Source organism: Mchenga conophoros, linkage group LG8 (assembly GCF_057382185.1).
Source record: "Mchenga conophoros isolate Kocher_MC1m ecotype Shallow Benthic linkage group LG8, M_conophoros_male_GT1.1, whole genome shotgun sequence".
Classification (NCBI taxonomy): domain Eukaryota; kingdom Metazoa; phylum Chordata; class Actinopteri; order Cichliformes; family Cichlidae; genus Mchenga; species Mchenga conophoros.
In genome coordinates, this window is record NC_140533.1 from 24,085,907 (window position 1) to 24,157,995 (window position 72,089).

The window sequence follows — 72,089 nt, forward strand, 5'->3', positions numbered from 1 at the left end:
GTTTACAATTAAGCATCTAACACGAATGAAGAATAATAAAGTAATGCCACTGGAGTTTAACACTATTTGTGTTACGTTTAGTTTATATCTACCATGCACGGGACAAGATAAAGTGAGTTTCTCATCAAACGTTTACATTTCGGTAAAATGCCAAAGAGCTGAGTGCAATTGTAGACGTCTATTCTGTTTAGTCTATTTAAAACGACATTGCCGTAAGCTAAAAAGAATCCACAAACAACATCCACGCATTGCATCCATGCGGTAGCGAAACTCGTTCAACTAGAAACATGCATGAATGACCTACCTAAGAGACGTGAAGCATCGGTCTTTGACTTTTCAGCAAATTACGCATTTTTGCATCCTGATCCAAAGCTGCAATATTATGACCGGACAACAGCTACTTCCGGTCCAAAGCCGATCTATATGGAAGCCCAAGAAAGCCAGTAACTAACAAATGCGCTCATTCCTTCCACAAACTCTCCATGAAGCGGCATAATTGAACTGTTAGGGGAATAGCTTGATAAGAAAGTCCTGCATTATTAAAAGTGTGTTTCATATACTTTTTAGCAAATGGCCACCTGATGCCTGCTGGCAGTTGTTGTGGGGTACCAAAACTCAAAGTGGCGCCATTAAATTAAAGGGTCAGTTCACAGAAACTGCAAATATGAAATATCTCCTTTCACCACATAAAGTAAAGCTGAACAGATGTGAATATTCTTTTAAAAATCTGGTATGTGTGGTTACTCTAAATATGCACTACAGACTTTATTTTGAAGAATTTGAAGAATATAAAGTAGGAGTCACACCAGGAGGCTTGTCCTCACTACATCTTAAAATGCCTGGATTTATCCCCGCGCAGTTTGTTTAAAATATTCTCAAGAACATCTTACACAAAGAACTGAAGAGCATCTGCAGGTTGTTTACATTGCTGTATAGTAATAGCAGGCAGTGTGTTGTGTTTGCGGCTGTACAGGAAATAACTTCTTATGAATGCCATCACATAGTCAGGCCATTCTAAACAAAGAAACCATTTCATTTATACTCTGTATTTCTATACAAAGAATTGCAGTAATGAATGTAACTTTGAGCATGCCTGTACACCTCCAATTTTTATACATAGACAGCAATAATTTAATAAAGAGGCTTTAATATATTTTGTGTAATTCATATTCATGTGTTGATCTCTTATAGCTATACCTCATATTCTTGCAGTGCTCTGTTTTCTTATTTTTTTATTCGTTCTAGTTGCACATGGAAACGACATTACAATCCTGTGTAAGTTACATATTACAGAACTGACAACAAAGTTGACTTTGAGTTTTCACAAGTGTAGCTAGCTAAGCCATATACTTAGAACATATCATGACTGGCTGAAGCTGACTCGTGAAAAAGAAACTGTAAAAATAAAGCAGTTAAACTTTAAAAGGACATTTAACCATAAAATCTGTTTTAGTGTACCTACTATGCCTTTTTTGATGCTGTTTTCCTCATTTCTTTTCCACTTTGCTTGTCTTGTCTGACCTCATGCCACTGAAAATACTAAACAAATAACATAGCTTGGTGAATTACTCTATTTAAAACTATATACACAGATAAAACCACTTGATGGAAAAGATGTAGTATGTAATAGAATATGCAGTATTCATGAGAGTACTGTATGCAGATGGTGTAGTCCTCGAATAGAATCAAGGATACAAGTCAAGCACCAGAAGATTTGGTAAAATATATATTTTTTTATTTATTTCTTCATACAAAGAAATATTATGAATGTTCAGTATTTAATCATCTAGAAACATCTGCTCCATGTTGCTCTTGCATTGTGTAAAATTAATTCCTTTGATGTACATACCACAAAATACTTGATTTACATGTCTTTTTCATTTTTGTACATACAGATCTGCTAGACTAAATACATATAATATGTGGATAAGACAAACATTTCTAACATTTTTAGATCTGAAAACAGGCTGAATAAAACTCAACCATAACAGATGCAGCAACATGGGAGTAAACCCATGGGTGCAAGGGTTTTATTTTATTTTTTTCTTGTTTCTTTTTTTTTTCAGATATCCCCTCAGTAAAAATGAACAGAAGTCAAATGCAGTACTCCCATCAGCTTACAGGAAAATGTCCGACTTTTCTTCAACAACGTGACAGCTTGCTGAAAGAGGTCACCATAAATGCTTTTAATAATCAAACATTGCACTAAGGAGAGAAGAGGCAATGAAGGCTTTCTTCAAACACGTTCTCACTAGGAGTACCATCGCTCAGGCAGAATAAAAGCAAGCCTCAATCACCCCTGCTAGCAACCATTGGTTTGAGGTGAAACCAGGTAGCTGGTTTCAAATGGAAAATAAGAGAAATAGCAGAATAAGTGGTTGCCTGTTTTAACGCAAGCAGGCTAACTGTGTTGGATCCAACAGTTGAAGAGGCACAACATTTTCTTATTTTAATAAGGACAATCAGATTTGACTTTTCACTAAATGGCAGTCTGACTTGAATGAGTTTTCTTGTGTGGATAGGTTGTCTACATTCAGTCTGAGCTCTGCATAAACGCATTAAAACCCTTCTCTGGGCGCTAATAATTAATTTCCATCATGCCTGCATTTTCATAACTGATGCCACACCGAGCATGCATAGCTTAGTATAGCACAGCGTAGCGTAGCATAGCGTGAAAGCAGCCCCGTGCCCTTATGATGGTGCACCATCCGCTGCAAAGACATCACTTCAAAGATGATCACCACACATTTTCTCACTCTTGCATATCAAGAATTCAAGTAGAAAGACAAAAACTAAGAAGCAATGCCGGGGACAAAAGCAGATCGCGACTAAGCCGTGTGAAACATGATATCGACATGAAGTTTTTTTTGGCAACGAGTGTTAAGATTGAAGAGATGAGACTTGAGAAGAGTGAATAAGGCATAAAGTATAACGGCCATGGATGATGGCACATGAGGTTTTCTGATGACACAAGAGGTTAGACACCGAAACCCTGCCTGAGGCAATTCTTGCTGTGCTATGAGTGCTTCACAAAAACCTTTCCTGTTCCTTTGATCTGTTTAGTCTGGGATCTAAGATGGGGCCTGGTGGACTTCTGTTTGAAGAAGTGCCATTTCAGTGAGGCGAAACCTTGCCGTCGTCTCTCTGTCATCTTTTCTATCTTTATGCTCGATTTCAGGCAGATATGCCTCTGCTACCTCACGCAAAGAAGAAGAAAAGAAAATAGGACGCGCTGTCCCTGTGACCCGCTGTGCACCAACTCCTCTTTTCCTCAACAAATCAAATGCCTCTCAAGGAAATTTGATTGAGACTTTGTGTGACCTTTGAACTGAGTAGATAGGGCAAAAGCCTGGCTACCAGCCAACACTACTTCAAATGTGGAGCTAGAGAGCAGAGGCTCGATCGATCTGCCAGTTACCTTTACTTGATTAGCATAACGTTAACATGGGCCCTTATGTGGTCCGGGATAGGATTTAACATTTGATGGATGGGCCATTCATTAGAGCAGGCAGCAGGAGCACTGAGAATGAAAGGGCAGCTGTATACTTTAAGCATGAGTGACACGATGAGTATCAATTAGGTCTATTGATCTACCTGTTATTGAGTGGAATGGGACAAGAGATGTGCTGCTTAGGGTCAATGACAGAGCAGGAAAATTGCACCATGAAAAACCTAGAAGGATGTGAAACACCTTAAAAAAGAATGGCTTTGAGAAAGGGTATGAAGAGGATGAAGGTAAAGTGTGTGATGTAAGTATACATGAAGATTCTCCACTTCTCTGTGAGCACTCTGTACCCGTAATATGGTGCCTCTACACTTTCCGCCCTAGTTTCTGCTTCAATCTTCGCTGATTATCTGCATTATGAAGCACCAGTAAATCCACTGAGTTTACAGGACCACAAGGGAGGAGCATGAGAATTCAAAATAAAAACGAGGAATGTTAAAAACAACACGTGGGTCAGATGTTATGTACAAATATGGTTAGGCAGCTTAGTGAATTAATTGCTTAGAAATAAAAATAAATTATTATAAAATAGATTTTCTGTACATTTTACATATACATAACAATATCTCCACATCTTGCCTTTGAATTACAGAGGAAAAAAGACAACTTCTCAAAAAATTAAAAAAAAAAGTCATTTTCACATCAATCCCAGCCAAAGTTATGTCCTGTCATCTGGTAGAACTTCATGTTGAAGGGCCTGTAGAAGTCTCGTAGTCTCTGCACCACCTCAGGGTCAATGTTTGGATGGGTTCGCCCTTTGGTTTTTCCAAGGCAGTGGGGCTTGCTGCTGCCTTCTGCTTTCTTCAGGCACGGGAATCCCTTGGTCTGGTTGAAATAAAAATGTTTGTCTGTGATGATCCTCTTGAGCCCGAGAAAGTCTTGCACACGGCCCAGCTCTCCAGCTGGGTCGCTGATCAAACGCTCGCCGCTCACAAACAGGATCTGCTCCATGGGGAAGTACTGCAGCCAGTTGTCCAGGTGCTTGGCGTAGATGCCAATCTGGATGGCGCTCCATGACGTGTCAATGAGCCCTGTAGTCCTGTTTTTAAAGGTGAGGCTCTCAAACGAGGGAATGTCAGGCTTCTTAGACAGTGTCTGTGTGTAGTCGGAGATAGCTCTAGTGACAGGATCCCTCACTACGACGATCAGCTTGGTGTTCCGGGACATGGCGGAGATTCGGGCAGGAGCTTCCCTGGTCACAAAGTAGCTGGGAGTTTTCTCCATTGTGATTTGGCCCTCCAGGGTCTTGGGCATCAGCTCCCTGCAGAGAAAAAAGAAAGCAGGCCCAAAAAGAAGGTTAGGAGAAGGGTAAGATGCAGTAAGTTCTTGCATAATGTAATCAAGTTGATGGAGTGTACTGTGCTCTGCAATCAATGACTCACTAAGCCTGTAAAGCCTTATTATAGGGCTTGAAAACCTATTAGTGCAGGCAGCTCTCCAACATCAACAAGCTCACTCACTCATGAGATATCTCACTTCTGAGAAAAAACAGAAAACCTTTATTTACTCCAGAATCAAACAACTAGAGGAATTTCTAAATGTGACCAATCCTCTCGTTAACCATATTAGGTTTTCTAAGCCTTGCACAGACTTGCATGGTTGAGAAGACAAATGCAACACCCAGATCACCTAGAAGGGGCAAGATTTCATTTCATTTCATTGTGAATAATTCTGATGAGCCTTACAGTGTATTTTCTTTCCAAATTAACTCACAGCATGTGCAGATTCCATTATCTGATGTGTCTTCCCTGAGTTGCTTTTCCCCAAACCTCACTGCTGGATATGTTTCAAAGTGGTCACATTTAATCAAAATCTCTTGATATGCCCAATGGAGCAAACAGGCACAAAAAATTTGCCTTGCTGATTCAGGTATAGATGGCCACGGTTCTCTACCACCCTACTGGACCCCCAGTAAATGCAGCACCACAGAAAGATGATGATGTTTGTTTCAGAAAGGTTTTTTTTGACAAGAATGGCTTTGCTTTTGTGCGAAAACTGGCAAATGGGCTTTAAACATATATGTTACATGCAGACATATAATCAAGAGATACATGGGAACAACTGGTTTTGAAGGAAAAGTGAACGCACTCTGCTCTCTCCGCATCGGATTTCAGAACTAGTGGCCAAACTCAGAGTCTAGATTATGGTGGAGGCGATAAGAGCGGTTTGACTGACATTGGGATGTGGATCGCTTTTCGCTGTTTGGCCCCCAGACCGGGAGAAAAAGTAGCCTGTGTAATGTACGTGAGATCAAATATGTTTCTGTTTTTTGCTGGATGGAAAGGATTCAAAGGACTGTTACACACACACAAAATGGGCTGAAATTCAAGACATAAAACATCCCAACAAAGAATGAAGAAAAAGCAGTTGAAATCATTCAAAGGAAGGGAGAGATAACTGAGGGCATTGATCTATCAGGGAAAACACTCTCACAGATAAGGTTCCTGTTAGGCTGTTGTAGCCTGAAGCTCGCCTTTGTTGTTAAGGCCAGAACACTAATAGCCCATTGTGTAGACAGTACTATGGTAGCAGATCCCATTCAAACACTTTGTAATCCTACACAATATGTTTACAGGTGACAAAGGCTGAAGACATTCTGTACATTTAGATATTTGTAATGCTTGATTCGTTCCCAGACCTCCATCTGCTCCTCAGGAATATACTCTAAAGGCTGGAATCTAGTTCATGTCCATTTAGCTCGTGGTTAATTCATGTAACATCAGCTCTCTGTCGTCAATGCACATATCAGTGCGCACGAGGTTGAAAAGTGGGGAGGGGAAAAAAAATACCCAGGGTAATGTTGGGTAATCACTAAAATGTCTCATGGAAATGTTGTTGGCATTTGTGTAATCTTAATGCAGTGCTTGTGATCTAATTATGATGATATCATCTTGATTACTGACACATCAGTCGAGTGAACGGAGCAAACGAGAGGGAAAAGCGAGCTTATTTCCAAACATTAATAGCCTGTTGAAATCAGAACGTGCACGCCAGCAAGCCATTTCTGGATGTATAAATGCAAACAGCACATGAACACACGCTACGTTTTTGAAAAGCACCTCTTGAATCTCCTCAAGGAGTATAAACCAAACATGCTTGAGTCAAACTGCATGCCATTCTTCATTCTCTCGATGCACAATGGTGATACTGCCTGCAAGCTTTTTGTCATTCCTTGTGCTAACATACAAAAAGAGTTCAGAGCCAAACAGAAGAGGCAAATGGCTCCCGAGCTAATCCGATTTCAACACGACAATGTGGCATGGAGATAGGGAGGAGGCCTGAGTTACAATGTGCATAGTGATAGATTATGCTGATCCAAGCTCAGGGAATCCTAAAAAAAAATCAAGTGTTGGGGGTTGAAGGAGCATAAAACTAGGGGATGGTCAGAAAGTGGCGAGGAAACCCCTAAAAGGCGCCAAATCCACAAGAAGAGGGCCCCCCTAATAAAAAATCTCCACCTCAGACTTTGCCCACTCTCTCTGCCAAAGAAGCCGGAGGGGAAAAGGCAGGAAAGGAGAAAAGAGAGAAAAGGAGGGGAATTTAAGTGGGACAAGTAGCTCTTGGAAAAACAATGCCTATTATGCTCTCTTTTGATTTATGAGGTGCTGCTTTTAAAGATTCCGTCAGCAAACAGGCAATTCTGTGACACCGGGCTCCTCTTTTTTCCTCCTTTTCTTTGAAAGTGAGCCTTTGTCCCTGAGCGGAGGGGTGAGCAGGGCAGTGGTCAGGGCACAGGGGCGGGGATGGGGGCAGGGTAGAGAGGGGGCAGAAAGTGGAGGGTGGGTGCTTACTGGGGCCTGAGTGGAGCACTTCGCCATCCTTCTCAACCTCAAGAGAAGCTGTTTGGAGAGCTCTTAAGTGAAACGTGTGCCAAAATTGCCCTGCAAACATCACCCTGTCCCCTTTAGATAAAAGCAACTCTTGTCTTTTATAGGAAACAATAACACTCCAAATAACTTATTGGACCTCATATAGTATATCACAAAGAATTCTTTGCTTGGTGGCACTTTTGAAATTGTTATATACATATATATACTTATGTGTGTGTGTGTGTGTGGACATCGTTTTCCATTAAGAATAATTCCAAGTTGACAGGTAAGCTAAAAACAGTGATAAGACAGAAAGCAGAAGCCGCTGTCACATGACAGCATCAAAGAAGGGCCAGCGGAGCGGCCCTTTGGCCTGCGCTTTAAATAGCCCTCATCCCATCAGAGCTCAGAATGAGGGTTATTTCGATCTGATGTTTCTGCCTCCCTCCTGTCACATTTGATTCAATGATAACGGGCTGCCACTGAGCTGTCTGTTTCACAGCATCCCTGACAAAATGACTGGTTTGCTCAAAGACAAAAGGAAAAAAGCTATTTGGCGTGCGTCTGTCGATTTTATATTTGATACAAAAGGTTTTCAATTATCTCACATGTCTGGATGTTGAAAGCATTTGAATCTCAAATTAGGGTTTGTTTATTTGAATACAGACAAATCGGAGGGCATTCTGTATCGACCATAAAAAGGGAGGGTGTGGCTTTACTCGCGTGGGCATTTAAAGCTAATGCACTCTGATTTCTATGGCTTGAATACCCTGGAGTGAGTATTACCGTCCCATGGGAGGTAACAACACCCACAACAACAGTATACAACAGTATACACTGTACAGTGCTCTAAGCATGTTTATGTACAGGCTCAATTAACCTGTCAGCATACACTAGTGTAAGAAAATCAAACAAATCGGGCACTTCAGAGGAATCAAGCACTTAACTTTGTGCTGAGTTTTCTTTACATTCACTCCGGTCTCTTTTCCAGTGATCTAAGATGGTTCACTCGACCCTTGGCAATCAGGCCTTGAAGTCCGATAGCAAAGTGACACTTCACGAGTATAAAGCAGGAGAGGGAGGAAATGAGGGAAGAGGTACTGAAAGGCTCCCTTTCTTTTCCAAGGGCCTCCTTCCGAGACCCTCTCATGAACCAATGCGCTGAACGTACAAGCATTTTCAGGAAATACAAAGACACATCTTTATTCCTTACTTGATGATAAGGATCTCGAAAGCCATTTGTTCATTCACAGTCCAAAGTGTTCCTATTTCCATCTTTTCAACCCAGGAGACAACAAGCATTTGAGCCTGATTTGGAAATGCAGGACATTTCATGTGCATCACAAACGCATATGAAAGAATTCATGGATGAGGGTTTTGTTCATAGTAGCCTGCATGCTATGAAACAGCAGTAAGCAACATGTTTACACGACATGCGCACTACAGATGCTACTGAGGGAGGCAAGCATGCACGGCTCTGCTGGTTCACGGAATATTTTCAAAGTAGCATTTAAGTACATACAGAAGCCAGACATTTTGAAATACGCTCCACAGTGCCTGGAGTCTGACATTATATTTACCACAGAGCATGGCTTTGGCTGTAAATTAAAAGAATAAAGAAGATGGTTTATGGCCACTCCAATGCAGAGAGGGAGGAGTGCTCTGAATGGAGTCGCAGAAGCTTCATCTGGTCTCTCTTTCAAGCACTCGAAGAGGAGTCCAGGTGTTAGTATGTGGTCACTTATAGCTTTTTGACAGCTCATTTCCTGGCTGAGAAGAGCCAGACACCCCTGCTTAAAGATGAGATCTTGCAGGAGTATAAGCTGAAAGGTGTCTGTGTGCATCTTTATCTTACAGTTTGATGGTGATATATCTTTGGGAACCCCAAAAACTATACATTCCTTTGGCCATACTATTGAGTAAGTCTCCATATGTGCATGTACATTTCACACACACCAAAGTCATGCTACAGCCTCAAATTAACAGCCTGGCTTCAGTGCATAATGGTTTCACTGTAAAGAGAAGGTGGCTGAGTGGAAGCCCCTCCAAATCTTCTGTCTGCTAAAGGGATTAATAATGCAGGCTAGCCTAGTATCACACACTCAGACCTTGAGAGCAGGACCCTGCATGGGATGGGGCATATCTTGCAGCTAAAAGGAGGAGTGCTGCTTGAAAGCAAAATTCCTCCTCCGAATTGCTGGGAATGCTGTTGTCAAGAGTGCCTGTCAGTATTAATGGAGTTACTGCAGACCACTTCCCACCCCTATCTCTGTTCCTCTACTAAAAAGCGATTCTGTTTAGAAAGTCCCACCGTCTCACCAACAATAGTACCCATGGTCTTGACTCAAGGTCATACCTAGAACATTTATCACAGCATTTCTGCTAACAAGGTCTTATCAAGAACGGAAGGAAGGACAAAAAGGAAATAGCCAAAGGTTCCACAGCCGGGTCTAAAAGGTCAGGGTGTAATTATTCGCTAGCATTTTAATCTTTCTCAGAGCAGCACAGATTGCAGAGGACAAACTGGTCAGAGCTCTGTGACACTTTGACACAGAAATTCTGGGCTTGAAGTCCTGATTTGGTTGATAAATGTAACTCCTAGGCCCTGAACTCCATCAAGACATTGCGCTATGTCAAAGCAGCCTGGGAATATCCTGACCCTCCAAGTAAACAAAACAGTTAACCCAACCGTCGCAACCCGTCCATCCATCATTTTAAGCTGAAGTCAGGGAGTTGCACTTCACTGATGTGGAGCTTTTTTTTTTCCTCTTCATTTTAGCGCCTCTTACAGAAGGAATGTGTGTGTAAAACAGTGTGTAGGAGTGGGAGCGTGAATGACAGAGACAATGTGAATCGACAAGAGAGGGAAAGACAGAAAGTGGGAAAGAAGGGAAGTCAGGCCTTGCGGTTTGCAGACCATGCACACTCGTTTGGGCTCATACCCAGCCTGGTTTTGGAGGCAACATCAGACACAAGTAAAGCAGAATAAATAAATAGAGAACAAACCACCACATATAATGCCATGGGCTTCATGTTTACCCCCCTCTGTAATGTCCTGAAAATACTTAAGTGAGGTTGAGACATTCTTCTCTGATGCTGTCGTGGTTACCTTATGATGGGTAGCGCTGCAGAGGCGTGACAAGCACAAATTATTCAATTTTAAAACTAACTATAAGTTTTCCTATTCGGAAAATCTGTTTTCAAGTGCATTTGTTGCTATCTGGCACCTTCGGAAAACAACACTGGAATGTGTGGAGCCGCAGAGATTATTCAGGCCTGGAACCACACCGGCCTGTGGCCATAGGCGGCTGCCTAGAATTACTGAGTGTTAATAACCCTGCAGCGAAGCGAGGGAGCCCACCATGTGGCATAAATAAAACAGAGGAGTTGGTGAAAGGCATGGCGGGGAGAAGAAAGTAGCAGTAACTCCTCCCGTTTTGAATGTGCAACTCTTCGCAAGTGCTGTCCTATTTTTCCTCCTTCGGGCTTTTAAAAGCATCGGCCAAGAAGAAAAAAAGTAAAAAGCTTTAATTGGCCAACCTTAAAGAAGTGAAAGATCCCATCATCTAAGCATAACTTAAGACTACATCTCATCACTTTGTTTGACATGTGATACAAGATGATTCACCTGACACCACCACAGCGATCAAGCTACTCGCTGCGTGTGCGTCAGCCATCAGATGGACACGCTGTGAAAGCCTCCACTTTGTGATACTAGCCAAAATTTGTTTAGCACTAGTAATCCTCTTTAATTAATGTGTTTGCTTGGGGTGTTTGCTGAAGGTGTTACCCCGGAGCTAGCCACGCATTCCACCACTCCATCAGTATCAGGGTGCGACTGGATGACAGCTGGGATGAAATAAACCAGTGAACCGTAAAAGAAAAAACAACGGGGCAAACAACAACGGGGAGCTGCAGGTGAAGACTCGGTTTGTGTATAGGAGCAAGTGTTTGCCTACTCTGTGTGTGTCTAAGCATATCTGGGTGTTGATGTGTGGGTGTGCAGTCAGAATCAGCCATTCTGACTGCTTTCCTGACGCTTGACATGCACCAAGAGGCACATGACTCCTTGATCTAGCTACAGCAGAGATGAATAAAAGATGAAACAGACTCAAGAAGAACTTACATGCCACCACCCCCACTCCCTAGGCGCACACTCAGTCACACACAGAGAGACAGAGGGAGCGAGCAAGCTACTTTGCATCCTGTTTGAATTGGCTGTCATCCGTAACTGCCTGCACACCTTTTTGAAGACAGGTGAACTACAAAGTGTGTGTGCAAGAAAGAGGGGATTTCCTCTCTACTGTATGTCACTCACCAAGCCCAAAACCATCTCTGCGTGTGTTTGGGCTCTATCATTTTGCTTCTATTACTCACGCTGCAGCTGTTGCTGCAGGTTAATGGTTTACAAATTCCTAAAGACAGCCTGCCTCCCAAGCAAACATATAATTAGCTATACTGAGTAGGGATAGCATGACAATTAACCTACTCCTTTCCGAGATGGAAACAGTGGCAGAAGCAGTTTTTATCCTTTAATCTCTCTCTTTTCCTTGGTCTGAAAGGATAGATTTTTTTATATAAATATACAATAACATCTCCAAGCAATAACTCTGTCTTCAGCTTTATAGAACTAAGTTATGTTTTGCTGCATTGTTTGCTATAAATTCCATTCAGAGGCATTTTTCGCTAAGGAGGTGGGCAAACAGAGCTCTCAGTACACAGAAGAGCAGGGTTTCCATCCAGATTCCAACTGGTGGTTATGTGTTATGCTTTGCTAGGGTTAGAGAAATACCGTGGTTTTAGTAAATAAACATGTTACATGTCAAGTCACCTTCCTGAATTCTGCAAGTGCTTCCAGTGCTGCCAGGGTCTAAAAATAGCAACGCAATTAATAATTTTGCAGTATTTAGGAGGAAAAAAAAGAATGTTGCGATTAAACACATTCGTGATAAGCTCACTTTGATGTATTTCTGGCTTCCAAATGCCAGCGCACATCCATAATTTAACAGACATGCCAAAACACAGAATGCTCTAAATTTTCCGATTTGGAAACTATCTTTAGTCTTATTTCGATGGCACTCTTCACACAAAGATAGAAATCATCAGGCTTTTCATCTTTTTTTCAGCAAATAAAATTTAGTCCACCTTTCATAAATAATCTTCACTAAGATCTTAATATCTGACTTCCTGTTGGGGTGTTTTGGTGTTAAATTAGCACATAACCGCTACAGTAATATTAATATAACTTACAGATAATGGAGGAGTAGTTTTTGCTTCTAAAGTAACTGAGTGCAGTTTTCAGCTTTAGATCAGTTAAACAAGGAAGAGAAAAACTGCACGTGGTGGAAAAATAATTGGCATTGAGTAGAGTTTGGCCAGGTTGTCTTAGAGGTGAGCTGAAGTGTTCTTACAGCTCTTACGAGAGCCCAACAGCACTGGGAGTACATCTAAATGGAGAGAGTGACTAGTGTCGAGCAGCCAAGGTGGAGGGAGACAGCTCGAGGTTTCTAATGAGCTCTGCTCTTTTACTGCCAGGCTAATGGAAACCTCGAGAGACCTTCCTTGCATTCTCTTTCTGTGTGTGTGTGTGTGTGTGTGTGTGTGTGTGTGTGTGTGTGTGTGTGTGTGTGTGTGTGTGTGTGTGTGTGTGAGTGAGTGTAAGAGAGAAAGCGTGTCCTCCTTTCTCCCACAGGCAGGCTCGCTCTCCAACACCCTAATGGCTACCTCTGGGACTTAATACCTGGGACAAGTGAAGCTGTAAAGGTCTACCGTCATCAGTTTTTTTCCGTTCCTCCCACTCCTAAATTACTTTTCCTTTCCTTTGGAAAGGACATAAGACTCACCTGATTAACCTACCTTTAGAAGAGTAACAGTAAATAATTAACAAAATGGTATACGGGTGTCTGTCTCCAGCAGCCTCCAGGGGAACCTTTTTAATGTGCCAGAAAGTGTTTATTTAGCAGCAATGACTGACCATTAACTCTGGAGGGAGGATGTCTGGTTCTGTTCTGACATGTAAAACAACATCCAAATTATCACCTCGTTAAAAAGGGTCTAATTCACACGTAACACAGAGGGAGGGTTTGTATACCGCTTTCTCCATCCTAAGCTTCCTTTCTCCTTGCTCCAAGACCACTTCATTTGAATTCTTTGCATTTTATTGTTGGTGGGCTTGAATTACTTTGGCATTATAAACAGAGAGATTTTACATCAATGCCATTCAAGCCTCTTTTTATGATGCCATTGTTTATTTACACTGACACAAGCCAGTGTAATGCCGCCCCGGTGTGTGATTTTGCATAGCACGCTGGCATTGTGTAACCAGAGGAGTTTGACATCTAACAAAGCAGCGCCAGTCCTGACTTACACAGATGTTACTACATGCACTGCAATCCCTAAGTCACTCCAACATAGCCCCCAATCCAACCTTCCTTTTATACAGAACTGCAAAAAAAAAAACAATGCCACAAAATGTGTCTTTTAAAAATGTGTTTGTGTGGGTTTATTTGTGTTTGTTTGAATGACTTTGTCTTCTTATTCTTTGCATCATCCATTTGAGTCAAATGTTGACAGCAACTTCCTGTCAGCCTCCTCTTTTATCCTCTGATTCAGCAGGAGGTTGCTGTCTGTTGCAGCTATATTGTCTTCACTGGTGTGGCTAGTGTTCTCTGCACACCAACAGGAGAAGGATGGGGGATGCAAACCACCACGGCACAGCGCTGCCACTCCCTTCTCCACAGGTCTCCCCTTTCACTATTAACCGGTTGTAATTTGGGGATAAAAGCTGCCTTTTTTCCCTGCTTCTCCACCTCCCCCAAGGTCACTCTGTATTCTTGACCGGGCTACGCCAGCTTAGGCAAAGAGGAGAGGGCTTCCCTCGCCCCTCTACACTGACCAAAGCCTTCTCTGGTAGTGGGTCACGGCTGGTCATCGAGGCCTGCAGTGAGCCCCACCCAGAAATGTAAAAACCAAGTATGACATGTGACACCATTCTTGCACATCAGCAACACAAGTGCGCAGCTGGAAAACTGGAAAAGAAGGAAGAGATTTGAGGATGATGTTTGGGGGAAGAACTGGGAGGCACCGATGAGAAACAGGGTGCCACTGACGAATAATCCACCCATATGGGAACTGAAGGTGGAAGTTTAGCCAACACGGAGGCACAGTTTCAAACTGCTTGTTTTCACGTTGGCCACTGCTATTGAGGATTTGAGCAGAGGATGTGAACCTGCTGTCAGCTGTACGGTTGGCTGGCCGGGCGCTCATTCCCAGAGGAACTGTGGAGTTCCAGGAATCAGGAAACAATCAGAGGGCCAAAGTATCTAATCATGAATCTGGCATTGTCTTTACTGCAGCTCCATCTGAATGAGAGCCACTTAAACTTTCAGTACTTGATTTTTATCAAACACAGTTTAAAAATAATGTTTTTTTTAAGTCTTCCTGTACATAACTCAGTAGGTTTTCTGCTGTCGTGCGATTGTTTATGAAGCGTTGTAAGATCCCCTGTGGGGCTTGTAGCTTCCAGCAGCTTTCTGTAGCTCTGCAGATGGTCAACACACAGACCCTGTCAGCAAGCAGACGTGGGTCTGACCTCAGTCAAAGGCTCTTAACCCACCTCTACACATTACCTCCAATCAAGCCTGACCAATCAATACTGGCTATCCCAGAGGGGTCAGGCCATGGAGACATTTGTGTATGATGTCTGACAGTTTCAGTCTTCTGTGACATCAACTGAAGATTATTTGTGGTTTCACAGCTGAGCCTATTACAATAACGCTGTATGTATTGAATGAACAACACTTCCACGTACCCACTGACTTTCCTTAAAACATCCCGTGTATGCAAACATTAGCACTCGATGTTTTGTTGGTCAAATGATGCTCTATAGAACCAGGTGGCCCTTTTGGCCATTCAGAGGAAGAAAGGAGGGTGAGGTCAGTGGCAACAGAAAGTGGATGGGTCACCTACATGGAAATAGGAGCTCCCCTGTGGCGAGCAGATAAAGGACGTGCACCCATCCAGAACCGTCTCTGACATGGTCAAGAGATGCAGTCTGACTCCACCTCAAGAACTAGCAGTGGGGGTAGAGATAAATAACGGCTTTCAAACAGTGCAGACTTCCGCAAGCATCCTAAGTCTGATAGAGGAACTTGGTTTCTTTTCATTTTTTTTAAAGGAAGTTCCCCTTTCAACAATGCTCCACTTGTCCTTTTGTGGTGCTGTAAGTAGCTTTTACTGACACTGCTTTTTAAGTCCGTTTACCTCCACGGTGTTTTATCACAGACTCGATACAAAGGTTGACCAGCGAGACATCCTGCTCAGGGAAGGCACCCATTCAGACAGAACAATCTCTACAGAACTGGAATCACCTTTGATTGCAAATCACATGAAGTGTGCGATCCAACTGTTATATTACTTTACTTCGACACACCACTTCTTTAAACTCACAACCAGAAGCAAACCTTTTTAAAAATTCTCATGCGGAGAACAAACAGCTGACAGCCTCTGATAGGTTCTAATTAAAACGAGCTTAGTAATAGCACAAGTTAACACCACAATATGAAAACCTATGACACATACCACTATATGGCCGTAAACTATGTTACTGCACCCTGCCCGACATGTGTACAGCTTCTCGTTTAATGCTAAAGCCACTCCGAGGGAGGAGCGACAGCGTCAACAGTGCCTGGGCCTGACAGTGAGCTAAGACCAGAGCCCGCGACACGACAGCAAAACCACAGCACAGTAATTACATATCAAAGCCCCTTCATAGCAAATACGGCTAAATGGGATATGAAGAGAGCAATATGCACCACAGACTGACAGGGCGGGATGAGGACTGTAGTCAACAAGAGTTAGGAATAAATAAAATACTGCAAGTTGAAGAAAACAAAGTCGGTGTGGAAGGAGAGAGGCCTTCAGCTAATGTGCATGAGTTAGAGCATGTTTCAAGGTGACATACAAGATCATACAAACTGAGGGAAAAAACTGATTTAAGCTATTCGCAGTTTCTTAAAAACTTCAATACAAACTTCTATAAACTCTCAAAAAAGCCAAACCACTCCAACTTTTTATGAGCGTTCCTGTCACTTCTCTCTGATTGTTTTATTCCATCAAGTGAAACACAGTTACAAACGTTTGCTTGCTAATTATCTTTGTTCTACACCAGTCTGTGAAAAATCACACAAAAATGAAAGTGGTTAATTTAAAAAAAGCACTTGCACTGTTTTCCCTGTGCTTATTCTTTGGGAGCTATTAGTTTTTTATTTTATGAATGACCTTACTGCAATTATGCCATTAATGTGTGTGCTATAGAGAAGCATACATGTTTTTAAAATTATTATCAGATAACACCGGTTTCGCTTACACTACTCCAGGGAACAGGTGCAAATAGAAAATAAAGAACCAATGTTCCTCTTCACATTCAGTCACAGTGGCCTGCTTAATTCTGAGTCACTCTTTCTGTGTGTGTGTGCGTGTGTGTTCGTCGGGGCTAGTTCATGCATGACCTCACTGCGAAAATGTGTACCTCCTGATACAAGGACCCCTCGGTCAAAAGCATGAATCATGTGTTTGTCTTTGGCACAACTAAAAACTGTCAAAGAACATCAGAAATCCACAAAAGGACTTGTTATCTCCACCTCCTTTCATTTTGAAACTTCTCTTCCCGCTGCCTGCCCGAGTCTTTTCTGCTCTCTCTATCTCTCTCTGCGGCTGCATTTACTTGGTGGAATTCCAACGCTAAATGCGTGCCCATTGGGGGAGGCGAGGATGGTGCAAGCTAGTTACAATGGTGCATGACAGGGAGATTGTGCAAATCAACAAACAATGAGAGGTACGTTACACAACTCAGACACAAACACACACACATAACTGTCTCCATAAATGACCATGATCTCTGATCACATTCCCACAGAAAATATTTCAATGCCACACAATTTTGCTTCTGTCTGGAAAATGTCAGTATTCCCCTCCCAAATTGCCAAATCGTCTCCAGTATTTTATTCTAATGGGACAGTGAGGGGGATCAGCAATGAATTAAGTATAATTTCCCTTCTCTGTCCATCCTCACCCTCGAAAAAGAAACCCTTTTTTTCACTACAGGGACTGCTTACACCAGCTGTTTCACTGTAATGTTCACTCCTCACTGCAGTTCTTTAACAGAAGTATTTCATAACAGGTTTTGCTGTTACCAATCTGAATGAACTTGAACAAAAAGTTCATGGATTTTTGTTTAACATAAGCGCTGTTTAGATGTGCCTCCAAAGCATAAAACGCCTTTATCACAAAAAATAAAACACATAAAAATAATGTGGAGTGTACACTGCTCCAGTGCTGTCGAATAGCTTGTGTTTCTAATGCAAAATAATCAACAAATAATAAAATTCTATCACAAAACCTTGAGTCCTGATTTCTTTACATGGTTTTGAAAAAGTATTGAATTTCATAGTCTAAAAGCTGACTGTACTTTTCCACATTTCCCCATACAAGAAAAGTTGGGCATGCAGTCGCTGGAAGTCAGTTAAATAACCGCCTTCCCAAACCAGTTAATCTGGCTGCAATAAATCAATGATTCTATCAAAGCGAGCACATGAAAAACAAATCACAAAGACGTGATCACAATTTAAAGTGTAAAATCTTTTGATGAACTTTGCTTTTTTTATATTCATACAAAACTTAAACTTAAAAAAATAAATAAATAAAGATGGTAATTAACCACATTGGGTAAATGTTTTTGAAAGCGTGATTATAACGTAAACAATAACATTGTATCTGTAGGTGTCATTTTATCAATTAGTAAATGATAATAAATCAATAAAATCAGTTGACCATTGGTAAATGAACAGCTGGAACTTTACCTGCATTTTAAAAATATCTTAAAAAAATACCTGAGCACTGATAAAAAATAAGATAAGTAAAATATAACTAAAACGAAACAAAATATGTGTAAAACTAGTATTAGAATATATTTTTAAGTCTATCTGTGCTGTGACCTGCCAAGTATGGTCATTAAGCTCAATAGTCCCTCAGCTCCTTATATTAACACTTAAGTGACCAGGATAATCTCAGACTGGACCTCTGAAGATGGTAAATGGCTTTTGTTCTATAAAGAATCCTTTCATTGTCTTTTACATGCCATTTACTTGCATTAAGCCCATTGACATAACAATAGCTGAACCCCTTTCAGAGCAACAAACACTACTAGGTAAAATATTTCACGGGACAAACATGTAATAATATTGAGATTTTTTAATTTTCCAAACCTGATCTAACAAATCAACTGATTTTTTACCTTTTTCTTAACTGGGTCTTAACACAGTGAGGTTGGTCAGATTTTCTTGAATTGCGCTTCAAGACTCTTTTCATAAGGCGTTGTAGCTGAGTAGTCTGAAATTTGTCCGTATTTGCTCACTATAAGCGAAGGAGAAAGGTCGGTCAGGACCTGACTGTAGCCCGTACAAACGTAATAAATGAGAAATAATTTAATTAAAACCTCTCCTTGGTCGTAAAATAACACGACTCAATCAAAGAAACTGGAAAAGTAGGTTTGAATCTGACATACAAGCCTGAGTACGCATCCCCGTGGAGGTGCAATATTGCACTGTGTCCAACAGAGATCACTGCACATCGCAGAAACACGCCAATCTCACCGTAATCTCTATCAGGCTACATAATGCGCTTTCAATTCTTCGATTCTTTCAAAACAAAATTACGCACGCGATGGAAGGGGAAAAAAGCAAGCCATTAACCCTCATAATTAACAGTTAATTATAAATGCCTAATCTGTGCTGCCGACATCCAAAAGGACGTAAACATACAGAACAAAGCGGAGGTAACAACCCGTGTGTTTATTTAAAGGTTTAAGTTGTGAAATAAACTCAAAACGTGCTGGATAATTGTTAGAATTTGGTGTGCTTTGATGGGCTCCAAATGAGTGACATATAAATCAATTTATGAGTAAATAGATTAAGCTGTGTTTAAAAAAGAAAAATGACTTAAATGTTGTTGGATTGAAAAATGAACAAGCTTACAAAAAATTGTGTGCAACCTCTAAATCTGACGCACAAATCTACAGCCTTTCCGACCCTTGTTTGTCTGGCTTACTAAATAAATTCAGCATCGCTGTTCTGCACTGCATTGCAAATTCTTTCGTACAGTTTCTTCCCCCGGAAAAGTGTATTCGCCCTGCATCCAGATAAACAAACGCCCGGTGATTAGTTTTACCTGTACCACTCCAGCCCGTTGTCATAGTTGCGGTCGAAGAAGTGAGGCTCCGCTCCCACGGCTCTGATGTCAGGATGGACCCGGAGAAACTCCAGCAGAGCCCGGGTCCCTCCTTTCTTCACCCCGATGATGATCGCCTGCGGCAGCTTCTTGCTCCCGGAGCCGTTGGAGAAGCTGGACATGGCGCTGGGCTCCGGGGCTCTTTGGTGCTCCCCGTGCATCTCGTCCCAGTCTTCGGCTCTGTCAGAGTCCAGCTCGTTATTGAGCAGGTCTCTGGACGCAGCGGTCCTGATGGACGGCTCCTCATAGTCACTCTCTATATCCTCCCAGGGCTGCGGTTTGGCCAGCAGTCTGGACACCAGGTCCGTCCTGCTGCTCTCTGTCCTCTTGCCCACCGCAGAACCAGTCTCCTTGCCCCGGTAACTCTCCACGACCAAACTTGGCATGGTGGAACAGTAGCCCACGCATGAGTACAGCATGTATACCCAGATTAAAAACATGATGCTGAGCAGTATTAGTTTCTTCTTCACGGGGCTGGACCAGAAGGCATACAGGTTGTGGAAAATCAGGCTATATTCCATAAGCCTTTCGGTTGAAAACCATATCCCAGCGGCGCATATTGCCTAACTCACTCCCGGTGGCACCTTTGCAATCCTTGCAAAATTAAGCACATGCTCATGAAAAAAACTAAAAATAAATAAACCCTACAAATAAAACAAACAAATAAACTAGCCTAAATAAAAGCGGATGGATCGGTGCATCCAGGAATGAGAAGGCATGGAGGAAACGATAATCACAAGGGTGCTTAAATTTGGGGAAAGTGTTGAGTTGCGACAGGCGCAGCACAGCCCCGCGTGAGCCTCATCTCAGGTTTGCACGAGCTCCTGGGTGAGCGCGAGACCTTATACAGAGACGCGCGCGAGAATGACGGCGGCAACGGCCAATAGCCGCGAGGGAGATAAATATGCAAGGCTTATGTTGATACAAGCGGGCCAATCAGGTGGGAGCATGGGCGAGTCCGGCCGTGGGATCCTGGGTATGGAAATGAGGCGTGTGTGCGGGACTCTGCTGAGAGTTTGGAAAACTTTCACACCGGGCAAAGAGTTCAATTAGCTGAAGTTTTAAATGTTTCACTCATCGTTCACACAGTTTTTTCCCCCATCTATTTTCAAAATGGTTTTTTTTTCAACTACGAATTCCAAAGCTAATGTTGTCAGAAATATGAAAAAATGGTGGTGAAAAAATGTCTATAGGCTACATAAACAGTGCAAAAATAATCTCAGTTCACAAACCACATAATTTGAATGACACAGACTGTGAGTGAATGCGAAGAAATGAGGAGGGCACAGTGCTGGCGGTTAGAACTGGAAACAGGAAGCGTTACTTCATTATTTAGTTGATATTTTGTACATATTATCAAAAATTTCAATCCTCCCCCCCCTAAAGAGCAATAGAACCTATTAACAATGACATACTAAATAATAACAACAACAACAACAACAACAACAATAATAATAATAATAATAATAATAATAATAATAATAATAATAATAATAATAATAATAATAGTTAGCCTATAACTCCCAGGTATATTTCCTTTGTATTAAACGTGTGTCTTAATTGGATTTTTTTTCGCGCATTACAATAACTTTGCTTAGTTCTCCAACTTAGTTTTGCAGTTTTTTCAGTACTCAGCACGTTAATTAACGATGCAAAGCAGGAAACAATACTTCGATAATCCAACATGAGTGCTCTCCCGGGCTTTGTTATTCTAATATCCTGCTTCTGACAAAAGCTTGAGAAGCAGAAAATCACGATTTTAATCTGCATTTATTAATCTTTTTTTCGTGTGTTTATTTATTTATTTTACTTTTAAAGAAAGTATGCCATGAAGGTGTCTTTATTAATTTATTCTTGAAAAAAAGTATCCCTCGCATTAATGTAGGCAAACTTTTAAAATATAGTTTGTTTGGAGAGGTTTTTTGGTCATAGTTCAGCCATCTTCCAAACCAAGGCATGCTTTTTATTTTATTTATTTATTTTTTATTATGATTTTGTTTTTTTATCTGAGAACTTCCAAAGCTCAGCAAACTCAGAAAATAAAACGCATCGAGTATCGGAAACATGCATTAAATTTTCATTTTAGAGAAAAAGAGAGGAGAACAGGGACACCGAGTGCTTTTCGATTGGAGATGACTCAAAACAGATCGATGATTTAAACCTCGCGGTATTTTAGCCCCTTTTATGAAACAGCCAACCCACTGATAAACTATTGTGGGGTTTTTTTAATGATTTGTGCAGCCTTCTTTTTCATGCGTGTTATTACACACGAACAAGCACGATTCATTTCCCCCCTAAAGTTTTGACTGCAAGAGTCAAAGCCACGTCGCAACAACGGCCTGAATTGTAATAAGAACTGAAGATAATATAATCATCCCGAGCCCGCAACGTGACGCACAAACAGAGCATTTCTAAGAGCAGATCTATTTTTTTAAAATATATAAATATGAGTAATTTTCCTGGTGGAAAAAAATATGGCATTGCAGTAAAAGGACCTGTTGCTTGTGTTGATGCTCCACGGCGAGTTTATCGTAGCCTACTGAATATTTTCTCCCCATGGCATCAGAGTCACTTTTTACTCTAATAGCATATTCCTGCGAGGACTTTTTGGATGTAGTTTTACTGCGCTGGATGTATAGTTTCACTCTAAATATTTCTTTAGGATTAATGCAGCTATTTGGATTCTGTTTTGCAACAACCAACCTTTGAAAAGAGGCCAGAGGTCATCCTTCATCCTGAGATTTCTGCGCTTGAAGAGTATGAAGAGTCCTGGAATCCGAGCTGTTGCACAGCGTTTCCCTCCTCCTCTGATCCGAGTCTCAGTCTGGATATGAAAGCTTTCTGCACCGGGCTGGACTGCAGATTGCTGCTCAGGGAGTCTCCCCTGTTTACAGATGCATATTTCGCTCTTCACTTTGTTGACTCTGGCATGAAAGCTCCCACTCGCGCTGAACTGGCAAATCACATGAATGATTTAATGGCTGATATCAGCAATGGGGAAGAAGAGAGACCTCCATGTTTTTATGCATGGAGAGGAGTGAAATAAGGGAGAAGAGTACTCATAAAATATTGTTGACTTATAAAATAATAATAGACACAGCCTTTTTGAAGTTTTTCTTCATTCTACATTTGAGTAAATGTGATAAATCTAAAGTTTAAAATGCCCCGTAACATAGGAGTCAGCTTTTATGTACTCTATTATGTAATATAGGAGTCAGCTTTTATGTAAAGTATTATTACTAACAGAAGCTTGTGGTGTCCTTGGAAATCAAATACTTAAAGAGCTGCTCTAGCTTCGCTTTAGACATCTTAATTCTCCTGCTTTGAACAGTCTTTTCTTTTTTTATGTCTACTGTAAGTTTTACCACAATAAAGTCTCCTTAAAACCACCCTCCATTAAAGCTACAGCAATTAAACCCTACAGAACTTACATTATTGGATACAATCAAATATTTGAAATTATATTTAAGGTGACACACAGGAATGAAAAAAAAAAAAAGAGTCGGGCACATATATAATTTTGCTGAGAAACCAATAAAGTTCTTTTAAAATCTAGCTAGTAGGTTTATTTTAATTTTCTGCAATTTTAAATAGCTTCTATACATTTCCTCCTGAGAATGAACTTTCCCTAGATTTTCAGTGGTAATTACTATGATTTAAACAAAACATTTTTCTTTTCCTTTTACCTTAAATCTGAAGAGAAACTCAAAAACTGTTCTATACTCGGAGCAACGGCTGGACATAATAACACAAAAAGCAATAAGACTTCAACTATCTTGCCTGATGGTACAAGGCGAGGTTCACCACTCGATCTCTATATGAACACGTGTAAACCACAACAGGCCATCACTTTGAGCCGTGAGGTTTGGTAAAGACATTCAATCTCCACACAGGTTGTGTGCCCCCTCACCCCACCCCAACTGTAGCAGCTGGCTCAATCGCTCTCCTTCAGCCCTCTGATATGAAACTCTGTATCCGGTCAGGCGCTTTACGAGGATGTCGAGCCGTTTCAGGTCTCTCGGCCACGGCTAAATCCTACAGCCCCCTTTTATGGCAGGAGGATGGCAGCGAGAGGAAGGGGGCACTTGTTTCACCGACTGCGGTGATGGAAATGTAACCAAATACCAAAACTAGGGGTAAAAGGCGGAAGGGGAGCACATGCTGACTGACAGGTGCAGAGGTGGTCTGCTAAATGGAGCTCATTGGAGGGATGGCGATTTGTTCTGAAAGTGAGCATACCCACTAAGGCTTTAATTGAAACCTAAATCCATACATCATGCAGGCAGCAACACCTAACGAGGTGTGCTAGCAGTTCGTGTGTGTTCTTTAAATATGTATAGAGAAACCAACTGCATGCACAGTTATTAACACACAGTAAATGATGACACAAAAGACAGAATCACGATCATGGCGTATTTATTGTCAGAGAGCATTTGCCCTTGTTCCTTACAGGGGTGAAAGCCTTCCCTTTGTTTTGGTGCAGGCAAACCATGTGGAATTAAAGCATCGTGTTAACGAATCGAGACCCATCAGTGTAAAAGCAAAACGCAACAAGGCCTATTAACCGTCAAGTATCAGGGATCAAGTGAAAGTCGAGCAAAAATCGACATAACTGCTATGCTGCAGTTGCCGGATAAACTTTGATTCGTCCTGTTTTTATACACACTGACTGAAAATAAAACATTTCGTTTGATGATTTGATTTTTGCATTTGTACAATTTATACTCTACAGTATGTCAACATCAGTCATGTAAAAGAGAGATCAACTAGTGGGCCCCGTTATAAATAAATACAGAATATATATATAAAGTACACACACATTCAAATGATTACAACCTGATGTAATAATTCAGTGTGTTTTCTGTAATTCAGCTACCGCTTCCAGCTCATGTCCTGATATGAAGTCAGCACCGATCACATTCCCATCCAACTGAAGTAAGACACTAAAGGAGTATTGTGGTTAAAATGAGGGTCCCACAGCTGTCTTTGATGTCATGGGTTATCTATGAAATTAGCTGGCTGGAAATGTGAGGGGTAAAAAGGCCCGAGGTAGAGCGGCGCCCTCCTGATTACTGCTATACTTTTTACAAGTGAGTGCCAGCAGCAGCAGCATGGGCAGGTGCCAGAGGCTGCAAAAGAACAGCTTTCGGGCGCTGCTGCGGTCTCCCTTGTGGTAGAACCGGAAGGCCAGGTAGCTGATGTACAGGTTGATGGGTAAGGAGATGACGGGGAAGGTCCAGGTGGTGACATCCAGCACGGGCGCTAAAGTTGACAGACCGATCAGACCGAGGCTGTGCCGTAGGGCCACCCGCTTGCACATGGCAGGGTGGGTGACGGACATCATTCGATAGCCACCACGGGAGTAGTCTTCCCTCAAGTTCCAGCTGAGGGCGTTGAAGTGGGGAAACTGCCAGCTGTACAGGAAACCACCCAGCAACAAAGCACCTAGACGGAGTGATGGGGGGGGGGGGGGGGGGTGAGAGAGACATGAATGTTTAACTGATGCGGTGCTTATTTAATTCACACTCAGATTACTCAATTGTGGTCAAGGTGTAAAATAAAACCACCTATTTTTAATCTTAAAAAAGCAATAAGAGACAGTACTTCCATGCACTTTATTAGGTACACCTAAATGTACTTCCAAAACACCGGGTGCTACTCCTGTCAGCTAAGAACCGGAAACTGAGACTACAGTTCAAACGGGCTCATCAAAACTGGACATCAGAAGACCGGAAAATGTTGCCTGGTCTGATGAGTCCCAATTACTGTTGTGACATTTAGATGATTGGGTCACAATTTGGAATGAAAGCATAAATCCGCCCTTATTTCAGCTAGACTGGTGGTGGTGGTGGTGGTGTCATGGTGTGGGGATATTTGCTTGGCACACTTTGAACCCCTTTACTACTAAGTGAGAATAGTTTAAATGCTATGGCCTACCTTAGTATTATTGCTGAGCATGTCTAAAGGCCTAAAAGCAAAAATGGGTCCAAACCAGTACTGTATTATTTTTTAATGGCTTTTGCTTAAAATATATAAATAAATAAATAAATACAATTCTCATTTACAAGAAAACAAACATTCAGGCCTACGTCTAAAACAGAAACGAAGCTAACGGTTAATAAAAGAGAACAAAAGTGGTTTCTTTTTCTGCTTAGAGGCAGCTTTTCTCATAAGTATTATTCCATTTTGTCATAATTAGTGAGTCAAACCAGAAGAAGAAGTGCACAAACTGACAGGAAGGGAAAATACTTGATCTAATTCCCTCGCCACAAGACTTTGTTTTAGCGGCAGTGGCTTGTATTTTACATCCTGCACAAGTGTTTAAAAAAATAAAAATAAAAACATAAAAAAACAGACCTGTGGGTCTTTGTGCTTTCTCAGCACAAAACACAGTACAATACAAATTCTCTCTATGAGGTTAAGTCCCGTGATAAAAGAGAGCAACACACCTTTGGTATGACTATGAACGGAAATGAGTGCACTTTACTTTGAGAGGTCACGTAACCCCTTAAATAACTCTGGCCTATTTATTACTTCATGATGAATTACTTCAAACTAAAAGTAAAAAGACAGAAAAAACCCCAATAAGTAGAACAAATGTGAAGACGAACATTTCTAAGACAACAGAGCAGCAACATAACACCACATCTCACAAAGATGTCATAACCGAACACTTGATGTGTCACCAAACATGCTGAATAACCTGCTCGGGTTCCATCTTTCCAACATCTTCATTTAATACCGAATTCATTTGACACTTTGCATTTAAACTCCACACGAACAAAAGCACTAATAATGCTACAGGGGCCCTGGGCATTATGTAAATCGAGCTTTATGTGCTTTAAAATCAGGCCCGGTCTCACACTAAAATAAGTTAGCACAAGAGCACAGCCACATGATCAAATTACCTACTGCAACAAATAATTATTTTCATCAAGATTTATGTAGTTCATGTAATGTTATTAGTATTATGAAGGAAAACTAGCAAAAAGCTATATTTCAGAAGCTCAAATCTGTTGTTTTGGGGCATTCTGGTTTAAATGGATGTAAGTGAAGCTATAATTTTGTCACGACTAAAAAACTTAGAAGACGGCAGTCCGGGAAGCCATGTCTGTGTACTGTATATGCAGCCTTTTTTCCTACAGACTGGCTGAAGACACGAAACAGCACGCGCCTTTAGTTTGGAATAACATGCTGGGTTTGTATCGCATCACAGTTTGGCACGAGTGAAAAGTGAACAGTGACGTTATGACAGTAATACTGAGGCGCAGTATGGGTTTCATTGTGCAGTAAGCCTGCAATTAATCTTTTAATAATTCCTCGATTAATTATTTAGTTATATCAAATGTCCCATAATTGGGGGGCGGCATTATACTTGAGATGTTTTCAAATGACTTGTTCCATCCTGTTCAGCTGTCTAAAACCAGAACATATTTGATTTACAATGATATAGAGCAGAGATCTGCAGTAAATCGAAATCACATTTGAAGAGCTGTGTGTGCAGCAGATATTTGGCATCTGTGTTTGATAAATCTATTCAAGCTGCAGGTTTTCCTACAACTAACTTTAAAATGTCTACACTAGTATCAAAAATACAGATGCGACCTTTGACCTCGACTAAGTGACGGGATCAGAAGACTCGCTTATGCTGTTAGAGCATGTCGGACGACAAATCAATACGTGATGAAATATCTGCAGAGAGGAGTGGTCTCTATAGGCTTGCAACGCGTCCCTTCATTCGGGGACATAACAGTGTAATTTTGAATATTACAACTATGTGAATCATATTTTCTGGGCTTCTTCTGGAGTCTCCAGATTTCACCCCAACTGAACACCTATGGGAAAGGTTGTAATAACAGCACCTTAAAAATGATAATATGGGTGTTATTTAAGAAGGGTAAATATGTAAGAAGCTCAGAACAGTACAATGCTACATTCATACCTGGCTCCAGACAACCTGTGGCCGCAGTCCAGCCCATCACAGGAGGTATCGCCCCCACAACGGCACCCACCCACGTGTTGGTGATGCTGAGTCTCTTGAGCGGTGTGTAGCAACAGGTGTAGAGAAAGATGTTGAGGGCGCCCAGGAAGCCTGTCAAGGGGTTTACTGCCAGCGTGAGCAGAGCGACTCCTGGCACTCCACAGGCCAGAGCAAAGGACACTGCGTGGAGGGGGCTGATATAAGGAAGGGAGACAAACAGAGAGGGAGTCAGCTATATCGACTATACAAAGCTCAGGTGAAAGCATGGGAACAGTGTGCTGATAATGTTTCCTAGGTCTTTCTAACAGACACCAGATAAGACAATAATAGCTTCAAATGTTCAGTACAGACACACGCAGACCCGTGGGGGCCAGCAGTCAGCAGCCGAGCATGGCTGAGTCTCAAAACGGGAGGCATGGAGGACACTCATCTGATAAGAGTTTGTCAGGGATAAAAGTAGCGCCGCAAGATGAAGAGCATGTGCACGCACCAGAGATCAAAACTAGCTGAAGGAAACCACTGTGGCTCAGGCTTTTAGCTGGATGAAGGCTTCCTCCTCCTCTTCCTTCACCCCTCATCTTTAACTGAAAGCAGCGATGGCAACGTCTGGTTCAAATTCACCAGTAAATGCTTCATAAATTAAAGAGGGAGGAGATTAAAATCTTGACCAAGCGCAGGCCTTTTTCTTCAGAAAGCAAACGGGGCTTTTATTTTGGTGGTGTGGCCATACAGGGGGATTGGAGCATTAATGTGATTAGTGGTGTTATGTCTTTTTTATGTGGGCTGAGATGGGGCCGTGCAGGCTGGCTTTGGGCAGCTGACAGCCTGGCTCTGGGCTGGCTCAGTGGGGGTCAGGGAAGGGAGTGCGTCACATGGCCTGAGGTGGGTTTAGTGTCCTTTGCTTACAGCTCGACACAGCCGCAGTCATAACGTCAGGCTCTTAATGTCAATACAGAAAGCCCAACAGGTTTCCTTTTGGTTAGACCACAATCAAGGTCATGGATCCAAATGTAAAACACCCATAAGGTTGAAGAAACAAGATGAATCTACTTAAAGCCCTGTAATCTGTGAAGCACTCAAACGGTCAGAGAGCGCAAAGTAAACTGTGGAAAGCAAACCTTCTCTATTCAAGCCTGACCAGAAATAAAGCGGCTTGAGGGGCTGGTGTAAAACTGGAAACTGAATACAGATTTATGGAACCTTCTAAGACTCAACACCACTCACATATTACTAAAAATAGCCTACTGATCCACTGACATGAAATCTGCCACAAAAATCTCAAGAAAACATTCAAAACCTGTTTTTCTTACTCGTTTTGTTGAAATTTACACACAAAAACTGAATATTTAGTTGAAAAAGCACTGAGGGTGACTACGCTTCAGTTACCTTGCATTTTACTAGCATTTAAATAAATGTAATACTGTATACTGTTCTGTAAATATGATTAAATTACTCAAAGTTTAGTTCACGTTACTGAAATAGTTGTTTGATAAAATCTGTTGGTAAAACTGAGATGCATTGATGGCTTTATAAAAGCTAGTAAGTATTGTTTGACGTCCTGGTCACTTGCTTGTCCAACAACACTTAAAACTATTGAAAACATTTATAAAAGAAGTTTAAAAATACTTGACAAAAAACAGACTTCCCACCACCACTGTCATGTGTTAAAAAAACATAAATTACTGAACTTCAATAACTTAGTGAAACTTAAAAGAGTGTGTTTAATATATAAAGTCTTACACTCCCTTGCTCCACCACCACTAAAGCAGTTCATTAGGCATAAAGAAAGCTCAGACAGGACCACTCGAGCTTCAATCCGAGGAGACTTGTTTATACCCCACAGACGGACAGCATTTGGGCAGAACGTCCTCTCTGTTAAGGGAGGCCATCTGTGGAACAGTCTTCCTCAACCCATTAGAGAATGCTCTACACTCAATTTGTTTAAGGCAAAGGTTAAAAACTGGTTATGGACAAATCAAGTGTGTGATCATGTATGAGTTGTATAGTTTTAATGTTTTATTTGGGAACAGAATGGTGTGTATGTGTAAGTTTGGTGATGGAGTTTTTATTATGAATGAATGATGAATTTTTATGAATTATTATGTCTATTTTTTATGCTTAAGGACAACAGATGGAAATTAGCCCTTGGCTATAATCTGGTATCTTTGCATTCATGTAATTTTTTTTTACATTTATGTTCATTAACATGCACTGTCCTAAATAAATAAATAAATAAATAAATAAATAAATAAGTAGTCTCAGATCCATTAAAACTTTGAACTTTGAAACTCTGAAATCCCACTCTGACTTAAGTATGTGCTGATTTCCACACTGTAACCAACTCTGGTTGTAACAGTTGCAATCTGAATTGCTCTCCTTAGAGATACTCAAAATGATCTACTGCCTCACCACATCTGGAAGCCTCAAATTTGACAAGACCACAACTAAGAGAGGGTGACTGTCATTCACATTTCCAAAAAGAAAAAAAAAAGGTGGGAAAGATGATATACTAGTATTGTCCTGATGTAACACAACAAACTACATCCAACACTGACATCACACTAGGCGGAGCAGGTTTTGCAGTAAGGACAAACAAAGCTGGGTAACACAATTTAACTCATACAAAGCGCTTTCCTAAAGGCAACACAGAGATGTGTAAAATGTGCCTTCCTGATGGCTTGTTTGACAGGACAGTCCGGCCTGCAATCTGCTCTCTGTCTCCACACGAGATTGTATGTGTGAATGAGGAGAAGGGAGACGTGCTAGAAACAATGAGCAAGAGATGCAGCTATTTTGTGAATCTCAGAGACAGACGTACACCTCCTCTTGTCAAACGAAGGCTAAAAGCCAGAGAAGAGAGGCTGTGTTTAGACAGAGGGAGAGCACTTCCAATAACCACCTCAGCAGCACCAGTACACTTTTAAACAGCATGTCAATGGAGAATTCCTTAAACTGGGATGAGATAGCTGTGGTGTGGGTGAAGAACCAGTCATGGTACTAACAGAATCTTTAGTTAAACAAAAAAAAAAAAGATCGTGTGGACATTCAGTCTATATTTAGAGAGCTGCACATCAACAGGTTGCTTTATTTCTTGGGGAGCTGTTCATCCTGTAAGAATGAACGGCAAATGAGGCAATTTCCTGGCAATGATAATGGTTGAAGAAGACCTGTAGTCTGTTTGGGTTTATGCATCAGTGAAAATCCATGTGTTTGCCTGCTGCTTAAAGGTGCTAGTCTTTCAAAAGGGGCAAGCAGAGACCAGCATATCCAGTCACTGAGTAAGATTTGTAGGAGCGTGGCAATCCACATAGTTCACTGAGCACCAAAACAGAGGTTATCTGATATCTAAAGAGCAGAGGTAGCACAGTGAGGGTGGTTAGGTAACCTACACCTCATCTCAACCTCATCACCCTCCTTTCCAACCTGCTGACAAGTTCAAATTACACCTGACAGGTGGAGAGCAGAGGCTCATCAGTGCTGGCATGCATTTCTCTTCCTGGCAGCTAAGGTCTCTCTACATAACAGCTATTGCTCTGGTTCAACACCACAATAACTCAAAAAGGAAAGCTGGAACTGAAAGGTGTAAATTAATATGTGCTACTGTTTTATTTAAGCAGTAATCATCATATCGCCTGCAAGTGCGCAGAGGCTCTGACATCACAAGCTGCTAGATCACGTTTCACCCCAGGAAAAGTATCCAGCTAAGGCACAAGGTAAGGATCAGGTCAGTGAGCAAGAAAACAGTAACACACTTTGTCTTTCACCCAGTGAGATGTACAAGAGTTAGTCAGGGTGGCTGAGCAGCTGTCACACAGTGTCGCTGCACTAAACTCAACCCAAACTCGTGGTGAAGCTGGTGCACTTCACTCCTCATGTGCATTCTCTGGCAATTTGTTTTACAGTCTTTCTAAAAGGATAAAACGTACCGATGGTAGTTCTATACCAAATCAATCATACAGTGTTTAATATGCAGGAAGGAAAATATTACCTGATCTGTCCTCTGACGAGAGGACGGTTCTTTGTTCTGTTCATGTTGGAGTCAAAGGGCACCTCGAAGTACTGTGGAGACAGAAGAACAAGTGGGTTAGTGCAGGAAAGTGACAGTCAAGTTCCAGATACAAGACACCAGACAAGAAGAAACAAGGAGGAGCTGTCCTGTGAGACATTATCTTCTGTACGGCATGCAGCGGAGAATATTTATCAGTCTATGAAATGAGAACTTTTGCAAAATGTTTAAGGTAAATTCTTGCACACTTTCTACACTGCAATTCAAAAGATGCAGTTTGTCAAATTAAAATGAGTTTTCAATATATTGTTGAGATGCAAAGGTTGGGCTGAGACCCAGACAAACATGTTTTTATTTGTTTTTTAATTCAAACATTATGCAGATGCAAAAAGGAGAAAAAAAAAAGCCTAAACCCCATACTGGCTAAGCTTTCACAGAAATGTACATAATATAGTGTGCCTCATAGAGCAAACATGGGAGACTTTCACTGTTACTGCCAATGTCAGCCTTTCTACTGCAGCATAGGAACAGAACCGATATGATGGGACCCGCTTTATGTACGGTCATAGCAACTCTCTGAATCGAAAGCTCACACTGCATTTTAAGAGTAAATGGACTGGAGGTGGAAGGTGGAGGCAGTGAGCTAGCTGTTGGGTGGGAGGTGGTAGTGGTGGGAGTGTTCTGGGATACAACTATGTGAAAAACTACTTATACTCCCGTTTTATGATCTGCTCTGGAGGAGTAAGCTTCAAAGTGCTCCCATGAGATTGGCAATGTGTGACTAAAACGCAAACATATGGGGTGCTTAAATGCAGGAACTGGCTAATCTGTGTGTGCGCGTATCTGTGTGCAAGTGAGAAAATGAACATACGTGTGTGTTTCTTGTCTGATAAAGCATCTGACTAACGAAAAAAGCAGATAAAGCATGTGAACTATGGAATATCGACGTCCATCTCTCCTGATATATGTTTCACATAAAATATCTAATAAACAGATAATCCACTTTTCTCATCTTAAACCCCAGTTACCAAATTTACTGCAGTCATTAAAATCATATCATAAAAAACATTGGAGGAATGTGCCACCATTGGTATCATATAGATTTTCTTTTCTAATATCATTAGGGAGTGGGCCACACCATCAATCTCTGATACAGAAGATCTCTCATAATAGACGACTATAATTTGGAGTAAAAAACACTGATGGAAAGATCAAACATCTTTGTGGTCCCCTTACATCAGTTTGCACTATGTTTGGTGTTGGGAGGCACACTAAGCCATTCAGATGAGGGCTGCGAAATGCTACACACATGTCAAATAGTACAATATAATACAAGTACTTAATTTCGCCTGTTTGCACATGATACAGCTATTCTTTAGTCACAATTTTACATCCCATCTCAAGATAAAAGAACAAAACTGGAACTGAGGGTAAAGTTTAGCTCCTTATTTGGATGCAGTTACTGCTAAAATTGCAATGCAATAAAACTGTCCAATAAAAACGTTTAACAGTCAAGAACAAGTTTCTTACACTTGGATTAGGCCTAGTCTGAAACTCAAAAAAAGGGACTTGGACTATGCTTAATCCATGTCTGGGAAACTGAGCCTATAATTAATAATAATCCATCTTCATGCACTCAAAAGAAAACTTCTGTCTTCTGTTTTCCATCTTTGTTTCAGCTTTACTGGTCTGCTTGGTTTTGGACTGTACTAGGCTATGGCACAGCTGCGTATGCTGCTGTAGGACCCGAAGGCCCAGGCCAAGGTGTTAATTCTATTTCCTGGGTCAGGAAATGCGTCAGGTCAGGGGCCGCATGAGAGAGAAATGCACTTTGCGGCCAGGCTAGAACATAACAGGACTGAAGCTGGCCTCAGGCAGGCCCAGGGCCAAGCTCACTGCAACACTGCTCACATAAAAAGGACCCACTTAGTTTCCAATAACATCATCCCACTTGGTTTAAAAAAAAGAAAAAAAAGCACAAATTCTGTGCACAACAGGACTGTCTTTTGTTCAGCCACAGGCGTAACAACACACCTGTACTGTACATATGAAGTGAAGTAAATTATCTCTCTCCCGTTGCTTGGATCATGCTGTCGTGCGCATTTGCAGAGACTGATACGTAAATGTCACGCGGCCGATCCTGTTCCGTGAGCCGTGTTGTCATTTCACAGTTTGTCCAGTCCTGCTCGTGTTCCTCCCTCTCTGCCTTTTAAGTCGAATTGCCTCATCTGGTTCGCATTAGCGGCCTTCACAACCCATGTCATTATTTCCGCCCAACATCGCCATGTGTTACAGTGGTGGCATTAAAATAACTGGGCCAGTTGTGTTTTGTGTGTGTGCACGTGTGCTGCTACAGGTAGGTCCCGAGTTTGTAATGATTTGTAATTGTTGACAGGTCTTCAACTACACCGAGACCTTGATTGTGTAATTAACTGACTGTGGATGACGGTTATAGCATTTAGAAACCGTTTCAAACTCCACTTTAAGACCAGAGTAGGGTTTATATTTAAAAATAAAAATGTGTTTAGTGGCGAGATATATAAAAATACCCTGCTTTGAATAAAAATGTATGCCCCCCAGATTAAAAAAAAAAAAAAAAAAAAGTGAAAAGAAGAGTGTTGATTGTTGTGACAAGGTTTGGAAAGGACTTTGATAGCCTCTTTTTATTTTTGGTATGAGCAATATGCTAATGCATAAAGTACATTTTGAGCTGTGATGCATGTGGACAAAGCCTCAGAAGAAGATATAAACAGATCTTTGAGTTTTTGGGGGATTTTTTTGTTTGTTTTTAACCTCATGCAGCTCTGCTCACATCACTCACTGATACACTATGACGTCTAATTGAAACGGATGGTTTCTGTTTATTTTAAGAGCGCCACTGTTCACTCATCATTCATTTCCTGACAATGCTGAACAGTGTAGGAAAATAGGCCATTTATAATAATCTGCGTAGCTGCAACAAACAAACTGCATCTTTAGCTCCAGCTAAAGAAATGACTAAACTGACAACATTTCCAACCCTATGGATCAGCTTAGGGATATACAATAAAAGACTGGTGTAGGACCGGAAGCTATGGACATGAGTGCTGCTTTCAATTATGAACGCACACGCACACACAAAACCCCTAACTGTAGGGACAATTATCTGCCAGACGATGAGGATGGAGAGCAGGAGAGACCAAAGAGAAAAAAGGCAAAGGAGAGGGGGTGTTCAGCTGCCAGATCCTTTGAGCTATCAAAGACAGAACGTGATCCACCGCCAACCACCAGGGCTCAATTGATAACAGGCTTGGGGGAGGCATTTCCTATTCTTGTGCAGAAGTGTATCTGTTTGATGACTGTAATTTAAACACTCAGGCAGCATAATTTAAGGCCATATTTTAACAAAATGTGCAAAAAAAAATCCTTTCATGAAGTTGGCCTGTAAAACAATTAAGAAGAATGAACAACAGAAGACAAATTTAGATGTTAACTGACCGCTTACACATCTCTGATCTGAAAGCAAAAACAACAATAGGAAGTGCAGCGATGGTTAAGAGAGGAGTGCTACAGTAAGTACACTCTGTTTACTCAGGAGGCAAAAGTGTGCCTAAACACAGACACAGGGCGAAAAGACACAACTAAGCAGCTGTATGGCTTTGGCTCACAGAAACATCAGCTGGCCATCAACAGCGTCTCCCTCTCTTGTTCTGGCGAAAAAAACCCAGGTGCACGGGTAAGCCCAACAATCGCAAGTCATCACTTGTCAAGACTGTCACCTGTTTGCGCACTGCAGTTGAATAGCAGAGTCAAACATCCACAGGGGTGGGTGGTGCTCCGCTGCATGCGAGCCAAGTCTACTTTTAAAAAAAAAAGAAGAGAAAAGCATCAGAGCTTTTAAAAGCCCTTTCAGCACCAACTGTGAACTGTCTCTGATCAGCCACTTGACAAACAAGCAGCCAAAGATTTACATAGATTAAGCTTTCCTCAGAAGTCAATTCAATGTTTCTGGCAGACGTTCGTGATGTTTGGAAGTCAAATGAAAGAAAAGAAAAAAAGCAGACAGGGCATGCGACCTGACTAGTCACAACACTAAACAATGGTATGGAAGATCAAGGTTATTTCAAGGGGTTTCCACTTCTAGCGAATGAGCTGTGCTGTCACAAAAAATGCAACTGAGAGGCAAATAAAGTGGCTTGGAACTATTTGAGTAATGCTCTAATTTTACACTGCTTCCCTGAAAAACCTGTTATACACTGCCAAAGTACTTATTAGTACTGCAAAGATGAGCCTTTTGTGAATGTCTGTGAGGACAGCAAAGCCTCGATACAGATGGGTTGTTGGTGGTTTATAAGTGGTTGGAAAAAAAAGGTAAATGAAATGATTCCTCTATATAGCACTTTTCTACTCTACTTGAGCACTCCAAGTGCTTTATACAACATGCCATTCACCATTCACACAAGCACTTCTATCTAAGCGCTTTCTTTCCAACATTCACACACATTCATACTTGGAGTTCAGTGTCTTGCCCAAGGATACTTTATGCATGCAGACTGCATCAGCCAAAGATCAAACCACCAACCTTCCGATTAGTAGATAACCTGCTCTACTTCCTGAGCCACAGCCCGAGGTGGCAAAGGAGACACACCACAAGAGACAACTGTCCTAATATGAATTCAGCTACACATGTTCAGCTAGAGAAAAGATTTGTGTCCAGAAAATGTAAATGCAGGATTTTCTTTAATGCTAAAAAAAAAAAAAAAAAAAAAAAAAAAAAAACTGCTTGAGAAGCGCAGCACTTTTAATATTTGCGTCACCTTAGGGCATCTCCCTTACTCCATTTCTGTATATAGCAGTATTTAGATCACACTATCTGCAGTGAAAGGGAAAGATAAAAATGTCTTCCGGAGTCTGGAATGCTGCATATGAACAGCTGGCAGATGTGTCTGAGGCTCTTCATGTGATCAATGGCGCTAGACGAGCTTGTCTGATTAAAAACAAAAAGCTCTGATTGCTTTCCCTCGTTACACGTATGTGTTCAGAATTAGACTATTAGCTTTAGCCTTCTAACAGCATGCAACTACCTGAAATGAAACATCCCATAATTCTTAGCTTTCTGAAATCCAGCCGCACTCAGTGCTGCTGTATAGTGTAGTCTCTTCCCACGCACCACTTTAAAGACTGCAGTACTCTGTCTGGCCAAAGCGTGGATCACGTCTCCCTTTCAGCTGTGTGCTGAACCCACACCTCTTCCAGCTCTCTTTATAGTGGTCTGTGTGGAGCTGTTGGCAGCGGTTCAGCTGGCACAGCATCCCTCTTGATTAATGGGCCGAGTGTGGGACAGTGAAGCGCTAAACTGTCCCCATGTTAATCAGCCAATTAATGCCGGGCAGAGCTGCATTACCTCTGCCCTGCCGATAATCAGTCCCGTTGCCTGTGAAGATATGGGCAGGATCTGGGAAATCTTACTGCAGGGCAGAGGCATGCTGTACTCAGTGCCTGGAGCATGAAGAAGGATGGAGTGCTGCAACTTTAACAAAAAGAAAGAAAGAAAGGAAATGCAGGGGATTTTTCATACATGTTTTTCTTCTAATTCATTTGATCAAAGGAGGGTTTGACAGCTGCTGCTTTGCCTCCAGAAGGAAAGTTTTTGCTGCACAACTAAAGATGAATGAGTTATCCATTTCTGTTGTGCGCAGGAGACCGGTTTAAGCTGCTAGGACCCAGCATTGTGGGAATATGGGTTTAGAAGTGATGCCATAGTTCATCTTACTTTCCCTGCGTGTCATAAACTATCAATATTTTCATCTTTTACACTGTATTATGACTAGGCCACAGTGCCTCCTAGTGTGAAGGAGGGCTCAGATTACAAGACTGACTCTTGCGGGGAGACGTTGAAGAGGAGAAAACCTTTGGGATTAAAGCATCCACTCTCACAAACAGATTTCAGAAAGAGTGCATAGCACCCAAGATCAGTAAACTTGCGATTTTAGTGATACGTTCAGATCATTAAAATATTATACAATGTAAAATCCTTAAACTTGGACTTACGGCTCTATCCTTTGATGAATTTCCCAGTAGTTTTCCAAGTAGAAAAGTAGGAAGGGGTCGGTATAATTTCTCACAGAACTAGATATTGACCACGCTGGGTGAGATCCTTACTTTCACTCTACAGTACACACACCTATGCAAACAAGGGGAATGCCTTTGGAAAGCTGGCCAGCCATATCGCTAGTCTCAGCTTGATAAGTTAACATTCTTACTAATGAGGGTATTTCAGTCCATTTTCTGATTACCATTAACTTTGGGCACACTTGACTGCTTTCTATTCAGTCTCACAAAGTGTGGGAAAATAAAATAGTGAAAGCTGAATTCATAGAACTGGGGTGTGTGTGTGTGTGTGTGTGTGGGGGGGGGGGGGGGGGGGGGGGGTCTTGTTTAAAAAGAAATAAACAGTCCTTTCCGCCATCAGTGTGCATTTGGAAGTAACTGTGAGGGTGTGACTGACATGACATGCAGTTTGAAAGCCTCTCAACAGTTCGGGTGCAGTTGAAAAAGAGACATGTGCATGACCATGTGTATGTTTGAGAGAATGTGAGTGTTTAGATTTTTCGTCCGCAGCTGTGTCTGACCACAGGAAGACTGGAATGAGTGTGAATGGGTGTTCGTGTGTGTGTGTGCGTGCCTGCTTCAATATGGCTCAGATACGGCTCGATCTGGAAGAAATACTATGGCGTTATTTTTGTGCCACTATTCTGAGCGCACGTAAAAAAAATTTGCAGGTGCAAGTGTTGCATTTTGAGGAGAAATTTATTTTGAGCGAAGAAAAGCTGAATTTGAGTGAACAAAATTCATTGCTGCGTGCAAAAAATGTATTTCAGTGTTTGCTATTATCCACACACACAATAGCAGCCCCTCTCGCTCAGTTTTTGCACTTGCGCTCGCTCGCAACGTGTCGCTCGCGCGCTCAACATTTCAGCCCGTGCGCGCTCAACTCGTTCTGTACACCGTTATATTTGTGCCACAAAACCAGCCAATCAAAGACTTGGATGCAAAAAAAATCTGATTGGCTGTTTTCGTCTCCAACCAGCTCGAAATGACGAAATGCAATATCCCAGAATCCATTTCGTCCAAAACTCAAACGAGGCAGTGGCGGAGGAACACAGAGTGGCAGAGTTTGAAATATTACTCTTTGTGGGTCACAAAATAAACTTTTAAGATATTTTCATGCGAGAATGGTGCTGTGTAAACTTCTAATATCTGCTCGATTTATCAAGACATCACATATTTGCATAAGTGCTCTAACGTTTTTGGAGATGCCTGTTACCCACCAGCTGACCGAATACCTGGACTGGCCATTGGGCATTTACCCGGCATTTGCCCGGTGGGCCAATGGTGATTTTTCATTTTTAGGTTAGTTTGTTTGTTTTTGTAATGGTATAAACAATGAAAGGTGGTGGATTAGCCAGCTGGTAATAATCAACTCTGGGCTGGACCAATTACAATACTCAATCCGTATTGAGGGGAAAAGACTTCAGCGAGAATAAAAAAGACACAAAGCTGGAGTTATTCTGTGTCTTAGCTGCCTCTTCTCTCCTCATTCTCCCTCCCTCTCCTGTTGCTACTTCAATCATGAAACTGATCAATGATCAGCTGATCGTCTCTCTTGTTTGTTTATCTCCCACTTTGCGCCAGAAACCGGAAACCAGCGGATGTTGCGCTAAACAACAACAGCAGCACGTTCAAAATTGATCAGCTGTTGTTAGAATTTATTTAAAATTAATTTCTAGTATCAGCTGATGTTTGCTGGAGCCACAGCTGTAAAGCTGGAAACATGAAGGTGATACAAATCATACATATATACCAACAAAACAGTGTACATCACTGTCACAACAGCGTTTGTTTTCGTTCAAAGGCTTTATGGTTTTTCCAATAATACCTGGTGGTGTAGTCGGTGATTTTTTTGTCAGTTCAGCCTTATATATTATGTTTAACCCGAGTTCCCACCCGGTCAGCTGGTGGGTAACAGGCATCTCCGAAAACGTTGGAGCACTTATGCAAATATGTGATGTCTTGATAAATCGAGCAGATATTTGAAGTTCACACAGCTACATTCTAACATGAAAATATCTTAAAAGTTTATTTTGTGTCCCAGAAAGAGTAATATTTCAAACTCCGCCACTCTGTGTTCCTCCGCCACTGCCTCGTTTGAGCTTTGGACGAAATGGATTCTGGGATATTGCATTTCGTCCTTTCGAGCTGATTGGAGACAAAAACAGCCAATCAGATTTTTTTTGCATCCAAGTCTGTGATTGGCTGGTTTTGTGGCACAAATATAACGGTGTACAGAACGAGTTGAGCGTGCACGGGCAGAAATGTTGAGAGCGTGAGCGACACATTGCGAGCGCAAATACAAAAACTGAGTGAGAGGGGCTGCTATTGTGCGTGTGTATATGGATAATAGCAAACACGGATATACATTTTTTGCATGCAGCAATGAATTTTGTTCACTCAAATTCAGCTTTTCTTCGCTCAAAATAAATTTCTCCTCAAAATGCAACACTTGCACCTGCAAACCTTTTTTACGTGCGCTCAGAATAGTGGCACAAAAATAACGCCATAAAATACATGCTAGGAAAATAGAATAGGGAACGGACACATATGAAAGCCCTCGCTCTTCTCTAAAACATGACAGAAGCCATCACCGCCTCTGATAGATTTGTATTTGTGGCAGTGACCTGTGGTAAAATCCATTCTTCATCTCTAGACAGGCTCATTCAACAAGCCTTTCAAATCAAAATGAGGACGAGAAGAAGACAAGGCTGGGTATAGACCTTTATTTACAGCCGTACTTCCCTATTTACCCATAGCACTGTGGGTGGAAGATGATACGGGTTTTAAAGAAAAACTTAAAACTGGTCACATTTGTGAAGAAAAGGCAGGATGTATATATATATTTTTAGTCTTTTATACATTTCTTTTTATCTTTGTTGGAATAGAACTTTGGAAAGAGGACAAGAAAGGTGAGAGGAAGAGCAGGGGAAAGACAGGGCCGGGCTGGAACCCAGGCCTCTACATTCACCTTACAGCGTATAGGTTGACAGCTATACCTAGTTAGCCATACCAGCGTCAATATGTTTAGCATAACTCAACTGCTACATACGTGCTTATAAACCACAAAAAGTTGTGGTTGTCAGTCTTAGATAACATCTGGCAGCCCCCCCTTTTCAGTTTGACATTTCTAAAGCGACAGGAAACACAATAGGAAAAAGCTGAACTATGTGTATTTGGAGGCAGAACATATGCAGATACACGCAATGCAAGGGATCTGACAGTAAACAGTGGCAAAAAGCAGCGGGACTAAATTATTTATCCGTGAGTGACAATCTTGTTTGCTGGAGCAAATAGGAGGAGAGCGTGTAAACAGGGTAACAAAGTTCCTGTCAGAGTCTGTCCTCCTCCACTGCCAGAGCTTTACCCCCGAGACCCATCCCTTCTCACTGTGTCTCTCTATCTGTGCCTCCTCATCTCCCTCACTATCCTCTCAAGTGGAAAAGCAACCAGTTAGCATCTTGATGGGTTAGAAGTGAGCTGTCAACTATCTGTCCTGTGAAAGCAACAAATATTCTTCCTGTCAGGATGTGGCACAACACAACTTGTAGAGTCTATGAGCCCTAGCACAGGTTCTCAAGGAGAAGTTAAAATCATGACTGCAAAAATGTGTCTAATTGTCTAACTGTCATCGAATTATCAGCAAATGTCAATTTACAGGCTTTAATTTTTACTAGGAAAGGGGGTTTAACATGTCAACTGGTACACAATATAAAGAAACCCTAGAATGAATGCTGCATAAACACTTGGCTGCAACAACTACAAAGCTGGTTAACCAAACAGACAGTATATCTGCTCATCAGCATTCAATTTTAGTCTTTTAAACTAATTTAAATGCTGTTTTTTTCCCAAAAAATCTGTCAGTATGTCCACGTGAGACAACCAGTCACTAATTAGGTGTCATACAGTAAAAGGCCAGATATGAAACTACTGTGCCTGACTCAACAATTGATTTGAATTTGAAAAAAAAAAACACAATAGCATTAAAGAGCACAGAGTATGGATAATAAATGAAGCTGTGTTCAACATAAACACCTTTTTTTCCAACTCTGCTCCAAGCTATCTCAATGACCATATAGTTCATCTACAGACTAACTTAGTTAAGCTACTTGTTAAATTAGTTCTGCGATCATTGTGTGAAACAACTGAGGCATGAATGGGATCAGCTAAAACACTTGCTAATCTTCTCATTTAAACCATGGGTGGTATATTGAAGTATTTTAGTGATACTTTAATGTAAAAACACTGTCTCTCAAAATTACTTGCTATTCAAGGTTAACTTACTTCAAAGGTGAACTGATAAATGGAAACTCCATCACTATCTGAGGGCCAGCAGATGGCCAATCAATTTGCCAAGTATTCCTTTTTTACTAGCCCTGGGCCACTAAACCAATGGTTAAGTTAAAAACTGTAAGTCAATACCTATCATTAAAACCATAATGTTGAATAATAGTATTAATAAAATCCCAATGACACATTTAAAAAAGTGCCATTATGATTGTATGCTGGTGAAAATCAGACCCATATTTCCCCTACTCACCCTGTCTCATGGTAAGCAATTATTACCCCTATTACCGGGTATCATTAGTACCAATTCCAGCCTATAGATGTTAAATGTTTAATTCACTGGATCTGATACATTTTGCATGTAATGCACACACACATATAGGGTATAACCACCTAAGGGTACTTTTTTAGATGTCTATCATTCTGAAACTCATTACAGTTGAGTGGGTGTAAAATGAATGGGAACACAGCAGCTGCTACGTCCTTCTGCTTGAATGAGTCGCTACAAGGTTATATTAATGGTGCAGCCTTTACAGTTAAAAGCCCTTTTTTATGCATTCACATCTTTTGCTTTGGAAGCATGTAGGCATGCATAATCAGACACAGATAGACTCTTTGCTGAATTAAATCTGAACAATCAAGTGAGCTCTCTTATAACACAAACCGCCATGAGCATTAATTTAGGGGAACGTCTATGACAACAAAGCCTTAATTACAGAAGCCCCTTCAAAGCAGAGTTATGTTATGGGGGCTACATTGAGCGATTACACCAGTTTTGTTTGTGGGATGAAAAAGTGATGCTTACGGGCGAGACTAGAAAGAGAGAAAATGGTTATTGCGATGTACAGCAACACGCAATCAAGTGATATTATAGTGTAGAGATGATAAAAAAGCAAGTTTGATTTCACCATCCCTTTGTGATTCCCAGGTGAGGGGAAAACAAAAAGTGTTACCTCATATAAGGTGTTGAAAGAAATGAATGGAGACGTCAAAGCCTGAGCAAATATGTACGTATACACCCAGGGACGCACACTTTGAACTGTATTGTAAGCAGTAATCAGCAGTTACTACATGACAGAGTCTGCTAGGCTGCCGTGTCATCAAATGCCCAAAGATCCTTTTAACTATCACACACCCAACACAGAATAATAGCTTCCTCGGGTGAGAGGAATGACGGGTGGAGGATAAAGAGGTGAACTGACGCGTCTCTAAAATGTCATATCCGAGCACAAGCATGACAGACTTACTAAGTCTTGTGTCTGCCCTTGCAGTGCTACCACCCACATAAATCGTAGCATTTGCTGCGTGGCACTAGATACATGCCCAAAAAAAGCCACTTCAACTGCTTGTTAATGCAAACATCTAACCAACTTAATGTATTTAGTCATGTAGACATAGTTTAGACAACCGCATGAAGGTCAAACGGAGCATTTTGTCCCTCGCAAACACGCTCAAGGTGTGCAGACCATTGTCAGTAAAAACGTGAAAATGCATTGTGGATGCCAGAGCTCAGAGGAGATTGGCCAAACTGTTTCAAGCTGATAGGAAGGCAACAGACACTCAAACAACCACTTGTTTCCTTGGAGCAGATCGGCTACAGCAGCAGAAGACCACAGCAGGCACCACCCCTGCCAGCGAAGAACAGGAAATTGAGGCCACGATTTGCACGGCTTACCAGAACTGAAAAATAGGAAAGCACTGCCTGGTCTGATGACTTCTGCGGTGACATTCAGACGTCAGGGTGAGAATTTGATGTAAACAACATGAAAGCATGGACCCAACTAGCTTTTATCAATGGTTCAGGCTGGTGTTGGAGGTTTAATGGCATGTGGGATATTTTCCTTAAACGCTTTAAGCTCCTTAGTACCAGCTGAGTAGCATTTAAACACCATAGTATTGTTACTGATCGCGTCCATCCCTTTACGATCACAGCATACGTACTGGAATAACAGTCTCCAGCAGGATAATGCACCAAGCTCAAATCATGTCAAACTGGTTTCTTGAACATGACGAGTTCACTGTACTCAAATGACCCCCAGCGCCACCAGATCTCAATCGAACTTTGGGATGCAGTGGAACAGGAGATCTGTGCATCCAAAACATCTGTAGCAACTGCGGGATGCCATCATATCAATAGGAACACAATTCTCTGGAGAAAGTTTGCTGCACCTTGTTGGGTCTGTGCTAAAATTAAGACAGTTTCAAGGCAAAAGTAGCTCCATCCCAGCAGTAAGTAAGCAAGAAGTGGTAAGTGATTGTATAACATTGTCAATATCCATGGATTTAAAAGTATACACAAGCGCTAATGAAGTTTATGTACTCAAAGGCTTTCCTAATTATCAGATCTTTTTCTCTTTTGTTTCTTGCCCCATATTTTGTTAAGTTTTAGCATGGTAATAACTGTAATGACAAAGTAGACCTGGAGGATATTTCGGCTTTTAAATGAGACCATTATGAGAAAAACTAAAAGGGCAACCACGATCACATAAAACAACCTTTTTATATGCAAAATATCAGCTGTGGCATTTTTCAGCTGTTCAGTTTATCCTTTGTGATTACATAATGAAGTACTGAAGACTTTGGGTGAATATGGCCAGAATAACAGTCATTGTAGACCGGGCATGAGACCTTTTTAAATTTCAAATATGTGCAGGAGCTGAAAGCACACAAAACAATTATTCAAACTACAGAATAGTAATAAAAGACAGCTAGTCTATATCTGGGGTTCCTGATAATAATGCGACGTCTTCATAATGCTTAGCAGACAGAGTGCACTATGCAACAGCAAAGCAAAATGATCTCTGAGGACTTTTCTCCAATAGATGCAATAGTTTCTTTGCCGACAGTGAGAAGCAGAGCAACAGCTGTATAGGAAACGGTCCAACGTGGCTCAACTCAGGGTTTTGTAGACCCTGTCTGAGATGACTTGGCTATCTTTCGGTGTCAATCTGCATGGCACAGCTTCGTTTATCTTAAGATTAAATATAATAAATGTCTCTTTGTGAAAATGGCTGGAAATTGAACCCTCCTTGTGGCATTTAAAAAGGAAAAAAATTGCACTCTTCATCGCATTTAGAGAAAAATGCAAAAAAGCTGGAGAATGTAAGACAACACCATAAGCATAGGGGAAAATCTTGGTGCATGTTGGGAACCATTTTGTTTTCCAGCAACGATGCCCTTGCCCCAAAAGCTTCTCGGTTTGAATCAAATTAGCATGCAGTGTTGGCTCACGGGCACGCCATAAACAGGGCTGCTTTTGTTAATTATCCATGGATCTCAGCATTACAAAGAGTGTTCCTACTTGCCTTTGGCTAAGTTACGTTCAAATAGAGAGGGAAAACTTGCATTTAAAGGTGAAAAAATAGAACACACAAATACATAAATGTGATGTATTAAGAAAACAGATACTCTAAATATGCATTTCCCAGACTCCTTACTTTAATTAGCCTTCCAAAACAACAATTCTTTTTTTCTTAGCTGTAAAACCAGAAACAATCATGCACAAAGCAGTTTTTTAAAGAATTATTTCTCTGCCTTATGTCTAAATAAGACCAAAAGCCTGTAACATATTAATATAAAGAGCATAAATATCAGTGAGCTTTGGAGTTGTCTTTATATCCACATGTTCAATTATCCCTCCAGCAACTAAACACAGTAAGGAAAAGAAAGAAGAACAAAAACCCAACTGAAAACAGCAGGTCATTCCATCAAATTTATTATTCACTTCTCTGTCACAGTTTTGAAAGTGCTGCAGTACATATCACCACACAGTATGTTCTCATCTGACTAACATTAGCCTCACAAAAGACGTTCCACATCATTGCAAAGCCATTGCTTTTTCTGTCATGATACTTTCACTTGGTTCATGCCAGAATGGGTAATTTTGAGCTCAGCTTAACAAAAAACACTTGGGCTGGGGATAGTTGTCTCCGAGTGACATTACATTCAATAAATAGGCATGCAACTCTCTGGCCTCCAACTTGCAAATGTTCAGCAATGCAGAGAGGGTCATTTCTAAAAATGAGGAGCCCGCCAGGACTGTCTTCAATCTATTTCAGTGTGGTGAAACAGAGGAATGGTCTCGTATAGCAGACATATGAGACCTCTACAAATCAGGTGTGGTTTTTGATTTTTATGAATGCACATGACACTATCTGTAGTAGCACCGACACAATAAACAGATCTCAAGGGCTTCTTTTAGTTTCTTCTTTTCAGATACCACAGATACTACGATCTGCAAAAAAAAAAAACAAAAACCCTCTCTCAACTGCAAGCATTAATAGCAACTGAGAAATTAAACACAACAGATGGAGTGTTACAGTTGGTGTTAAAAATATTTACTCTCGTGTTAGGTCTGTCACTGCTAAATGAATCCAATGTATGTGTGTGTGCGTGAGGAGTGGAAAAAGGCTCATTGGTGCCAGACGGTGTTGAGGTGTGTGTTTGCGTGTGGGTCTGTCTGTGTCGGCATCTTGCCATGTTGGTCATTGAAGCCCATAATCACAGTGTTTTGTTCAAAACTAAAGGATAATCAGGAAGGTGGAGAGGAGGTGCTCCACCTGCCCATCAGTTATCCCGTGGAGTGAAGTCAACTATTGTGGAGACGTGTGTTTAAACTAACAGGCTGTGGCACTGAAAGCTCTTCAGACGTGAGTGTTTGTGCATCACCCAAGTGTGATCTGGACAAAAGGCCAGATCACACTTGTTGTCGCGTCTGCTAAGAATCTTTTTCTTTCATAGGTTGTTCACAAGAAGAAGTGAAGAAGTGAAATACATTATATATCAGTGTATGTTTGTAAGTTTTACTCTGAAGTTTAACTGTGATGTAGAAACTCATGAGAATTAAACCCACTAAGAAGTCATTTAACTAAAATTTGATCAATACTCTGGGCAGAGAAATTCTTGTGAAAATGGAAAAGTGCCCATAAAATGACATAAAATTAACTATTGACTTGTGAATTGTTTAAGGATGGATGAAAAATGCCTGACCAATGTGTAAACTCACCGGTCTGTCAACCAGATAAATGTAAAGTTTTGGTTTTTAATACTGAATTAAGTCGTATTTGATTCAAGCATGAAAACAAAACAAAACAGACAACTTGAAGAAACCTGATACCAACAAAGAGATTTCTTTAGCTGCCTTCAGTACTTCTTTAAATTCACTCTTGCACTGATCTCCTTTAATGAGGCAGCTTTCAACTGACTCAAAAATGTAGTTTTTTAGGGATTCACATCAATAGAAAAGCACCTAAGATTAACACCCCACAAGTGCTTCATTAGAGTAAGGCTGTTGCCTGCCAAAGCCCTTATAAATGAACCTTTCCTACAGTTCATTTACTTCATTAAGTTTGGTTTGCCTACTTACCAATTAATTCTCTCTACAGCAGATGAAAGATACACAAGAAGAACAGAAAATGTAACAGCCACATCATAAATAACTTACATTTTTAAAGCTTCAGGCTAAATGTAACTTTAAAATGAGAAACACGGAGTATATTAGGCTTTTGTAATAACACAGACAACTTCTTGGCCACACGCACACAACGCAGTCAAGTTAAGCTTTTGAATAAAGGTACTGTTGGATCTGCAACGCTGGCAAATTCTTCTAAAAGAAAGGAACAAACTCACAAACAAACCGTGGACATTAGACACTAGAATTTTATCAATCCTTGTATCTAAGCTTAACAAATACTTAGCCTGGCAGCAGTATATGCTGGTGCCTGATCTCGTTCATTATCTCTGGGGCATATAATAGATGGATTTAGCCTTCGTGACTTTATCAGAGGATAGCATCTGTTTCCCATCTGAGGCTACAAGAGATCCATTTGTACAGTTTGAAATGGACTGGCACCCCACAGTTGACAAAGACAAAAGGCTTTAAAGAAATTAACTATTAAACAGGGCTGTCTAGTTAAATATTCATTTTAATCCAGCGCTAACAGAGAGATACCCATCTAGTCCTTTTGGTCCCATCTTGCTAGGCAATTAAAAAGGAATTTTCATTCTTTCTCTCGGGCTGAATTAACAGCTTGGAGGGGACCGTCGAAAGGAAAAGCCAAAAAGTATGTATGTCAAAGATCAGCTTTCTCTTTTGTCTTAAATGCACTGGTGGAAAACAAGATCTTACGAATGGCAGCTGTGGTTTATCTGCGGGGGGTGTCTTTCCACTCTTGTTAAAATGCACACTTAGCAAAAGCCTCAATGCATTTGACCTCTACCTTAGTAAAAGCAGTCAACAAAATGTTACAAACTAAATCATTTGACAGACAATAAATGAACATTCAGCCCATACAATAAATACAATGAAGCTACAACTGCAGTAACTATTGTATAACTATTATCGTTGTTGTTTTTAGCAGATGACGATATAAACACAAAGTCACAATTCTGAACTGATGCAGAAAAGGATGACAACTCATCACAGGATGAGAGAGATTAAGGCTCCTCTTCACCTGTATTGCCAAAGCTATCAAGCAGATCTAATGACCGTCAGCTGAGTGTGTCACTGTTTCAGTCATACTTTCAACAGAGGAAAGATCCTTTGGTCTATCCACCCATCATAAAACCTGCTACATGGCACAGACAGGAGAGCAATGCTTTTTCTGTGTCGACACAGCAAAACTAATAAAGGTTATACCAAGTGGAGTCCACTGAACCACAGTTGCATGTTTACATATATGGATAAATGTTTAGGCCTCTTGTAATTAACAAAAATAAATGGACAGAAATCAGTTTAACAACCGAGGGTAACCCTGGGAAAAAACAGGTTCGGCTGCTTTCTATTTCCAATCCTCGAAACTGGAGGGATGGAACAACAATCCTTGCAATTTCACCCGACGTGCTACACTGTGTTTTAGGAGTATTCCACTTGCAGCTACACATTCTGTCTTCTTAAAAATAGGAGACTTTTGCCTTTCTTTTCTTCTTTTAAATACGTGTCACATCTTGCTGCACAGGGCAAATTAGGAAGACAGGAAGTCAGACACAGAAGCACAATAAAACAAAAAAAAAGAATCTGGTCAAACTTTCAAAATAAAAGACCACCTGCAGACTATATGCTTTGCTTGAGCAATGCTCACTGTGTGATTTTGAGATATTTTTATATATTTAAGTATAGCCCATGGCAAGAGTAGTCTGATAACATGTCTAGCAAATATCTTAAAATTACATTTAAAAAAATTCCCCAATCATTATACCCAGCAGGCAGTTGGACAATGTATCAGCTGAAATCCTGGTATTACAACCCTTCTGACACACAGACTTAGCATTCAGTTATGTTGGCTACAGCGATCCTTTCAAAGAAAATGCAAGAATGTACTGGGACATAAAGGACAAGAGGACAACTTTAGTTTGTTCTAAAGTTTAGAACTGCCCGATAGTTTTTATTTAGGGACTCAAATCTACTGATTTTACATAACTACAGTAATTTGTCTGACTGCTTTCTGAACACTACAATAGCTGGACTATGCACAGAAAAGAGCTACATGCTCTGCAAAATACTTCCAAGATGGATGTAATTATAGATTAGGAGCCAGCATTTTAAACTTACCCACTGAGTGAATACACTGTAATAAATGCATTTTTTTATGCTGAGGTTATCTGAATTTAACTAAGTGCAATTTCAGGACTTTAACCAGGACCAGCTTGAAAATATTAAATCAGAGTAGTTCAAAAACTCAGATTACATTATGGATTACATTAGATATACCACAAAGCAAGACCTAATATGTATAAAGCAAGGGAAATTCCTGGTTTGATTCAGATCACATTACAGGTGACAGCATACCAATCTGACATCCAAAGCTTTTGATAAACATGATTAAAAAGATGACTGCCACTTCAAACAAAACACAGATGCTAGCTACAGAATAAGACTGCATGTAAGAACGCGTTTGAAATAGAGGGCTGCGTTGGAGTTCTTTCATTGTTAAAAGCATGTGCTTCTGCTTGTTACGGAGGGTTAAAATGACGACGCTTCATTGTGTAAACAGATCATTTAGAATCAATTCCTGTTATTCTGCTGATTAAAAGGTACATTTAGAAACGTGAAAAGGATCAGAATAAGCTCTCACCACTGTCATATTACCCATTTCTTTATATTTTGATAGTAAAACAGGAAATAGGTGCAGCCATTTCTTAAAACGTCTGAAAACTTGCGTGGAAATACATATAACAGTTTAAACTCTCATAATTTCTTTAAGCAGCCTTCAGGAACAGTTCTTTAGACTTCTTGAAGGACATTCAAAGCTCTTCTTTGGATGATGGCTGCCTTTAATTCCATAATGAGAGGTCTGGCATAGGTGGAGGCCAATCCACGACTGATGGTGTTTTTATATCCGGTTCAATTTTTACTGCACTGGCAGTGAGACTGCCATGCTGAAGCTGTTGTCAGGCAGACACTTTCCAGATGGTACTGCACAGCGGATCAAAATGATTGTACTTTTCTGCACTCAGAATTCAATCAATTTTGACAAAATTTCCAACACCACTGCATTGAAGCTGCAAACCATGACAGAGCCTCTACTATGTGTTACAGATGGCTACTGTGCCTCTACAGACCTCTTTTGTAGATGTAGATGACAATTTGAAACAAAAATCTCAAATTTGGAATAATCATTTCATAAGTTTCATCAGTTGCCACTGATTTTCAAGCCAGTTCTGGTGTAACGGATCAAACTGACGGGACAGATTCATCTCTCAGGTCCCCTGTCAGGATTTCTTCTTTCAAAGGCAGTTCATCTAGTGCCCTGGGAATGTTTGTGCAAAAAAATACTATTTTATGCTGGTCAGACTGTGTTATCCTCTAAAATTGGTCAGGTACAAGGATGGACTAAAATGAGCAGCAAAGAAAATTTCTGGAAGAACTTCAGAAAGACAACAACGACAAATGCCAAGAAAGTCTGGCTCCTTGGAATGAAAATATAAAGAAATGACTCAAGTGGCTCAAAACCTTTAACCAGTATTGTATTTTAAAATTTTTAGGAAAAAGCAAACCAAACACACCGCTACACGGAAATGGAAATAGACTGGAATTTATATAGTTTTCTTTTAGCCTTTCTGACCAACTCAAAGTGATTTAGACCGTATTTAACCACATATTCATACACAGCTGTATTATATACACTGGTAACACATGATTCTCTGCACAGCCTGTGCGTGTGTTCAGTCATGCACCAATCTACTCTAAAAGGGCTGGCCAAGATGCATCGAGAAGGAAGCATGCTGCGAGGGTAAATAATGCATGCCTACACAGGACATGAGAGAAGGATGTAGCTTCAAGTGTGTGGAGTGCATGGGCAGGGGGCTTGTGGGGGCTCGCTTGTGCGTGCCAGCCTCAGACAGCTCACCACAGAGCAGACGCGCAGAAACGAAAACTCTGTGCCTTCTTAACAAAGACAGAAATGACACCAGTCAGCCGCAGAGAAAGCCAGCTTGAATTTTCATCAAAACAAACACACAAAGTGACGATGCTGCCAAAATAGCTGAGCAGTAATTATTTGACAGTAAAAGGCCATATCGGGTTATATTATTTACACTGCCGGGGACTTCAGACCACCCCTCGGTATTTTAGGCTCTAGCCTCAAACTCTCATCTGACCCAATTATCCAATTAGCTGAAGTAGTGGCCAGACTAGAAGCCGATGACAGCTGGAACACCTGCAGTTGCTGCTCTCGGTGTGGGGTCCAGGAGTTACGTGACCCCGGCAATAAGCATATTTTAACTAATCTGAGCTACAGTGTAAACACCACAGACACTCTGCTCAAGAGGAAGCTGCAAACCTCTGAGGTAGTCATTCCTTACAGAGTATAGTCTGTGTGAAGCATTCCTCATTTTCAGACTTCATTGGAAATCTAAGCTACTTTAACTGGAAGGTCAAATAATTACATCCCTTTGCTCTCGGACCACACTGTATGACAGACATGACAGCATTAAGCCTTTTGACTGTGGCAGGAAACTCTAGACGACAAAACGCCATTGTTACGTGACTTCCAGCGCTTACACCCTTCCGTCAGTTTCCTAAATAGAGTAACATCTTAAAAAGAAACCACAACATTGCAGTTTGCCCTACGGGCACTTCCAAGTGGGACAAAACCCAGCCTTGCTTTTGATAGCTCAACTCAAGCTCTCTCTGCCAAAGCATTTCTTTCTCCCTCGGGGCACTTTCCTCCTTCCCTCAAGGTGGTTCAACAACTCTGTGGTCATACTGCTGTGCCTCTTCAGATGCTGAACATTAAGGGATTAGGGCGGAGCGGCAGAATCCATCGGAAGTGATCTTCACAAGAGTTTCTATCTGCTTTGATTTGTCTGTCAAGCTTTTGTTTGATTTACTTTTTGTATATTAAAAAAGTTCTTTGATCACAGCTAACCACACTATTAGTGAAGTCCCAGTATTTTTAAGATGAAAAGAATTTTTTTAAAGTCAGGAGATCAGAAGATGGGATGTTTGTCTTCTCCATTCCTTGATTTTCTGGATTATCAATAACAAATGCATAACCAAGGTGTTGAGCTCAACTGCAGCCAGGTGAGGTTACATCTTAGAAAGAGGTGTAAAGTATGACGGCAGTGACAGTGCAGCTGGCAATTATATAACAAACAACATCCCAGCTGCTTCTGTGCATATAATTACATTCTCCTCCAAACAAAGCAAAACAAACAACAACTGTTGGATTGTCTGTAGAAGGCCACATACTTTTTATACCAGCCGAGCCGAGGAAAACGAACACAAACCACACTAAACAGGTTTGCTTTTCTGACAGTGTTTCTTCTTTTAAATCACCTTTTAAGGTTTCCGCTTGCATGACTTTCAACCTACTTCAAAGTCAACTTCCCTTAAAGACAGGTGGTTAATTTGTCTGAAAAAATAAGCTCATCGCAAACTCCTTCCAGTTAAGACTATGATGACGTGCAAAATGTGCCCACAGAGAACAAGGGATAAAGAAGGAGAATGAATCCAACTTGTGTGGGGGATCCGGCTCACATACCCAGCATCTAGCCACAAAAAGGGATGTCTTGGGCTCAAAGTAAACACTGATGGATTTCAGGCTTAAATACTCAAGGCCATTTGTGAAAACAGAGAGGAGTAATATTGCCACCGGGATCTCCTTACACGACATTGTGTATTTATCTTCAAAAACCATGTGAAGCATTCCTAAAATACTATACGTTCTTCCATGTGACACTTTTCCCCACATTAATAAGGCAAAATGAACTGGGAGATGTGTTACGACATTTATATCAGCCTCTTTCAAATTCACAATTAAGGAGTTATCATTTTAAATCAACAATTAGTTTGTGTTTTTGTAAGGATATGCTGCAGGAAAAATAGACTAATAGAAATTGACTATCTGGCCAATTAGATTGATGGGTAGGAATTCAGCTTTCTATTGGGAGATCAGTTTATCATAAGGCAGTCAGAAGCAGTGTTTTCCATTCAAAATAAAGGACAAAAAGGGATTGCCTGCTATGTGTTGCGGAAGTAAATACAAGGAATGCACATTCAAGGTCATGCTGAAACAGCTGAAAGCCACAATAAAAGCAATTACCTGGAATGCATGACACTTCTGAGACCGTTTTATCCTTCCATGCAGAGATATACACCCCACATACCTCTCATCTATCAGTCAGAAGCCACTCAGTAGGGAATCCTAGGAAGAAAAGACTGCAGCCACCTGAACCTGTGCAGCCATCAAGCTTACAAGGGGTATTCTTGCTCCACTCACTGAACATAGTGCTTGACAATTTTCCCTGTCATCCTTGAATGCATCTCTACACCCTCTACATCTCTGCAAACCTGTAGTAATGGGAGTAAGGACTGTAACATTATGCAGGGAAATCAACGATCTCACTCAAGCAGTGGCACACAAAGACAGAGGGATCAACTACAGTGATGCCACTGTTTTTGATCATCAGGTTCTTGTGTGAAGTTAACCAGACAAAGTCCCTGAGCCACCTTTGAATATACATGAATAGTAAGTCAGAGGTTCTTTAAAGTCAAAGGAGCTCAAAAGGAGATTGAAAACAGAATGAACTCTGAACTTGAAAAGCATTTTCATGGTGTGAATAATGAATAGGCCTGAATGTTTAATGTACGCTAACTGGTAGCTTCATTAGTGGCCTGTTCATCTGCTTGTTAACGTAAATATGTAATCAGCCAATTCCACGGTAGCAACCCAATGCCTTTAGTTCAAGCTAAGCATCAGAACGAAGGAGATGAGGGACTTTGAAAGTGGTATAGTTGTTGGTGCACAGATACAGTAACAGTAACTCAAATAACCCCTGTCACAAGCAATATATGCATAAGAGCAGCAAGGAGAAGAGGAGAGGCTACAGGAGGAGAATATCGCAAAGGGTGCTACGTCAATAATCAGTAAGTCAATAAGAAAAAGAAAACTGAAGCTACAATTGCCACAAGCTCAGCAGAAGGAAGGAAAAACTTCACCTGATCTGATGAGCCTTTCTGCTACAATATTCAGTGGTTCATACTGGCAGTGTATAGTGCATATTTATATTTTCTTGGCACACAAATGAGGATTGTGTAAATGCCATCGCCTGCCAGACTATTGCTGGTGACCATGTCCTTCCCTTTATCTTCTGATGGCAGTTTCCAGCAGTATGATATGTCATGTCACAAAGCTCAAATCATCCCAGCTGACAAATCTGCAGCAGCTGTGTGATGCTATCATGTCAACAGGCGTCCAAATCTCTGGGAAAAGTTTCCAGCACCTTGTTGATTCTGTGCCACAAAGAATTCAGGGAGTTCTGAATGCAAAAGACTAAGTGCCTTGAGGTCCTACCTGAACATTAAGCCAACCAGAGATACACCTGTGGTGTCAACGTAGAATGAGAAAAAAGTGACTCATTCATTAAAAGTAAATGACTGATTTTGGGGGCGTGATGTGGATCCAACTGCATTTTCTCAGGTCTAGGGTTCAAAAATGACAATACTAGGCTGCTCCTCAAAATTGTGATTTTTATTCTTTGCTTTTCCATTTTTTTTTTTTTTTTTTTACAATAGAAACCTTAATTCTATGTATTTTCAGGTCTTAACACACATTTACTCAATTTGCAAGTAGATCGAGGCACTAAAGGGAAATACCGCAGTTTCAGTGAAATATGAAGCCAAGTTGTAGCCTAACCTCAGGCCGAGTTAGTGGAATAAATGAAGATTGACAGGACGGATGTCAAGGAGGGCAAACAAATACAGGGACTCGCGTGGCACGAACAGTGGCTGCCGCCTCTTGCATCACTCAACGCTATGAATGTCTAGGAGTGCAGGCCTGGGCTCAACTATTTGGCGTGGAAAGAGGGAGACATTTTTCAAATACCTCAAGGATATTTACACACCTGCTTAGTGTGAGGTGTACCGAGGAGTCAGTTCTGTTTCACAGACAATATGATTTTAACCCTAGCAATGGACTGATTGACTCTATTCAGGCCCTAGTCCCAGCAACAAAACCGTGTAAACATGTGCACATTCATATTCATAGACATCTGCACCTAAATGGCACAATGCAAGTTTACGTTCAAGATGATCAGTGTTATTACAAACTCATTGACTTCCTGGCATTTCACTGTTGCAAAACAGTGAACACATGACTGAATCACACTGCTAGGAAGCCAGGGTGGGGGTAGGGGAGTCTGTTTCAAGGCCATGAACCTGCAGGGTAATCAAGGTCTTTGTCAAATTATAGGCCAAGAACACCACTAACCACAGTTCAATCCAGGGCTGAAGAAGAGGTCACCCATTATGTGAATATTATTAAGTCAGAGAGAATTCCGATGTACAACATCAACATTAGAGAGCAAGAGAAGGCCCTACTTTAGGCATTCTAAGTGTCTAAGTACACTAGCTCCCCTTTGTTTAAACCTTCAAAAAAGCTTTCAGCATGGAACTAATAATAGCATTACAGTTAGCTCAATGCATTTTTGAGATGCGTAGCTAAAGAGGAATGTAGGCTGGGTAAATAAGGGGATGTGCTGGTCCGTTTAGCGTTTTTTGGAACATCTCTTAAAACAACTTAAAAAGAAAACTGTGGATGTGGGTCTCGGTCAACAGGCACGTTCATGTTGTCATAACATGTCTACAAAAAAACTATATAACACAACTTCAAGGCCAACAAATATCAGGCCAGTTCTGTGACGGGTCACTTTTGTTCCAAAAGGAAATTGGTACTAAAAATCAAAGTGATTCAAGACCACAAACATCTGCAATGTTTACTGCGATTCTTGAAGCAGTTAAAACAGCCCATGTGTTTAATATTTCTTGCTTTCTGGGACTTCTGTATTTGCAGGAAATTTAGCTGAGATTAACACAGGAGTAACTGCTGCTTGTTAAACTGCATACTCAATGACAATTTATTGACGAGTTGTTGGTTAAAATTCACTGCCAAACTATGAAAGCTGATACAATGTTTGTTTAAGCTCAAATGATTTTAATGCATATATGATGACTAGAATTTCTTAGTTTGTGTAAAAACCACATGCTAATATGTACAAAGGTGTGTATATATATATATATATATATATATATATATGTTTGAAAGAAGAAAACAAACCTGGTTAATTGAATTGGCAGCACAAGAGGCAAGGCCTGTTCCCAAAGATGACACGAAAAACATGACTGGATCAAAGGGCACCGGAGCCATTGCAAAGCCGGCAGCTGCAGTTGTAACCACCAGAGCTGAAATAACGAAGGTGATAAAAAGAAAAGAAACAACATAATCCATTATAGTTTCTCAGAGTATTATCTCTCCAAAATAATATGTAAAACATTTAACATCCCTAGAAGGTTGATTCAGTGTAAACAAAGGAAAAGCACATAGTAGGACAAGACAAACTGCAACACATTAGATTTCAGCTTAGGCCCCTTTCCATGCACTTTATCTAAAAACTAATAGAATGACTTTAAGTTCTTGTATTAAAACTACTGAATTCCAATTGCTCCAAAGCTCCACTTAAATATGTAAAGTGACGGATTTCTTGTTATAACCCATTCCGATACAGAGGGAAATGAATTATAGTGAATCTCATGAAGACGATCAGTCCCACTGACTCACTCACTGAATGACTGGCACGAATCCCTGTTTATTATATTACTAAGCACAACAACATAGTCATGTCTATGTGCACATTTAACCCATCCACAGTAATCTTGTACATTTTTCTATTTATTTGACTGGTGTTCTCTACTTACTCAATTTTTACACAATGTCAGTGATTCTGTTTGCATGTCGGGTAAGTGTTTGCATGTTATTTCCTTTAGTTCATCATCACTTCTAGCTTTGCACAATTCACAGTAAATAATCCCTTTATCTTCTTATACTGGGCCTTGGTGGAGCCAGTCAAGCCATTTTAGTTCAGCTTTCTCCCGATTGGCTGCCCCTATCAAACAGAAGGTCTCAAAACCAGATAGGTGAGTTTGCTGTGCTCAAAACCAGAGTTGTGTGCCTGAGATGACAACATAAACATCCCTCCTCCCTAATATGAATCCAACAGTAGGAAAAGCTTTTTAAAGTATTTAGAACAGCCTGAATATTGAGTCAACTAATATTGTAATAATAAACTATATAAGTAAGTGTTGAATACTCTACCTGTTAGTTTAATTTTTGAAAGTCTTGCATAGATATCCGGTAAGTCAGCCCTATCAACCTTCAGCTGCTTCCACTGTCTATCTAGACGTGCCTGTTTTTCTTCTTCAGTCTCAACCTGGACATGTGGAGGCTCATCTGGAGTTCCAGTCATATGGGAAACGGAAACATTCTGCACTGCTGCATTTTCTGCAGTGTGCTTCAAGACGGAGAGTTTATCTTGAGGCTTATGGGTTGCATCCTCTGCCTGTGGACCAGCATCTGTAGCTGCAGGATTGATGGTTGGTACTCGCTCCACTTGTCTTTCAACGCTGTCATCTCTCTCATCCACAATAGTCAGGACGGGTGCTTGTTTGGGGATGGCTCGCTGGTGAAGCTCACTCGTGTTCTTTGAAACATACTGGGGGGAAAAAACAAAAGCAAGGAGACTTATTGGGTAAATATTTTCTAATGGCAAAAAAGAGGCAAAAGAAGAAACTCTGCTAGCCTCAGAATACTGGGATAAATCAGCATTAACGATGAGCAAAAATGTTTAATAAACTGATTTTACGAGATACAATACGTTCGAAGACGACAAGATGATACCTGACGTTTGAGGAAGTTAAAATGTTGATACGTCAGCCAGTTTGAAGGATCTCTTCTGTGCAACTGAATAAGGCTGCGAGCAATCTGGTTGCATCGAGGAACATTTCGAGCTAGTTTCTGTTTCACACTTACACCAACAAAACCTACAAGAAACGCAAGACATAAAATTATTAAAAGTGACAGTTTGGTTAGATTTTCTTGGTCATTAAAAACTAAAACATGCTTTAATCAAAATTTTTCCTACATTTGTTGCCCAGATACATTTTGCTGCTCATTTCAGCATCCAAGAGAACACCACAGTCAATTTACTACTGCACAATCCCATTGCTCTTATTTGAAAATTTAACCAGCTAGCTCATCCCACGTCATGTGTCTTTCTCTGGCAAGGTAACCTGCTCAGTGCGGTGGTGATCTTTGTCATTCAGCTACGTGTGGTCATATTCGCTTGTCTGGTGGCTGTAAAGATCAGAAGGTTTGCTGCAAGCTCTAAGACCACTAAATTGCATTTGCAGCAGGTGGAGACTTGGTTTATATGTTTAACCAAGGCTGCAGAGCAGAAAACAACCTTGTTGCTACATGCAGTTCAAAAAGGATTTGGAGATTAGCAGGGAAACTGCTTAATTGCTACTTATTTTTTTACTATTTGTTTTAAAAAGCATGGGTGTTCATCTTTTTGTGCTCACACCCTACTGCCACAAATACTGTGAGAAATACTAGAAACCATGAGGAAAAAGCACATTTACTCTATGGACAGGGGGGGGGGAAATGACCAAATAAAATGAATGGATGGACAGACAGATAAAATAAAACACAATCAGCAGCCTTTGACGTGGTTTTCATACCACTGATGCAATGCCACAACTCAGAGATATATATTTCGTTATGCTACTAGCCTTCCTAAAACTTAATCCGACCCACCAAACTTACTTTCACATTAGTGGTAACACTTTCACTGTTATTTTCATTAAATACGATAGCTCGAACACAGCAAATCCTACTGTGGATAAAACGTTATCCTAAATTGCTGTTGACAGTGTCCTTAGACCGACTGGCGAAGCATCGAAGTTATGTCCAATATTGACTCTTCTTAAGGGTAAACGTTCGGTATTTTGACACCGCAGGTGCAATAATAGCCACAGTCGCTATATAGCCTTTTTTCCCCTTTGTAGATGCGACCGACTTCTGCTTGGGGTGCATACCCTCTATAAACAAGGTCAATGCTAGCCTATTGCCTACAGCTCAGTTGCATCTAGTTAGCTAAATGCTAAGCTAGTGAGCTAGCTTATGCCTTAGCATCAAGAGCTGATTTAAGCCGCCGCAGATTAAAATTGCGCTGAAAATAACGTCCCTTTGAACCAGATACAAATTTTATTGCATGTTACCTGACAGCCTGCTACATGGTGTTTTATACATTATCTCGAATCATAAAACCGGTTCCCGTTACGACCCCTTCACATGCAGCGAGTCGCCATTTTGACCTCCTTAGATAAAAACAAGTACTTCCGGGGGACGAGATGTTAAACAGGGAAGTGAGATTGGACGAACCGCAGGCACGTAAGAGGTTAGTATTAAGACACCAACAATCTCACCTAAAACTGGTGCAGTTATTATAACAAATAATATTTAACATATATTACTTGTAACATATTTTTAAACTCAGGCTAATATATATATATATATATATATATATATATATATATATATATATATATATATATATATAAAAGATAGAACTTTATTAATCCCTCGGGTGGGTTCCTCTGGGAAATTCGATACGTATATATATATATATATATATATATATATATATATATATATATATATATATATATATATATATATATATATATATATATATATATATATATATATATATATATATATATATGTGTATGTATATATATATATATATATATATATATATATATATATATATATATATATATATATATATATATATATATATATATATATATATATATATATATATATATATATGAATAAAGAGAGCGAAACATCCCATTGATATTCTGACACTCTGACACTTGCATTACTTAAGCAAGTAAGGTTTCAGGCTCAGGCTCAGCTCCCAGACATAATGTCATGCATGCAGTGCCTTGTAATCAATATCAATAAAATATTCTGCTTGCAAATGTTATCAACTCTTTTCAATGTTACCCTCAACTAAGGCAACCTAATTAGTTGGATGACCTCTTTTAGTGTCTAAGAATAATTCAGAATGAATAATCAGACGTTTCAATCTAATCTCCATGTTTTATGGTGGAGCCTTTGGTTATCAATCCTGCAAAGGCTCAGTCATTAAAGAAGTATAAAGAAAGAACTATTTAGAAAAAACAGATCAGATAAGAAACATGCACATTATTTCAGTCTCTTAATCACATAGAGGCAGTCCACCAAATCATCAAGCACATAAAAAGTAGCTTTATTCATTACAGACGCTAGAAAATCACCCTGCCACTCCATAAATCTGTACACAAAGCAAACCAGTAATAGAGTTTTTTCATATTGAAGTTTTTGCATTCATACACACCCTCTTTTTATTATGCAGACTCAGCACAGAGCATCATGTACCCCAATTTCACTAGTGGATAATAGATTTGTAGTTGTTACATTGCCTAATCCTACATAAAGTGACAAAGAGAAAGGCATGTTATCCAAAAACTTAGCATAATGAGCTGTGGAAACTGAAATAGGAAGAATAGACCGAGGTATGCTAGGTCTTACAAAGTAATGAAACCAGATCTGAAACTTGAGGTACCATCAGATTTTGAATCCCGATGAACAACACCATGTGGCAAGTGTCTGACTGGCAATTACTTCTTTTTTGTCAGCATGATATTGATTCCAAACTCACTGCCAATGCAGTAAAACCATATCTGGAAACACACTGGGGAATACTATCACTCATGGATAGGCCTCCCAAGTACCCAGATCTAAGTGGAATCATCATGACAGAAAACTGAACAAAAAAGCTTTAAAAAACTTTAAAAATTGCCAGATGCACTCTTCACTGCCCTTATTTTTCAGATTGGCTTTAGTCAATACTTTTTAATAAAACAGTTTTAATCACAGAGGAGGACACCGATTGGTCAGTGGATTGTAGAGCTCATATTCAATGTAAAGAAAAAACATTCATTGTTGCTTAACAGTTTTGCACTATAAGCAGTTGTGAACTATACAAGACCAGGTCATTATCTGGAGTACATCGACTCATCTGACAAGCATGTTTTCTGTTATGAATGGCCTTGATGCGAGTATTCTTTGCAGTTGTTATATTGTTGAAGGACTGAAATCGTACTGCAATCCAAGCTAAGCATCCAATTCTCCTGATTCATCCCAATCATTTCACTGTACGGCCAACTCCTCTTTCCCTCCTAAGATTATACAGTGTAATCTTCATGCACCATCAAGATGCAATGGCTGATAAATGCCAATAATACACAAGGCCATTCACGTACCAGCATGAGAGCACCTTTATTACAGGATATAACCGTTATGTTCTGTTCTTCAATATTTCCCTCCACAATGACCCATCCTACAGCTTTACATTTGGTTTCGTTGTGAGGGGTGAAGACGAGGTTATTGCTTGATATTATGGCCTATAATTTACATCTAGGTACAGTTATACAACTCTAGTTTTCCATGCCCGCTTTATAAGAACACAGATGCTTTAGGTATAGAGCTACCGAGTTTATGGCAAAGCAGGGCACTGCATCCAAATTCAATCTTTGGAGCAGCAATGTCACAGATGCCACCAGTGAATAGCGTTATTAATAGAATATAAGGGACTAATATTAACAAATAGGCAAGCAAGACAAACTGCTCTTCTGGACTGGAACTGAATAATATTTTTCATTGCACCTGAGAATATTAAAGATCTATCAGTGAGTACAAACTCACAGATACAGGGGAGTAACTGCCAAGGAGCCAGCTCGCATAGCCTTCTGCCTAATCATTAGTCTGGCAGCTAAATTTGGCATTTCTTAAAGGTAAATACAGGCTTTGTGTTAAGATACTGAAAAACAAGACTGATAAGGTTTTATAAAACTTTGGATGTTGTTCTCTTAAAGGCAGAAAGGCAGGAAGCTTCACTTGTTTAGATAATTGCACGGTGCACTCCAGTGGGTAAAGACAAAGCTAATCATGCTTTTAACTCCTTCTGTCCATAAGGCAGACCAAAAGACAGGATCTTAAGAACAGATGGGCAAAGTGGAGTAGAATAGTTTTGAAACAATAGGTTTCTAAGGGTTTTTTCAACCTACTGGGGACTTTCAAAGGATTTTCTACTGTTATTCTAGCCCTGATGGTGGTCTCAGTATGAGGGCTTTTGTCATGATGCTTTCACTGCTTTTTGAAAAAAAAGAATGAAGTGGCTGTAAACATCTTCTCCAGGGAGAAACAAGAAAACAAAAGGAGTCAAGGCTTGCATTGTCAGAGTGACATAGTTTGTCAGAGAGCAGGCTGATGTCAGCCAGAGAACATTAGGCTTCAAAGAAATTTTTACACCCACTGCAACGGGGTTTTGTCCTGCAATGCTATGCAGACTATAATTCCTGATTGAATCAGCTGCAATTACATCTTTTAGGCTCTGACCTTTTAAGCCAGGGATAGAGTACAATTCCACGTACATGGAAGGAAAACAATTTGGAGTCATCTATTAACTTTGTTTGGCTGGTGTCTGATCATCAGCAACCAGAAACATTAAAAATGCTATGGTGGTTGCACTACTGTAAGGGTAAAGAACACAGGATATGCTTTCAATACTCACAAACATGAAAATTGACAGATTAATTGGAAAAAAGAAAATTAATAGACATTACTAACAAAGGGCCAGTTGCTCCTTACAAATAGGCCTGCTGGGAAAAAAAAGTGGCCCTGGTTGAACATGTTTCACACTGGCGCACGAACTGACCACATATAATGAAACACTCTCCTCCCAAGCCTCAATAAATGGCCTAGTCCAATAACAGAGGTCTCACAGACCTGTCATCAGCTCAGTTCATCTGCTTGGATTTATAAGCACTGTCCCAGAGGTTTTAGTGCCATCACTAATCCCACAGGAATAGCCATCTGAATGACTGTGGAGTCAGACCTTCTAAAAAAAATGAAAAAGGCAGACAGTGCTACATAACTCCAAGCAGAAACAGATGCAGAGACGCTTTTGTGTTTATAATTGATTTTCAAGGGCAACATTTTGTTGTCATAGTTGGTCTAACAAGCTCCTGGCTGGCGCCCAGTTGCTCGTCAACCACACAGTGTAAGACGTACCAGCCATTCATTGCCCTACCCCCAGTGGGATGGCACCATGCTGGAATACTGACATCAGCCATGGAATTTCCCTTTGGGACAGACACTTGTTCCATTTTAAAATACACGGTGACTCGGTCTGAGTTGGTGAAGCATCCAAAACCTCCTCAGATGAACCGGTATTCATCCTCAGCTGCCTCCTGGATGCCTGCCCTCTTTCCATCAACAACAGGTATTCTCAAGCCCTATGGCCATCAGTGTTTACGTTTGAAATCGCGGGTGTCTTTGTGGGCCTCCACAGTTAAGCTTCTAATTGGCCATGGCTCATCAATCACACAGCGCAACCCCGTTCACCCAAAATCTCATCCAAACAGCTAAGAGGAATGAGACCCATGGAATGGACTCTATGTCTCCCAAAGGCCTAAAAGTAGGCTTAGGGAGGGGCAAGTGGTTTGTGAGAAAACCACGCTTTTTCCAAGCTCATGTCAAGCAATGTATGTGTCTGTCCTTTGTCTTTCCTGACATGCACACATTCCTTCCCCAACAATAAACTAAATCTTATTGTATATTTACATTTGATTTCAATCAAAACAGATGGGGATGTCTGTGGCTTTACTTTTTCTTCCTTGCTATCTTCTATTGAACTTGGGCTGAATTGTTAACCAGGTGTTGACCAAAGAACTTTGTTTTTTCACCTAATTATTTAGGAATAGCAGTGCTTGAAAAGTTAAAAGCCCAGTAACGGAGCATCCAACTACTTGATGCTTGGTAGTTTAGCGGTTCATCATGTCTGGGACCACAGTTCATAAGCACACTCCAGACAGGGTCAAATGGGTCATCTCCCTAGTCAATGTGCAGCAGTTATTTGGTTTGGCTGAACTCTCAAAGTCCATGATTTGGCCACAGTGTAATGCAGAGCCCACAAATTTGTCAAGAGGGGAAAAAAAGGCCTACAGTGTATGCGGTTTATGGGGTCACAGCAGAGCCTCCACATTTCTTCACAACCACAGACAACATGCGCAACACTCAGTGTGTTTTTTCCATTAGTCCTGGTGTGTTATTTATTTATTCCTCCATTTCCCTTTTCCTTTTTCCCCCACTAATACTTTTCATTCATTCATTCACCACAACAAGCTGTCTTTCCTAATGTTCGTCCCTGGGAACAGATGAAGGTCATGGTGATTTGCTGAAGATCAAGTCTGATAAGGACTGCAAACAAATCTGTGGTTCCCCTTGCCCTTTTAAAAAACACAAACATACTAAACACCCCTGTAGCTGGTCCATGTCCAATTCTCTTCAGTAACCAAGAGTAATCAGCCGTGTCATCCTTGTCGTAAATCTCCGGGCAGTAGCGGCTCCCAGCCCAGACGGGAATAGGCCTTGTTCAGTCGCACTTGCCTTCGCATCATAAATCCATGCCCGTCTTTGCGGGATCAGTTTCCTGCTTTGTGTGTATCTCCCAGCAGAGGAGTATATGGGGGAAGCGAGGATATTTCAAGACCACCGTCACCTGAAGGAGTCAGTTTGCAAAATGGACCGTCTCTTCCTCCCTGCTGATATAATGCAGGGTTTTAAATGCTACTTTTTAACATCAGATGAAGATTTGAATCTTAGTCCTAGACTTGAATCCATTTCTGAAGTATAATTATTAAAAACAAGGAATACCATAAAAATATACCTAAAGCATATTTTATATATTCAGGACTGTGAAAAAGTATTTGTTCCCCTCTTCTTTCCCTTTCATTTTTTTGCATATCTGTCACTTAAATGTTTCATCAAACTAAATTTAGCATTTAACAATGATAACCCAAGCCAATGCAAAATGTAGTTTTTAGATGATTTCATTTATTAAAGGAACAAAGCTATCCAAACCTATCTGGCTCTATGTGGAAAAAGTTAACTAAACCTAATAACTGGTTGTGCGAGCCTTGCAAGTAAGAACTGGAATCAAGTGTTTGTGATAGTTTGCAATGGGTCTTTCAAATCACTGTGGAGGAATTTTGGGCTGCTTTCTTGTGCAAAATTGTTGTCATTCTCCCTCCCACATTCTTCCCTTACAGAATGCCTATCTGAATTAAAATCTTGGTTCATCTCTAATTTTCCAAAGCTCAATGAGGATAAAACTGAAATCCTCCTTATTGGCAGTAAATCCAACCTAATGAAGACAAATCATTTCTCACTCACTATTGATAACTCCACAGTTTTCCCTTGAGCCTTGGTGTCATCCTAGACAGTTCACTATCCTTTAAATCTCACATCAATAATCTCATCCGTTCTGCCTATTTCCATTTACGCAACATTAACAGATTACCTCCTTCTCTTTCTGCCCAGTCTACATCCATTCTTGTCCACAGTCTCGTTACCTCCCACCTTGACTATTGTAATTCTGTCTTGCACTGTCTCCCCCAAAAATCCCTCCATAAGCTTCAACTGGTTCAAAACTACCAGAATCCCCTCCTACCAGCATATCAACCCTGTTCTTCAGGAACTTCACTGGTTCCCATTGAAATTCCGGATAATATACCGACTACTTCTGCTCACCTTCAAGGCCATTCATAAGCTTGCACCTCCTTACCTTTCTGACCTGTTAAGCACTATCTTTTCTGCCCGCTCACTTCAATCCTCTTCTTCTATCCAGCTTGCTGTGCCTTCTTTCCGCCTCACCACCACGGGAAGCAGAGCTTTTAGCTGCTCACTCTCTACACCCAGATATAAGAAACATTGGTTCTCTCCCCTAGTTTAAATCTCAACTCAAAATTTATCTGTTCAAATCTGCATGTTCACTGTGAACCCACTGTTTGTTAATTTTATCTTGTGCTTTTGTTTTATTGTTCTTCATTTTGTCATTGTTCTATTATGTGTTTCGTTCTATTGTTAAGTGTCCTTGGGTGTCTTGAAAGGCGCTTTATAAATAAAATGTATTATTATTATTATTATTATTATTATTATTATTAATTCAGCCTCATTAAAGGGTTTTTAAGCATGAATCGTCTGGTTAAGGTCATCTCAAAGCATCTCAATCTGATTTAAGTCTGGACATTGAGCCAATTGAAAGATGGACTTGTTGGTGTATTTTGTCCTCCTGCATAACCCACAAGCACTTTAGCTTCTGGGCACAAACTGACGGCCGGACATTTGCTGTACCATCATTTGCGGCAAATCATCCAAGTTCTTAAGCAATCAAGCAGCCAAAGTCCATCACATTACAACTATTTACTTTTTCACCTAGGGCAGCTAAGTTTGGATATTTTTTCCCTTCATAAATGAAATCATTATTTGAAAATTGCATTTTGTATTTACTTGGTTATATTTATCTAATATTAACATTTATTTGATGATCTGAAACATGAAAGTGTGACATGCAAAAATCACGAGAAGTAAGAAGGGGACAAATACTTCTTCACACCACTGTATCATTCAGCATATTCCTTCTGAATTGTTCAAAACGGTCATGCTCGTCTCTTCATTTTCTCTCTCTCTCTCTTTTCAGATCATGTAAAGTGGCTTTATCACAATCTCTCTGCCATAAAATGGTTTAAACTTTCAGTGTTTAACCTTTCGTTTGTCTTTTTCATACACTTTCTGTAATGACTATCACCCACTCTTATTCTCCGAGAAAACGTTCTTTTCTCAGTGGAGACGAGCTAGTTTTACACACACTGTGTGATGGCCTCAAGGCCAAAGAAGGACCTTCCTTTCTGCAGGTCAGCGTGCATGGCTGGGTGTATGACAGAGTCTTGGCAGCTGTGGTCTAAGTGGTTTTGTAAGGCAGAGAAATACTGAACATCCCTGGATGCCTTTCTTATCTTGTGGGGACAAAGTTGTTTCACACATTACACTTTCCCTCTCAGCTACTCTGGTGGTGGTCTAAATGTCACTCACCCAACCCCTAACATTATCCTTACATGAATATAGCATTTGATTGGATTGGATTATACTCTTAATTGCAGTCATCGTAATAAAATGCAATATTATTAAAATTACCCAATTAAATCCTAATTATAACTCTCTAATGTGTTGAACTGAAGCCTCGGTTAAGATGTCTTGTGATCTGCCTGCACTGCAAACATAGCGTTAGAGCTCTTGTATTAGATTCCAATCGGGATTACGGTCCACTGCAATATTCTATTACTATTATTTGTAAGTAATTTGAACAACAATAGAAGGGCGATTCTCTTTCCATAGCTGCTTTCATTACTAACATACCCTCCAACATGACTCCCCCTCCCTTTTTCGGAAAGTGCCACAATGACAAAGTGCATAAGAAAAGCATGGTGGCAGAAAACGAGGGAATCCTATCAGTGCATGAATTTAATTACCACTCAGATGGCGCCACATAATGAGGAAAAGGTGGATGTGCGAGAGACTTGCATAATTCATTTCGCCTTTCTCATTTCAACCTGCCCTAGCCTCCTCGCCCCTCCTCTGTATTTCCTACACGGTGCCACATTTCTCTGATCGATGATCAATAATTTCTTTTCACCCAAAAAGATTTGCATAGAGGGAATTATCTGTTCTCTGTGTACCATTGGGGGAAAACTTGCACGGCACTTTGGAATACAGGTGGCTGAAATCAGCTTCAGTGTTATGCCCTCTCTCCCCCACTTGGCCTAATTTGTCATCTGCTGTTGAAATAAATGGCAGAGGAGCACCACAGCCTGCCCACCAGAGCCCAGATTACAGTGGACTACCTTTACAACAGAGTGCAATAGCAGACAGAAAGCCATTTTACAATTGCACAGAACTGACAGACCCTAGCCAGACATTTCTTCCACTCAACCATGTCTGGTTCTTGACCCTTAGGGAGATTCTGTAAGTTGAATGCTTGTTTTTTAATCCAAACCAGTTTGGATGGAGATGAAAGCAAAATGGAAGCCTCAAAATAGCAATCACAGAAAGGATTCGAACTCGTATGTCTTGACATGAGATTCATTTAGTCTGTGCATCAATTTTCTACTGTAAATGTGCAATCGGAAGAAAACTGGAGATATTAGCCACTGCTGTGGTGTCAGATGCTGATACGGAGAGAGAGAGAGAGGAATGTTCTAGCCACCAAAAACAGACACATTGTCAATAGACCACTCAAGTAAGTGAGCACCAAGCTTGAGTAGTGTCCCTGGACTATAAGTATGCAGTTTTTGGATTTGCAAACAACACATTCCCAGAACAGCTAATGTTTTTATACTGTCAAGCTTTAACACTATAGTCGTCTCTCTCCTTAACTTCCTGTTCTTTCGAAAGCTCAGTGGGTTCATCTAATTTACAGACTTTTAAAGAGTGTTTACAATCGCCTGATATTAAGAGGTACATGTCTCCAGCCTAAAGACATTTTACACATGGTGTCCAGTGGAGTATATTTTGTGTGAGCCTGTTTGACTGTGCATCTTAAAGGGAAATGTGTGTATTCACAAGGGTGTGTGTGTGTGTGTTTGAGTGTGTAGAAAGACGGGGATGGTTGTTTGAAACTTGATCTGAGGGCCAGTTGGATTCATGAAGGGTCTCTTTTATGTCCCCTTCCCATCCGGTGTCTTGACTTGAATCACCCTGCCTGAATCAAGTGCTTCCTTATGCCAAACGCTTGCTCTGCTACTTAAAAACAAATGGGCGGAAAAAAATGATGTGCATGTATGTGTCACAGTGTCAGTCAAACACTTTAGACGCTCTGTTTTGTTTTTACTCCTTCCTTCCTAAATCTCCCCCATCTGACAGTCACCAGTCGCAGATGTAGATTTAAGAGAAATCCATATGAAATTGCTTAATACCTTTAGATTCTGTATCAGCATCGGCATAACGAATCACACTGATTTATTTTTTCATTCCCAACTTGATTCTGCTCCTTTTTAGACCATTTGTGCCAGGTGGAATAGTCATTATATAGTTACTTGGGCGGAAGGAAGACAAGAGGATTAGATGGACATTCCGTACTCAGGAATCCCAGGAAACTTTATAGGACTTGAGAGCTGTTGCGATAGGTCTGCTGTGCTGTAAATAAATGTTAAACCATCAGCATTCCTGAAAAAACAATGCCCAGAAAACGAGTTGTGAGTTATGTAAGGAAAAGAAAAGAACGGCTGTGAATCCAAATGGTTTTCAGCTTTATCCAGAATTCTGTAACCCGACAAATCACAAGAGGTGACGTAGACAGCACACATTCATGTAAGCTGTATTTTTCTTATGTAAATGTGCCCAGGAAAGTCATTGCATGCTCCATTTTATGTCTGTGCGCAGTTAAAAATGTCTGTTATCCAGATTCAGGTGTACGCACACTTTGAAGGGCCTATAAATACTGTCGGACTAATTTGATTTAAACTAAAATGGAAAACATGTTTTGACCCCTCAATGAAAACCATGTGTGTGCTCGATGTGGTAGCCAGGTTGAGAAGCAATCTTTTTGTGTGTGTTTTTATTCGAATGCCTCCAGTGGCACTTCATTTCCATACATTTTTAGCACAATACAGACACTTTTGATAATCTCGGCTTTCTCCTGGTTATAAAAACTTAAAGAATTGCCAGTCGGTTCAGAATACACGCACATATCCAGGTATGCCGCTCCTATGTTAATGAATAAAAATGGAGCTGTGATTTATACTTCTCCATGTGACGTTGCTGTTTTACAGTCTGTATCCTTTAAATCTGAGAAAAGACGAGCGTTCAAACATTTGTCATAATCTTCCCCCTTAAAACAAGAAGAATGATGAGCTGCTGATAAGTATGCAAAGACGAACCCAATGTCACGCTTGTACTGTCTGGAACTGGAGACATGAATCTACTGCATGCACTGTTAAATCTCCCAACAACCTCCCAAATAACTGCAAAATGATGTGAATCCACTGAAGCATTTACATAAGCCAATCTAACTAACTTGCTTCATGCCTGATATTGCCTATTGATTTTAATTCTAATCTAAAACCTTCCACAAAATTAAATTTGCTGATAAAATCCTGAATCCACCATGGCCATTTAACACGATAAATTAGATTTATCCATGTCCAGATATTAAGATGAGAGAACGTGTGTATTTATTCTCCCTCCAACTGCAGGCCATGCGGGACATTATGCCCTTATGGGACCTTTACTGGCCTGTAAACAAGTCATCAGTGATGGGACGCACAAGCCACAATCATTCATATTTTGTTAAGATTTGTTTTGACCTTGCTGCTAAGCGAGAGTAATGTCAGTCATTCCCTCGGTGACAAGTGTTGCTAATCACACGCAGACCATCGCTGTTTCTCAGCCACAGATGTATGGGAACACATTGATTTCCTTTTCCCATGGGTCATGTTTTTCTCTGAAATTGGAAAGACAAGATGATGCTTTTATTATCTTGCATTATCTCTGGAACATTTGTATACCTAATAAAAAACTTTTGTGCTATTTGTAGCTAGTCATATCGAAGTCCAAAACCATACTTTATTTTTCAACAGTTTTACTGTATAAACATTTACTCACTAAGTGGTTCTCATTGCTACACTCATCTAAGAGTATTTCCATAACCAAAACTATTTATTGGAAGAATTTCAAGTGTAAAAGAAAAGAAAAAACATCCCAAGGTCACACCTCAGGCTGGAGAACAAAGCAGGGTGTGATTACATGCGGCATCTTCACAGATGCAAAATTAAAATAAGTAAATACATACAGTTTCTACAGGGTTTTTGGATGGAGAGAAATGAAAAAGACAAGGTTCAACCAAGGGCAAGCTTGTTTGTAAATGGGTATTACTGGATCAGTTTAGCCTGTTTAATTGGGCAATACTGCAGCTGGAATTCCAGCTTGTTATGGACTCGCCCGTCATTAGGTGCTGGATGAATCTCTGCCAGTGGTTTGTATCACTTTCAAAAGGGAGGACTACAGAGGTCTGGACAAGGAAATGAAGATTTTAGTTGATGGTTATGTTTAAAGTAGAAACAACAGAGTGGTAAAGAGCTGTCTGCTATATAACCTTCCTCCCATGCTGACACCTGGCTTGTGTAAAGTTTTGCTAGAAAGTTGGGGTTAAAACTGGCAACACCAAAACTGCTTTTGGGAGCTACGGTCGTACCTTCGGATAAGCAACATTATTAATAATAATAATAATTGCAACATACTACACCACCTCCAATATTTCCAGTATGTCTTCAAACAGAATTCTTTAATTTTGATTAATTTTTATTCCCTAAATATACATTCGTTTAATTTTTGATATGAAAAATACTTTCATGAAAACGTTTGTGGTGCATTTTAGCCTCTTTGAGGTTCTTGTGTTGGTTTTCTGCCCCACATTTCTGTTTAATTCTTAATTGTCACGGTAATTTTGGGCTTTTAATGATTTCTTTCAATTGTTCCATGGCGGTATGAATGTACAGCATACGTCTTTAATTACTTAAGAAAACAACAATTGGGTGCACAACTTTGAATTTATTTTGGATTTTTTCCGATCCATAAAGGGTCAAAAGTATACACACAGGTTCAAATATGTACATACACTCACTTAAATCTTTTAATAATTGGTGCAGAAGGTTTTTTTTTTTACTTTTACCTTGACACAGCCTGGGTCTATTAACGTTTCATTAGTGATTATGATTGACTACAGCTTGTTCATTCCCTTTGCCTGAAAAGGATTTGTTTGACAGCACTCACTGGACTGATGAATACTCAGATCAGTGGGATAGTCCAGAACTCAGACATGATGTAAGAATTGAGAATTGCG

At 40.5% G+C, this 72,089-nt stretch overlaps 2 protein-coding genes across 2 annotated transcripts; both read right to left on the reverse strand.

The window, feature by feature from the left end:
• Nucleotides 1-1,713: 1,713 nt before the first annotated feature.
• Nucleotides 1,714-20,427, reverse strand: hs3st3b1b (heparan sulfate (glucosamine) 3-O-sulfotransferase 3B1b). The gene is made up of 2 exons (XM_085285122.1): nucleotides 19,540-20,427; nucleotides 1,714-4,766 (listed from the first exon to the last, which is right to left on the reverse strand). Exons 1-2 carry the CDS (start codon nucleotides 20,118-20,120, stop codon nucleotides 4,148-4,150), a joined length of 1,200 nt encoding a protein of 399 aa, XP_085141248.1. The 5' UTR covers nucleotides 20,121-20,427; the 3' UTR covers nucleotides 1,714-4,147.
• Nucleotides 20,428-24,000: 3,573 nt separating this feature from the next.
• Nucleotides 24,001-59,652, reverse strand: cox10 (cytochrome c oxidase assembly factor heme A:farnesyltransferase COX10). Its single transcript, XM_085285121.1, has 7 exons — nucleotides 59,518-59,652; nucleotides 58,136-58,278; nucleotides 57,554-57,950; nucleotides 56,519-56,643; nucleotides 31,569-31,639; nucleotides 27,542-27,774; nucleotides 24,001-25,044 (listed from the first exon to the last, which is right to left on the reverse strand). Exons 1-7 carry the CDS (start codon nucleotides 59,546-59,548, stop codon nucleotides 24,611-24,613), a joined length of 1,434 nt encoding a protein of 477 aa, XP_085141247.1. The 5' UTR covers nucleotides 59,549-59,652; the 3' UTR covers nucleotides 24,001-24,610.
• Between the last annotated feature and the right edge of the window lie 12,437 nt (nucleotides 59,653-72,089).

What these genes read in the sequence shown, in the direction of transcription:
- cox10 (XM_085285121.1), bottom strand. Translation starts at nt 59,548, where the DNA reads ATGTATAAAACACCATGTAGCAGGCTGTCAG. An exon ending in TTAACTTCCTCAAACGTCAG is followed by an intron (nt 57,951 to 58,135) that starts GTATCATCTTGT and finishes TTTTCCCCCCAG; the next exon opens with TATGTTTCAAAGAACACGAG. An exon ending in CTGCCAATTCAATTAACCAG is followed by an intron (nt 31,640 to 56,518) that starts GTTTGTTTTCTT and finishes CTGTCTCCACAG; the next exon opens with TACTTCGAGGTGCCCTTTGA.
- hs3st3b1b (XM_085285122.1), bottom strand. Translation starts at nt 20,120, where the DNA reads ATGGAATATAGCCTGATTTTCCACAACCTGTATGCCTTCTGGTCCAGC. An exon ending in AACGGGCTGGAGTGGTACAG is followed by an intron (nt 4,767 to 19,539) that starts GTAAAACTAATC and finishes TTTTCTCTGCAG; the next exon opens with GGAGCTGATGCCCAAGACCC.